The following is a 72089-nucleotide window of genomic DNA, read 5'->3' as shown; positions in this document are numbered from 1 at the left end:
TTGTCAACACAACCGACAACAACTGATCAACATTATAAATAACATGATTTTAAATTATTTCAATAGTTACTTATTATCTCTACATAGTATAAAACAAAATCGCTTTCCGCCGACTGAACGCTTAGATATTTTAAAATACGCTTACGACTTAAATACGGATTTCCAGAGGAAGTTTTATATGAATAATACATGCATATTTTAGTAGAGAAAAGTCGAGAATTTCAACTTTCCTAAAGATAATCTATATACAAAAATACACGTTATTGTACCCGTGTGAAGTCGGGACGCGTAGCTAGTAATATATAATTTTAGTAGGTAAAGTATATTTTGCTTCTAGTCCCATACCTGTTAGATTCCCTCACATGGTCTTGAGCTTCACGCACCATGTCCGCATAGTGCTGTTGCTCTTTGCCACTGTTCGCACGCATTTTCTCTAACTGCAAAAATTTACAATTCATTTAATCCCCACTATTGTCACAAATCAAAAATTTACCAATTAAACAAAACTTATAGCGTCGATTATCTACAGTATGAATTTATGTTATTAATTGAATATATATATATCGCCAATAATTTAAATATATACGAAACAAGTTAGTTGGTAGGGTTCTGTGCAAGCTTATCCTGAGATAACTACAGCTACCACTAAGGGGCGGATATATATATATATATATATTGCCAAAGTCTATGGGTGGTGGTGGCCACTTATCATTAGACGGGTTTGCTCCACCATTATTTTTAAAAAATATATCCATATAAAATAACATCAATAAGGAACAGACTTAAAAGGCAACAGAGAAAGAAATATAAAAGATTTTATGTATCTCATATATTTTAGACAACATATGTTTCAAACACTTCAGGACCTAAAGGCTTACAGAACAATAAGTGCTATATAATTTTAGTAGGTTTTCAAACGTAAAAAACAAACAAACAAAAATACAAATAAACATAGAAAACTTACCTCTCTCTAATATTAGTATGATTGAGGTTAACCGCAATCATGTCCTTGGTGGCAAGCTGTCTCATGGGCTGAGAGCAGTTTAATCAGGATAAGAATACTAATACAATTACAATTAAAATGTACAACTATCAAACTAATTTTTGTATACTACTTTTAAATTTGGAACAGCGTAATTTTTTGCTTGTTTGTTTTTTATAGTCCGGCCGCTTCATTAATGCGTTCCTGGTAGTCATATATAGACTACAAAATAAATAGTTGACCAAAAAAAGTATAACTGTATGTTTTCTGATATTTTTAATAATAATAAAAAATAAATTATATCAATAACAATATAATTAATAAAGCAAATAAACAATAATAATATATAATTTACGCTACTTATGACATGTCAGGAACACATTCTATGAAGTGCCAGATATTTATAAAATGCTTCAAGCACATTGACCCTCAATATAGACTTATATAAAGCTCGAAATTAGTCTTAGTCAATTGTTTAAAGTAAATAGTTATTTATAATAAGTATACAAACATCTTCCAATTTGCGTTTGTTTTCTCTATGCTCAGTGTCGTGGATGATGAATTCTAAAACACGTCTAGCCCGATCCCACTTCTGGTATTCCTTGAGTTCTTCCTTCTCCTCCTCAAGTGTTTTTAATCTCTCTTCAATTGTTTGCAGAAAATCATTGATTTTCTCTACCTGTAAAACATAATTCTTTTAAATTGGGACTCTATTAATAATAATATAATTATCTGGAACCATTATGTTCTATCTAAAATAAAAAAAAGAAACTGGATCTAGAATTAATTTTTTGGATAACTTTAAAAAATTAATAATGTTTCTCATAAACCATCATCACATGTGAAACATCTTTTCATAAATTTTTATTGCAATGTCTTTTTATATATTACATGCTAAGGTAAAATTCCACGTGTTGACTGAAATCAGGGGCAACGGTCCACATTCTTCACAATATCAGAGTTCCTCCTGAACATTGGATCAATGTTATAAATATTTACTGGTAGAATAACTACCAACTAGGTTATAACTAGCCATATGGACACAAATAACTTTCATCAGTTAAAAATCTATGAAAACTTCAGTATTTATTACATATAAGCAAAGAAGAATAAGTGTTACTACTATAAGTTCAATTGAATGATTTGTAAAAAATCTTCTAACCTTGCCAACAGTTTCTTTGAGTATAGTAACAGACTCCTCACGTCTTTCATCATACACTCTAGTTCCAGCAACTTCTCTTAGCAGTTTCAATCTATGTGAGTCTGGAGCTACTGCCATTTGATTAATCTGTTCATCAAATAAAAAAAATTATTATGGAAAATAAAAATGAAATTCTTGAAAGAATTCATTCGTAGTGACATTTTCAATAGAAATAAATTTAAAATGCAATAGCGTAAACAAGATTACTTCCAAAGTACTATAGATGGCAATGAAATGACCAAAAGATTCAGGCAAGAGAATGTAAGCAATTTCCATACTATAGACTCATATTGATAATTTCAAGATAGAAAAGTCAAATAACTTTTATTGTTCCAATAAGGAAATTGCCAATGACATATGCAATTATGAAATTTATATAAATTATAGGTATGCATTAAAAGAAATTTATATCTATTTTAATTAATACTTACTTAGATAATGTTTTAAAAATTTAGTAAACTATAAAATCAAGATCAAATTGATCAAACTATTGTTAAATAATTATCAAACCTCATGACAGAAAATAAGTTGAGAGCATCAAATAAAATCAAGACAAAAATAAATAAAAAAAATCATTAAACTTACCTTTCCTTGTTTGACAATGTAGTATGGATTTGAATTCGAGAGCCCAGCACTTTCCAAAAGATTTAGTACTTCTGAGCGAGGTACCACTTTCTTATTAAGGAAAAATTGATCTTTCTTTGAACCAATAACTCGGCGTAAAAATATTTCATCTTTTTCAATCTGAAAGCAATCATATTATACATACATATTATAAGCAAGAATATTTGAAAATTATAGCAAACTTTAAAAAAATATAATTATTTAATATCAGTAATTATGTAGCTACTAGCATGAATTGTAATAAATATACTCAGTTACCGGTATTCTATTATCAGAATTGTCAAATATGATTTCCACAAAGGCAGATATCACCCTGGGTCCGGTACCTTCATGGAGAAGAGCAAGTCGCTGTTCTGGTCTAAGATGTGAAAATTCATCACTTAGTACAAACTGAATTGCTGTAATATAACAATAATTAACTTATTTACTGTGCATACAACATAAAAAAAAGGTAAACTTAAGACAAATAATATTGAAAAATAACACCATACCAATGTTCACTAAAGTAGCGATCTCTTCTAGACACAATACTGTTCGAATAATATTATGGTAATAGAAACAAGGATTTTATAATATATATAGAGTCAATAATTATTTCACCTTTATAATATATATATTGGTATAGAAAGAATTGTTTATGTTAAGTTAATTTAAATAATGTTACAAGTCTGCTTGGTTGTAAGCTATGAATATTATTGTTAGAAAAGTTTAAAATAGTTTCATAAATAGAGAAATAGCTTTAAGGAGTATCAAATAATATGATTTATTATTACTAATACCGTAAACTTATTCAATATAACAAATCACATTGAATTATAACACATTGTTTATGTTGTGAAAATCTTAAGAGTTCGTGGTTATAAGTTGATGCTTACCATGAAAGAAGTTACTTTTTCCAGAACCATTACGGCCAACGACTACATTATGCCTTTTATCAAAAGGTTCCACCACTATTTGTTCACGATAACTTTTAAAACCCTGAATAATCACCTATAAACAAAACAATGTCATTTAACAATACACGTCACAAATGAAAAATAATATAAATAATAAGGGCATGTCATGATACACTGCTTAAAACAATTGACTGGATTTTTTACCTGTTTTATATGCATTTTTAGTGATTTAAAGACTTGTAAAGTTAACTTAAAAATTTAATCCAAGCATTCACCGCCATTTCTTCTTTGACACTTCAATGATTGAAGTTCAATCACTAATACAGTGGCACAGATTACGAATTAAATTCGTAATTCGTACTCTTTAAAATAAAAAGGCGGCAACGGCAGGTAATGTTTAATGCATACTCTTCATAAAGTATAAATTATTATATTCCATCTACACTGCCCTTTTTCTAATAAGTTTTTTTTATAGAAAATGTTTATTACAGAAAATAAACCTAGTTTAATAATAGGTGTATTCGTGTAAAATTATGCTATTACCTTCTACATTTTTGCAGACATCGCTAGATGTTATTAAATTGACAATTAATAAAGCCGAGACTAGTTTGTGATTATAAATATTTATTCATATCGTGTACCAATTCTATATATCTATAGTATTTATATAAAAATGGATGACACTGTTTAAGGTTAATAAACTTCAAAGTCGTTAAACAGATTCCTTTGATATTTGATTTTTTTTCACTGGGGTTTTTAATTATCCAATTTGTTATGTCTTCGATAGATGGCGCTGCTGGATATCAAATTATATAGCGGTCAACCGTACCATAACATGGCAAATGATATCATATTTATATAAAAATAATAATAATCATATACCAATAGACAGCACAACAAAAGCAAAAAGAATTAATTTATTCTTAGGGCCTCCAACCAAATCCATGAGGGTGTAAGACTTTAATTATGTCTATTGTCTAATAACAGCCTAAAATATAATTGTCGATGGTAGATCTATTATATCTATTCTATTATTATTATATCTATATATAAGATCTATTATAGATGGTAGCTATTTGTGCTAATAATGGATATACCACAAAGGATACATTTTAAGCCCTTTTTTATTTTTAATATATTTAGCTAATTCCGGGGTCCTGGATTCAAATCATAGGTCAGGCTGATGAAAAGTAATTGGTAAAAAGTAAGTGCACAAAGCACTGTATGTCCTGCGTAGTAGGCTAGTCTCCCTTGAGATAGGCTCCCGTAGCCAAAATTGGTAAGGACGAAATTTACAAATATGTTTATATATCACATATATATGCTTGCTGTCCGAGTTAAACTTATTTCTGATATCGTTTTTTTATTATTTATCGTTAGTTTTTAAGTCGACTTATTATGACAATGTAAGCAGGACATGGCAATAGGTACTACATTTCTTACCAGTTCTTTTTTCATGACATTTATCAGAGACACACTTTTAGTTCACAACAATTGCAAAGAGTCCACCTTGTTTTCTTCATAGCACGAGACAACGGCGAAATAATCTGAGCCCTGTCGACACAAATAAAAACCACAAAAAGTTTAGTTTAAGTAGGTTTGTATTGTGAAGAACATGACTCACTAGTTCAAAAAGTAGTAATTGTCTATGGTATCATCTTAGTTTTTAATTAGATGAAAGGACGCCAGAAGGCTATATATGTATAGAGTAGGTATATAGAGTATTGAGAGATATATGAGACTAAGGATTTTTTGTGATAATAATGCTTGTTTGTGGACCTCGTGGACACTTCCCGGATTAACACTTTCCGAGTAGAGACTGTAAATTATTGTCACCCTTATTCCTATAAACTTGAAAATACATTTACATTTACACATACATTTTAACTGAATTCAATTATATTGTGTTCCGGTAGGTTAGTGTGCCAGTTTAACTATATACATAAGCGAAATACTCAGTCTGCTGTGTAAATCTGTTTGTAAAAGCAGGAAATCCGGAAGCTTTCACGCAGAGGATTGCAATTGTCTGATGATTGAAGCATAAACCTAAAATTTATATAACTTTTTTAAGCAAATATTTATACTCTGAAACATGACGTTTTTTGCAATTTAGAATTAATAAACTAGTAAATTATAATAAAGTAGCGATATTCTTGCTGAGTTTAATCTATACGGCACCGATAAGGAGCTCTAGGTGCATACCTAAACACTAAAGACTTGATTGATTAAAATAGGACTGCATATATTCATGACCTAATTTATCATTGATAATTAATGAATGATGTATGAGAATTATTAATATTAATAATTTAAATATTTTTCGTTATATTTCGTTTTATAAAGATCAACTGCAATTTGGTGAGCAATGCTTGCTTTTTATTATTTAAACTTTTCTATTTTTGCATGATTCTACTAAATGGATCACAAGTCGCTAATTAAACAAACGCAGCAAACGGACATGTTCGTACTTGTTCAGATTAAAATCCGCAAACTTCGAACAGGGTCACTTGATGAAGTCAATATATTATGAATTAAAAAAAAAGTTTACTCAGTGCTCTTTTATCAAAATCCGTTCTGCAATTTACCCGTGACAGCATAACAGACAAGCGAAATTATTTTCGAATTTAATATAAAAAAAAATGGTGTAGACAATAAGCGTTTAGTAACCTTATTTATGGTTTTTGTAATCGTACCTTCATGTATTATTAGTATTATATAACCACTAATTGGTTTTGTTAAAATCACTATTGTTTTAATAAGAAAATTGTTTGTTTGCTATTGTAAGTTTCCAAATTTATATAAATGATTTTGTCAAGCTGTGTAGAAATTTAAATGAAATTGATAATTCGAATTCATATTAGATTTTTTTTTATTTTAATCACAATAGGTAGACGGACTGGTAAATGGATCACTTAATGATAGGTATAATCACGTAAATTTGCCATGGACATTGACATTGTAAGAAATATTAAAATATGTCACAAACATTGGGAAATAAGACGGTATCCTATGTTATGTAAGCACAAGGGACCTTGTGCCTATAGTTACGTCGGAATAATCACTCTTCAAATTGGAACATATGTATGACGGGCTTGCTCAAAGCGTTACCACCTAGTACGTACTTCAGGTCAATGATAAGAAGAGCTGCTAGTCAGAGGTTTATTTTATGTCTAGGTTTATTCTAATTTCCTTGACTTTGTTCCTTGAATTGTATCTTTTTCCTTTTTATTGCTTTAGTGATAAAACATTTTATGGCTTCGGTTATAATTATTTTGTTTATTTAAAAACAGAGTATCTATTTACCCCATAAATGTTTTTTTTATTTCGTTATTTTAGACGAGTATACGATAATATATCATGATGGTACTTACCATATTCGATGTGACCAAGTGGTCATTAGCCAGGCGAGAAATATTAATCACTTTATCCAACACCGTTGGGCGCCATTACCGTCTTTACCATAGAGCATATGGGGCACGTGCCCAGGGCCCCATCCTGATAGGGCCCCGAAGAACCAACAATTTCTACACGTTTGTTCTCACGTTGACTGCTATGCATATTATCGAATGTGACATATTTGTAAGAAATAACTAACATATTTATCAAATAAGGCTATAAAATAGCCATAAGATTGTACAACTAATCAGATTCCTACGAATATACCAAAATTACCGCACTGTTTATTTGAAACTATACTTAAGGCCTGGCCCAAAGCAAATTATTTGTACACGTTAGTAAATATTTACCAAAAGGGCCCTAAATTCATGGGTGCCCAAGGGCCCCAGCATAGCTTGAGACGGCTCTGTTGGGCGCCAACGACCACGGTATCTCTGATGGTATTTTCTTTGTGCGCGTAATTAGTCACTGGCTCAGTCATAATTTAAAACGAAACATAGCTATACCAGACTGTTACTGTTGCTAAATAACCTAAGCAAGTGGTAGAATGAGGATGTTTAAATTCCTAACATGTTAACGGTTTAGTAATAGGCGCAAGAGTATGGATCTTTGAACATTACGTTTTTTCATCTAAATTTCTAGGAGGGTAACGAATCTGTTGATATAGGGATCAATTACAAGGTGGCAACCGGGGTAACCTCGCGCTACAAAAAACCTATCAATACGAGTACACAGCCTACAACTTCAATCAAAATATATGTATTTCCTATTATACATCAAAAGGGAGTCTCAGCTTGGGATAATAGTATCAAAAATTTCACGCAAAGGTAGTCTATGTTCAGACAGATATTAATAAAATGTGTCTGATTTTTAGAAATTCCTAATCGATAATTATTTTATAAAATCCGGTTGCACTATCATCTCGCTTCACAGTTTTCGCATCACACGATATGACATATTGTTACGGAATACCAAATATTTTTCAATTCAAGGTCGTATCGAAATGAGTTCAAAAACCGAAAACTGCTTATAATCCTAACGTGGTTTTTGTAGAATCGCACTACTGAGCTGGGTTTATTGTATCACTGTATGTTAATTGTATCGATACGTAGTCGTTGCCGTTTAGCTGGTTTCTTATTCGAATAATACAACGATCCAGTTGCGGTTCGGTTGAAGTTGGATCGGAATAGACTCGGGGACAAATCGTTGCCGTTATAAATTAGAAGATTCAATTGAGGTTTATTATCAGCCCCGTCTTAAAGACAACTCGTGCCCGGATGGAAGCGGTGTTCTGGTAATCTCTATTCTCACCCAAAACGAAAAAATGTTTAAGATACCTGCTGGGGTACCTAACTTATATTTTAATTATCATATTGGCGAGGCGCCCAAACCTGTTTATTATGAATTAGGTGCGTGTTGCAAGCGTTATAATCTTCTAAATGGTCAAAGTCTGTTGTCTCTTTTAATTTAAAGAATAAACAAACATTTAAATACCATAATTATTCATTTCAACTAAATGATTCATACTTCAATGTTGGTATACTACTTAATTATTTCTTAAATTGTGAGCAGAATATTAAATTCAGTTTTTTTTAATATGTAGATTATATTACTATTGAAATATAATTAGTTGGATATTTCTGTCATGAATTACCTACTAAGACGTTAATATAATATTATGTTTATTCCACCAACCCGCATTGGAGCAGCGTGGTGGAATATGCTCCATACCTTCTCCTCAACGGGAGAGGAGGCCTTAGCCCAGCAGTGGGAAATTTACAGGCTGATTATGTTATGTTATGTTATGTTTATTAAATATTTAACAATGAATAAAAATTGATGCCTTTAAGGGTTTCACTCGAATAGAAAAAATACATGAAACGATATTTAATCAATATTTTTAAATATTAAATGAAATTCTGCGGAAGTTTACACGGTATATCCAAACAATGGTGTTGGTCTCGCGTATATATGGGCAACGCAAGACATGCGGCTGGTACCGGCTTTAGATCTGGGCCGCGGAACAGTTAAAAATCGCACGCGAAAAAAGGTATATATTCTCGTTTCAAGAAAGTGGGAACAGTATTCTCCTTTATAGATTCTGAAATAAAACTACATCATAAATTATGTGCACTGATTGTTTAGTACTTTATTCACGTAACAATATACTTATATTGAGATTACAGATTAATCTGATACAATATACATTTATGAACGAGCAAATGTAGAACAACTAAATGTAAGTGAGACATTGTTGCTATTGCCTATTACAAATAAGGAAATAATAAGAGTTCCTGATAATTTCCCACAATTGGGCTGAGACAGTTGGATTCTACTTTTAAATGGGAAGGTTTTAACTTTTGCAACTCGCTCCTCCAATGCGTGTTGTTAGATGAATGCTGTAAAATTCTATTATTCTATATAAAAAAAAACAAATGGCTCTCTTATGACATCACATCATCATGGCATAAAATATTTGAAACAAGGTCATCCTCAACATAGATCTTCGTTCGTTGGAAACGTAAACAGGAAAGCTTTTAAATTATGAAACACTACTATCTTGTAACAAAAATATTGTTTACTCTCGATATGCTGCTGAACAAATTGTGACAAACATTTCCTAATAAATTTTCCGTCTAGAACATATGCTTTGTCTGTTTTTCGCTACCTATTTTGACCGATTTCACTTAGAAGTTATTATAACTTCTATTTGTTTTATATCCTAAAACTTATTCAATTTCATTTCAAATATTACACAATTAAAGGACTAAATGCGGTCTTGTTCTTTCAACTTAGAAATTGTTTACATTTGTATAAATTTACTTTCCTTTTATAAAAACATATATCAAATATTTAAGTTTTGTGTCCTCAGAAATCATGCTATCTTTATTGATGTTAACAAATAAAATATAAAACGTAGGTTATTTACATATAAACTTGGGTGTTATTTTTGATCAATCTATTGATTGATCATATAATGTCATTACAAGAATATGGTTATTTTTGTTTAATAGTTTACTCACGTTTTATTAGCTATACAAAATCACGTCAAACAGGCTAGCCTCAACATTTTTGTACTTTAATTAATTCTTAAATATTTGTACCACATATACATATAGCACAAAATTAATTCTTGGATCACCAGTACCTATAATGAATATAAATATATTTAAAAAAATAAACGATTATATAAATGTTCAATAATAAGATTTTTTACAATTTTACCTATATACAATTCAATCTTTTATTTTACAAAAAAAAATATTTACAAAAAAAAGATTTTAAAAAATGATCGTTCACTGTATTTGCATATTTTAATAACGACCTGACATTATTTTAAACATACAATGATAAATTAAACACAACCAACGTAAAATTTTCTTTATGTAAGTACAAAAATTAATAAAAAGAAAAACCAAAATACTAACAAATATTGGGATAAAAATTTTGGGACATTTACACAAAGTAAATTGGTGCAAAGTTCAATAACCTCTTATTACAGACAGATGAGATTGTAACCGTTTTCAACTTATCAATAATTAATTAACTATTAAATATATAGTTTATATCAAATAAACGACACAGAGAGCTTTGAGCTGTCTACAGGCGGGAGGTCGACACTTTGAGCAACTGCTTCAGGTGTTGAATGAATAGTTTTGTCAATATTGTAATTGTATAGTAAAAAGTATTTAATAAAAAAAAAAGATGTTAAGTGTTTTAATGTTTTCCTATGTTGGGTTCCGACAAAGGCCGTGTATGCGCATACGCTATGTTTAAATGACGATAACTTTTATAGTAATAGACATTCAGTTGTAAATTTAATGTTGTATTGTAGCTTAGCTCAAAACCTATAGATCTAGTAAAAACATTCAATGGGTTATGTGTAGTGATTCTGTAGTAATTTGCAATAATTTGTTAATTTTTTACTTTTTTTTTTCAATGTCATATTGTTTTTCTAAAGTTTGTAGATAGTAATCGCATTCTTTTATAATGTAAATGACTGACAGTATTATCATCCGTCAAATAAGCCTATTTTTATCACAGTGAAACTCTTTTACAGATATGTTTTTTGTACACACGTAGAGAAACTTCATTAAAAAAATCAAAATGGCTGCCATTTAGGGTGGAGGTGGACCCAAATTTATGCTGTATTTGTATATTAAAATAGTTGTTTTATTGGTATCTAGAATATCGCTAGTCCGTAGCCGGACACACCATATAATATATGTATAATAGAATTCATTGCCCCAAAAAGGACACAATATTGACTTTGATAAAGCACTAGATTTGTTGTTTTATGTTTGTAAAAAAAATGTTATTGTGTATTTACATCATATAGGTGTTATATATTGTGTTGCAATCATAAATATGTATTCCTGCATAAATATGTATTCGTGTATATTATGGTTATTTTCATAGTTTTATGTCATATGGCAAATAACATTGGGATAATGCTACAGATTCCTCTACAGTGTAGAGGAATGGAGGGAAAGATAATATGGATGTAGTATGTGACGAGAGATATGACAGAGATAGGTGCGCTACCAGCCTTTGAGAAATGTGGAAGTGGAAGGTGTTTTTTTAAGGTTCCCAGATCGTATCGGTTCCGGAAAACCAAAAAATGACTTAAAATTGTGCTGTTGTGTCGCAATTTTCGGACATCTTGATGATGGGGCTGAAACTTAGAATTATGACGCGATGTCTGAAGGTGAAAATCAGCAGCCGTATTTAATTCAACATTCCCCGTGAGCAGAAGGCAGAAGATGCAGAGTGATCAACATCTCTACGCAAAGCTCAAGGATCAAGCAGGTCGGAAAGGTCGTCGATAACTGAGGAGAATTGAAGAAAAAGGCAGGGAAAAGAAGATTAACATAAAATCCCTGCATATTAGAATTTATAATAAGTTAGTTTAAATAACTTTTTAAAATATTTTACGTAAAAACGTTATTATTAACAGAAAAGTGTATGATTTTAATATATTACAATTAATCAAAAAGTAACGCTACATACAAATTAATATAAACTAATTAAATTACCAATGTACCACATAACCCGTCATTATTTTTTTATAAGCATATATTGAATACAATTCAATTCAAATGTGACTGAGTCTGTTCTTGCAAATATATTTTTAAACAAAATCACCCGACCAATTAAACTAATAAAAAGTGTAAATTATACAACACAATGTACTGAATGATAATTATAAGTCAATTTTATTCGATTTAGAACATGGAATTAATAAAAATTTGCGATTCCAATCGTTATATTAGTCTAACGCACACTAAGACATCTTGTAAGCGCCAGCGTCACCTAATGCACCTTTTTTTTCTCGCTGGAAAAACGCGTTACGCGCTTCCCCCACGTGGTGGAAAGGGGGGGGGGGACTCCCCGGAGCCCTGGACGCCGAGTGCGCCCAGGTACGCCGGGTTTACCCACTAAAAAACCAGCGGTACCCTCTCCGTCTTTCGGCGGGCGCCACGGGATCTCTTGCGCATACTACCGTGACGCCCTGACGGTCGGCCCGCCTATGTGGGCCTCAGACACCTAGAGGGGGTTCTCGGGGTACTGAGATCCCTCCGTAGTCCCTGCGACGCCTATTGAGGCGGGGGGAGAAGGGGCGCGTAGCGCTTCTTCCTCCTCCCCGGTCGTCTTCGGCGGAACGGGTCTGCAGCGGCATCCTCTTCCCGCTCCCGCTCCGTGGCTTCCATCTGCGACATCACGTTTTCGCAGAAGGAGCGCATCTCCGACCAGCACGTCTCGCTACCGAGCATTTCATTGACGATGCTTGGCAGCGAGAGGTCTCCGCCCATAGTTGCCGCCAGGGTGTGCCTCTGGGGCCCCCACGCAGCACACTCACTCAGGGTGTGGTGCGCCGTGTCGACTGGCGCACCACACTCGTGGCAGGAGGTTGACACCTCCCGCCGCGCTATTCCGTGCAGGTACTTACCGAAGCATCCCGACCCTGGACTGTCGCCGCGGTTAATGCATCTCGCACAAGCCCCGACAACCAAGTTTTCAAGTCCACAACGTTGATGTTGTATTTAACGTTAAAAATCAATAAATAATACGTAGAATATGTAAAAAAGAAAATTGATGAATGCCGGTACCTGCGTTTGGGCGACAATATTTTAATTAAATCGATATCCCATCAATAAATATTGACTTAATGGTATTTAAACAAAAATAAATGGTACTTGTATATAAATAATCGTGAACTACCAGTTGTACTTATAATACCCGACTGAACGAAATTCAGACACAAACTCGTTAAATATTTATTTATGCGAATGTGTCATGACAGAAAAAATTTATTATAACTTGTACGATGTATTCGTTTTTTTTTTGTTTTATTTGGGATGAGGTTTTCAAAAGTGATGCCAAATGAGATATGTAGGTAATTGTGTGTTATATTAAATATTCTTATTATAATTCGTTTGTTGCTACGTTAAACTGGTATGCGACGACGTATTGATTTCTCATTTTTATTAATGATATAATAAATATTATTTTAATGTGTTGATCTTTGATTAGGATGTTTGATTGTCCGTGACCTTCATACGCTTTTAACGACTGACATTTTTGTATTAATTATATATTAATTTTGAAGAAGTTAAATTACCATATAATAGGATAGATTATTATGTTATCGAATTAATAGTCTAGTTTCTTATATTAGTATTATTAGTTAGAGCGTTATAACGATAATAAGTCATTTTGCGGTGCTTACGTCATGGACTGTAGACAAGACCTTTATTAACTTAATTTAACTAACAATAAATCTGGAATCTTACAATATAAGAAAAATTATCTATCGAGGTTCGTGTCGTTTTCATTAACAGCTGTATGTTAAAATATAATAATATTGAAAATTTAAACAAAAGATTAAAAGTGCATATTATACATCTATGAAATAGGTAAGAAATTAATATTATTTGCCTTGTTTATTATTATCACATTTATTTCTGTCAAACTTCTTTATTTAATGTTATCGATTGGCAATCTTTAGACCAAACTCATTCAATTATATAATGTCTAAAAATATCAAGACAAATCGTCTCTGGCTAAACATATTCGTGCTGTTGCCAATTTACTCTAGAGAAGACTTTTCTATCTTTTAAACATCCGAGATGGCCCAGTGGCTAATTTTAATCGACAAATACGTGTTCAAGTTCCGGCAAGCACCATCACATGTTCATGTGGTTAGTTTGAATTTATTATTCATGTCGTGCTCGGCAGTGAAAGAAAAATCGCGACGAGGCCCGCTCTTGTCTACGAAACTGCATTAGAGCATCGTGTGTAAAACTGATGATCCTTTGCTATTAATATTCAAATTTATTTTATTTTATTTTTTTAATAATAATTATAATCAATAAAAATTGTGGGGCTTTATATATGGATATGAAAATTGTAATTTATAATGCGTCTATGTCAGTAAGGTATATCTTCATACGTTATCATCATCGCAAAACGTTATAAATTATTCTTGTTTAACGAGTTTAGGTTTATTAATAGATTTAAGTTCGTATTAACAACAAAAACAAATACATATCGCCTTATAAAAATCAATTAAAAATTAATGATTTAACGTTAAACTCACATTACCGTGAATACTTACGAGTATACAAAGTTTACAGCCCGTTTAGTAAACTGCTATTCATTCGGTATGCGTTCTGTCATCTCGACGAATCGTACGCTTCGTACCAGACGTCGAAGAATTGTTTTTTATAATTAGTTGTTTGACAGCATCCGTATCTGATAGTATTCGGTATATCTTAAGACAGTGTGAAATATATTATATTTAACAAAATTATTAATTATAATTATTAATTAATAAATATGACCGCGACTTCCAATAACTGCGCGCGATCCGAAGATGTTTATCAAGAATTTGAAAAGTTCGATAGATTTCAATTGTTTCAATATATATTAGTATGTTTACCACTTGTGACGGTTTCTATGATGCACGTTAATTATATATTTGTTGCTGAAGACGTTGAACACAGGTAATTAATTTGTTTATTTTAATTCTAAAATAATATATAGATCAAATAATTATCTAAAAAGCTTAATTTTAATACAAAAATTATTATTTTATAGCCATAAATCGACACGATGATTCTTTAAAGATGAATATTTATTAGTGTATTTTGTATGTAAATACTTAAAGCCGAAAAAAAATAATTCTACTTTATACAATTAGGACATATTAAAGGGACATTTCTATGAGAGGTTAGTTAAAAAAATCTGATATATTTTTTGGTCTTCCTATTTTTTATTTAAAATAAATAAATAATGTATTTTCCTTCGCTTTCAAATTTGTGTTTCACGTGTCTATAAAAGTCGTATAACTTTAAAATATGTTTCTCTATTCGATTTATTTTACATGAAACTTGTTTTAGTCATAATTTTTATACCTAGGGTGAATTTACAAATTGTAGTTGTATCTCTTAACTTCTAAAGGCTCTAAGTTCTTTGACGAGATTACATATATATACTAAATTTAATCCTATTTTTTCAACACTCGACTATAATTAAATACAATAAATAGATAAACAACATCATAAGAAGCGCCCTTTTTTAAAATGTAATTTTATTTGATACATTGGGTTGTATTTTTACTATGATTCTAATTATTAGGTTAATTAGAAAATGTTTTACATAACGATTAAGACCCTAATACATTATGTTTTTTTAAATGATATTAAAAAAAAACATTTAGTAGTTGTAATAAATGATTACTTAATAATTCTAAATTTTTTATATTGTTTATTTAATTTTTAATATTTAATAACTTCATACACTTTATAAAAAAAACACAATAAATTGAAATCACTGAAATTTGTTTATTGAATCGGTAGTTAAATTACATTATCATTAAATGAATCTTTTATGTTCAATAGATTATTGTATTTGTACAGTCAAGGTTTTATTTTAGATCAGCTGACCAAATATTACTTTACCGACCTACGGTTATATTTGAACCTGAAATAGTAGAAATCTCGTATTGATCGTGGCCTAAAACATTTGATATACGAAATGGACCTGTAAATTTAGGTAACGATTTTCGTCTTTTACTATTTAATTACTTTGTGGAACCAGCTTTCGCTTGAGGTTTTTCCGTACCTATACGACTTGGAAACCTTCAAGAAAAGAGCATACTAATTCCTTAATGGCTGGTAAAGCTATACAATCTTTATTTTGTCCTATTCAATAAAATCTGGTTGTAACAAAATTGCTTGTAAAGTATAATGGACAGTATGAAAAGTTTATTACCCTGCTTTAACATATTATGTATACCATCTAAGAAAGTTGTTAGCAACCACACGTGCTATAATATTTGTTTCTACATATTCTAAACATAATAAAAAATGTGTTTTTCCGAAACGTTGAATATCAACACCTTCTATCCCACGTATAATTGGTAAATTGTTAATTGAAATGTTTAACCCTAATTCAGAAGTAGTCTCTAGTCGTATAAGCGTGCAGTCACTTTCAAAGTCAACAAAACATTCAATTTTAAATAAAGTCATTACAACGGCCTATTTATAATATTTAGATTTTTTTACGTTCGTACTTTCTGACAATAATTTCTTTGACAAGTTTTTCATTGTTCAATATATTATTAGTATTGCATTACTTCTAATACTTTTAAAACTGCACTTAGTGTATTGGTAGACTCTATGACCTTCTTTGTTACAATTAGTATGGCAAATTATGACGAAAATCTATTATGTCCAAAATTTAACTGCGTATTTTTGATGCGACATTGTATTGTAAGATGCTCAGGTCAACTACATTTATTACAAAATAAATTATTAGTAATTTTATTTCTACTTAAATAAGATCATATTCTTTGTATTCTTTACAAACGTCTTCAAGATTTTTTAGAGATTTTTAGAGATTCTAAAAACGAGCGGATGACGCTCAGGAACGCATTGCACGATCGTCTCTACCGTGCATAATGCAATGCCAGACCAAACCGAAAATATCACATTTAATAAATTATTTTTCTTATAGAAATAATCATCTAAAGTGTCTCCTTCCCTTATTGATTTTCAAACATTTCTGTTAAAATGACGAAGTAATATTCGCCACTCTGACTAGGATTGTAAGACAGTATTCCTACGATTACACCATTTTTTAGCATTTCCTGATCATTTAGATAGAGCAAAATGTACAATATGAAATTTAGTCCATTCGTATTGTTTTGCACACTCATTTACCTTTGATAGCGATAAATCGGTACGATGATTCTTTAAAGATGGGTGAAATTCCGGTAACTATTTGTAATAATGCAGTAAAGTAATCCTCAATTAATGTTTGAAAAAAAATTAGCTAAATCAATTAAGTTAAGCATTGTACATGAATAATTAAAATTATATGGCCTCACTGAACCACGCTCTTGTCCAACAACCTGCAGTATAGCATCGTTCTCTATGAGACGATTCTCTGCTATTACTGTTTCACTTTGCTTTAATTTTATACGAATTATTAGAAAAATTTAACGAACTTTATAAGAAATTTAGCCCCTTGGAAAGAACGTTGCTTAAATGCCACTAACGATACTTACATGTGGCTACACAATGTCAGATATTCAAATCACTGAGCTACAATCACTAAATGTACAAAAAGTTAGCGGTCCTGATGGGATACTTGCTGCTGAAGAAGTGTGCAACAGAGTTGTCTTTAGTACGCATCTGCTCCAGTTGTCTCTTTCTACAGACGTGTGTGAGGCTTGGCGAGAGACTAATGTGCAAACGGTTCCCAAAAAGGAGACCGGTCTGTCCCAGCCAATAGTTATCAACTCAGTACTTTGTAAGGTAATAGAATGGATCTTAAACAACCAACTGATCCATTACCTAGAAGATCAAAATCTAATTAATGATCGTCAGTACGGATTTCGATCAAAATAGTCCACTGGTGATCTTCTAGCGTACGTTACTCACCTCCGGGGTATCGCTTGTCAATAGCTGTATCGAAAAGCGTGGGGATTCGATAGCTGTTAGCCTCGATATTTCCAAGGCTTTAGACATAGTTGTAGTCACAGTCAGTTTAGACAGAGTCTGGCATAGTGTTCTTCTTTACAGCTCAGCTCTGCATCTAGATTGCCTACATAGGCAAATTGTTGTTTTGACGACCTCCGTGGTCGAGTAGTGTGTACACCGGTTTTCATGGGTACGCCACTCCGAGGTCCTGGGTTCGATTCCCGGCCGAGTCGATGTAGAAAAAGTTCATTAGTTTTCTATGTTGTCTTGGGTCTGGGTGTATGTGGTACCGTCGTTACTTCTGATTTTCCATAACACAAGTGCTTTAGCTACTTACATTGGGATCAGAGTAATGTATGTGATGTTGTCCAATATTTATATTTATATTTATATTTATATAGGCGTAGCCTTCGCGTTCTAGTTCTGATATTTCCACCACAATCTTCATTTATCAAAAAGTCACCATTTTCCCTTGTACTAGCCCTCTGTAGCACTAGACTGGTGATACAAAGCAAAATTACTGGGTATTGATGTTCGCTGCGATTTTAGTCCAAGGGTTCATATCGAAGTTGTTGTTAAAACAGCCTCACAGAAATTCGGGGGTCTTGCATCGCATGAAGAAATTTGACATATTTTTTTCTTCAACGCGCCGTTAAAAAATGGAATTCCCTACAAGAGCATGTAATCTCCTCTTATAAACCGGGTTCCTTCAAACGAGGCTTGAAGAGGCAATTTGCGGGTCTGCAGGGTAAAGGCGACTAGTGCAGTTATTTCTTTCTGGCTGTAAAGGCCGTCTTCGCCTACTTACCATCTGGTGGAGTAGAGTCATATGCTTATCCGGAGATTAAAAACAAATATATATAATCAGGAACAATTATTATCGTAGTTTATATATGGATATGAAAAGTGAGACCATGGAAAATAAGATATTATAATTTATTATGCGTTTATGTCTGTAAATGTACATATGTCTTCATACGTTATCATCTGCGCAAAACGTTATAAATTATTCTTGTCTCACAAGTTTAACGTTAATTAATATATAGAAGTTCGTATTTACGACAAGAAAATTAGATATCACCTTATCATAATCAGTAAGAAACTTATTGATTTGACGTTAAACTCACATCACTGTGAATACTTAGAGTATACACAAATTGCAGCGTAATTTTGCAAACTGCTATTCATTTGGTATGCGGCCTGTCATCTCGACGAATCGCTTCGTATCATAAGTCAAAGATTGTTTTTTTATAATTAGTTGTTTGACAGTATCCGTATCTGATAGTATTCGGTATATCGTAAGCCAGTGTAAAATATATTATTTGTAACAAAATTATTACACGGTTGTGAATTATCGTAATAAATATGACCGCGACTTCCAATAACTGTGCGCGTTCCGAAGATATTTATCAAGAATTTGAAAAGTTCGATAGATTTCAATTGTTTCAATATATATTAGTATGTTTACCACTTGTGACGGTTTCTATGATGCACGTTAATTATATATTTGTTGCTGAAAACGTTGAACACAGGTAATTAATTTGTTTATTTTATTTAAAAGTGTTAATATATTCTAAAATAATATATAGATCAAATAATTATCTAAAAGGTTAATTTTAAATTAGTTAAAAAAAATACGTATTTTCCTCAACTTCAGTATTGTGATTCACGTGTCTGTAAAAGCCGTTAAATTTAAAATATATTTTTTTATTCGATTTATTTTTCACGAAACTTGTTTTAACCATGACTTTTATACGGTGCATTTGCAAATTATAGTTGTATCACTAAACTTGTCAACGGATAAACGTACCTAAGTTTTTTGAATATATATATATATATCTAACTGTACTCCTATTTTTTCCACACTCGACTACAATTAACTGCAATAAATACACAACTGCACTGGTGACATTTTTAAGAAAAAAATTTAATTTATTAAGTTCCATAGCAAATGTTTAACATTTTTTACGAAACGATTAAGACACTAATACACTTTGTTTTATTTTATTATATGTATAAAAAAACATTTAGCAGTAGTAATAGATTATCACTTAATAATACTATTTTTTATTTGTTTTAATGTCAATACAATACAATAAAAGACACTAGAAATTGAAACGGTAGGTAAATCTTTGTATAACCATTAAATATTTATAACAATTTATTCGTCATTAATTAATTAATAGAATTTTTGTTTAATTTTTTTGCAATTCAAATAAAAATTTGATAAGAAATTTATCATAAGATCGTTGTTTATCATGAGGTAAACTTTGATTTGAATGTGTAAAGAAAAGTATATTATACCTATAGGTAATTTTATCAGCTTTATAAAAAAACCTAAAGAATAAGTAGTTCTTTTAATTAATTGATCGGGTAGAATCGGATCCAATAGGAGGTCTTTACAAAATCCCGATAGTGTGTGTCGTAATTAACAATTTGTTACTATCAATAATTGATTATTAAAGTGACGGCACCTTTGACAAAGGAACAAAATGATGCTTCGTTTCGCAGTACTTCGAATTCGTATTTGCTTTTGATTCTGTATTCGCTGCATTGCTTCTATATATTGTTTCGGATGCACCATTTGCCCTTCATTTTATAATCTTTAACTGTTTAGAGAAGGTTATTTGATGTCACTTAGCAACACCATAATCAAGATCATATAAAAATCCACAAAATAATACGAGTTCTATACTTCTAATATATTTGAGAGGAAAGTATACAAGTCTCTCAGGAAGGAGTTCATAATGATTTTCACTTTTTTGGGTATTTACAAGTCTGTTGCTTCAATTCTACCTGAGGCACCGGTTCTCAATGAGGCTTCTGCCGACAAAAAACGGCAAAAAAATACGGTAAAACCTCTTTTCAAATTCAATTCTGTACTTAGTTATATAGAAACTCTAAAGTGTTTTGTATTTTTTTTAAATCAATTCATAAATCTGTTTTGTTAATGTATATATATGTAGTTAATTTATAATTGATGTCATTTTATGAATTCAAATAACAAGTTCATGACATCAAAAATATCATGCATGATTTACATTTATTAGTTATTATTATTTACTATTAGTCGACTAAGATTTAGAGTTTATTATTAAATAAGTTTTGGTGAGAGTTTATTATTAAAAAGGCTTAAAGTTGTGTACAGTTTATCTCAACCATTAAACAACCTCGCATACTAATCCCTAGTCTACAATTTGACCTCCTTGAAGGATAAAATAAGTAGCCTATATCTGTCTTTGGAGTTCAAGTCTACTTTGTACTAAATTTCATTAACAGTGATTCAGTGGTTTAGCTATTCAAGTGCAACAAACAGACAGACCGAGTTACTTTCGCATTTATAATATAAGTATAGATTTCTTTTTTAAATATTTCAAAAAACATTGTTTATTTTTTAAGACATATCGTATATGAAAATATTTATGATAAAAAATAACCATTCATTATCAATTTAATACTATGTTTTTAAACCTAAATCTTATAGGTTTTTAAATGATAAATTTATTGTTTGAATGTGTAATATTAATTTAGTTTCAAATATACAGCGATAAAGTTCAATATTATGCAAACTCCTACTTTCGAACAAATATTAAAAACCATAAGGAAAATAAACAACTTAAATTAATTTTTAACATCACATGGTTTAGATCGATATTTTGTTTTTGCATAACATTTTTTGTATAATTAATTCTATTCATCGTGTTACAAAAAAAGTACATAATGAAACACGCTGTTCACGTTCTTTAATATAAAACCTTTTTGTTATTGATGGGTAGATAGAGTACCTAGAACTTGTTGTTTAAACATAAAAATATTGATTGAATAGTTGTTCGTTAAAGGGGTTGTTCGTCAGGTTTTAGATATAAAAAGTAGCCCATTTTGTTCCTCGAGGTTCAAGCATACAAAATTTCATCAAATCCGCTTCAGCGTCTCAGCCCTGAAATCGTAACAGACAGAGTTACTTTCGCGTTTATAATCCATACTTCCATACTAGTACTAGTATATATATATATACTAGTATATTTTTAATATTATAAATGCGAAAGTAACTCTGTCTGTCTGTCTCGCTTTCACGCCAAAACTACTGGACCGATTTAAATGAAATTTGGTATACAAATAGTCTAGAGTTTAAGGATGGACATAGGCATTTTTATTTGGAAAAAAGTGCTGTAAGGGGTTGAAAAGGGAGATGAAAGGTTGTAAGTTGTTGAAAGTATTGTCATTTTTAGAACTAGAAGCATAAAACTTATATTTTAGGCTGTACACTTATAAACTAAAATATCATGACACACACTAAGTAGCGAATTTTGGAAATTCTACCACTAAAGGGGTGAAATAAGGGTTGAACGTTTGTATGGAAGTCATCATTTTTTAAGCTAAAAATAAGAAACTTTATTTTTAAAATGAGTAGATACGTATTTAAGCGTTTCTGGATATTTTACGCCTAAGGAGGGAAATTGGGTTAACATTCCGTATACAGGTTTGCCTGGAAGTCTGTCATTTTTGAAGTTAGAACCTAGAAATTTTATTTTTGGGATACCGATTAAAAAATGAGTTGATACGTATTTAAACAATTCTGGATATTTTACGCCTAAGGAGGGAAATGGGGGTGACATTTCGTATATAGGATATACGAACCGTCATTTTTGAAGTTAGAAGCAGGAAACTTTATTTTTAGGCTACTGATTAAAAATGAGTACATGCATATTTAAGCGTTTCTTGATATTTTACTCCTAAAGGGAAAAAGTAGGCGTTGATATTTCGTGTATAAGTTAGTCTTGAAATCCGTCATTTTGAAGTTAGAAGCATGAAATTTTATTTTTGGGATACCGATTAAAAATGAGTTGATTCGCATTTAAGCGTTTTTGGATATTTTACGCGTAAGGAGAGAAATTGGGTACACATTTCGTATATAGAATAGTCTGGAAGTCCGTCATTTTTGAAGTTAGAAGCATGAAATTTTATTTTTGAGCCACTGATTAGAAATTAGTTGATACATAATTAAGCGTTTCTTGATATTTTAGACCTAAAGGGAAAAATAGGTGTTGACATTTCGTATACAGGTTAATCTGGAAGTCCGTCATTTTGAAGTTAAAAGCTCGAAATTTTATTTATTGGCTACCGATTAAAAATGGGTTGATTCGCATTTAAGCGTTTCTGGATATTCTGCCCTATGGGCTGAAATACACACCAATGTGGTATACAAAGAGGTCTTACATTAACGTAATATCTTAAGTTAATTTGTAAATATATTCATATTCTACGCGAGCAAAGCCGCGGGAACAGCTAGTATTAGCATAGATGAAAAATTCTCTATTAGTGAATAAAAAAAAGTTAATTGAAGGCGAAGTGGTTCAATGGTTTGAACAAGTGACTGGTAATTTTGCATAATAAATCTTCCACATGTGCGTCCACTGACCTTTTCCTCAAATGGAGAGGAGGCATCAGTCTCGCGGTAGGACATAAACCGGCTTTTACTTTTTTAATAGAAAAAAATACTCTGATTTATAGGTTTTAATTTAAGTATATAATAATATATACCTGTAATCTATGAATCGGTATTTTTGTAAATAAAAATTTTAACGTATATTTAAATGTAGCAGTAACCTCATGATAAACATTTAAGTAAATACAAGAACATAAAGTTCACGCTTCTCACATTTATAGTCAAATATTCTCGACATTAAAATAAGAAAAAATATCAATATATCAATGGACGTTTGACGCGTGCCGTGTTTGATTAATTAATTAAAAAGATTAGAACGTAATAAAAAAAAAATGTTCGGTATGTGTTATTTTTTTGGCGCCACATCAAATAATTTAAATCTTTATGCAAACATCGTAACCGAGATTGATGTGTACTAGCAGTTTATGTTATTCTCGACCTTTGACATTTCATAACTGGTAATTCATATGAATCGAATAAAAAATCGTATATATACACACGCTTATCTAAGTAACTAGCAGTCCGTAATGAATTTCCTTTTTGCTTTAGACTGACTAGTTTATTGAGATAGGAATAGCCGATACCCATAGGTTGTAAAGTTTCACGCTACGACCCTAATAAGCGTAAAATAAACCATAAACGCCAAGAAATCTAGCTAATTTTACTATTACATATTTATTTAATGTGATGCACTTAGCTATGTATCATATATGTATTGTGTAACCTGGGGAAAGATAGCCCCGTATCCGCCACTATATGATGTGCAATAAAAGTCATCAAACGATGATTTCACGTCTCTTCGTATCGTTCCTTCCATATAAGCTAACTTAGAAGGAGATTGAATAAACACGAACTTGTTTTTTTTATTATTAATTTCATGTTCAGTGATAGACGTCCTGTCCTTGTAACTAGATAAAAATCAGTTCACAATAGCTAAAGATATCGCATAACACGTAAAAATTAACCAAGTGGATAATCTTCCTCTTTAAAGACTGACTAAAGTGTAATGTAAAAAATTAATAATAATCACAACAGTTTTTACTGTCATGTTTACTTCATTTATATTATTTTTTAAATGAGAACTAATTAATTATTCTGCGTTAAAACAGCTCTATAAATAAAACATTTGTAACATTTCCATTTCTCATTTTCATCAATTGACTTCAATATGATTTCAATTTATACCACTTAAGAAATATGTATGCCCATGTGAATCAATTATGACTGATTTCGTATGTAACATGTACCGAAATTATAACAATAGATCAGTAACATAATTGCATTTTATTATGTTAACTATCAAACTACATTCATTTGAAATAAAATATTAGAAGTAAAGGATATAACGAATACCAACAACTCTGTTCCAGATGTCTGGTGTCAGAATGCGAAGGTGCAAAACCAAGTGTAGAGATTCCAGATTGGTGGCCGAAAGGAGTGAATGCCAGGTGTTTGAAACCGGTTGTAGACATGCAAAAATATGACAAATCAAACCAAACATGTTCCAATAACACGTTTCTAGAGATATTGGAAGAATGCCACGAGTGGGTATATGAAAACAACAACTCCATCGTTGCTGAGGTAAGTTTGGGGTGAACACAGATTTTTTTAAGGAAAATGCATAAATTTAATAATAATAATAATAAATAAATAAATAAATAAATAAATATTGGAGAACATCACATACATTACTCTGATTCCAATGTAAGTAGCTAAAGCACTTGTGTTATGGAAAATCAGAAGTAACGACGGTACCACAAACACCCAGACCCAAGACAACATAGAAAATTAATGAACTTTTTCTACATCGACTCGAAATTAATTTAATTTTCAATTTCGTAGAATTCCGTTTTTATTAACATTTGGGCTGCAGGTACGTTTAAAGTTCGCACACATCATTACAAAATGTTATGTAATATGTAAAACATAAGCCTGTTTTGAAAAGAAAAAAAAATGTATTCGAATAGTTTTAATTTTAAGGTAACGTGGTTGAATCTGATTCTTGTATAAAAATATAGGAATTAAAAATATAAATAAACTTAATCTCAATACCTCTAGTGATGACATAAATGGTGTGCCAATATTTATTTACTATTCATTGTTATCGCATATTGTCTCATTAAACTTACAGCAAAGGTTAACTATGAGCAAGATTGCTTTATAATCGGTAGCGAAAAGGTAATAATAATTTGTAACTAATATATATATAATCTATATTTAAGCAAGATATTCAAGCAATTCACACCAAAGAGTATATAATCACTGTTTGGCGTACACACTACGCTCGACACACGTGGTAGTTTTACATGAAACTCTTACCGGTTTGGAAAGTGGATTCGACCGAAAAAGACCGGCATAAATTCATAACAACGTAACGCAAAATAATGTCTGTAGATGCATTCGCGTGTTTATACAGATTTATTATATGTACACATAATAATCATTATAAGATTACACGACGTGAGCTCTTTTAAGTAAGTTCAGTATATCGTTTTCCTTCCGTTGAGATAATATTTAATTGCAAGTGTTATAAAAACTATTTGGAGACCGAGATAAAGGGATTTGCAAGTATTATTAATAAATAGTAATTGTAAATAATTAAGTAACATTGGTTTTTCAAATTCAAACAAGAAGGTTGTATATGTCAAGGGCACTTTATGTGCTATTTAAACTAGTAGACTGTAGGTTCGTTTTATATTAGCTGTACGACGCACCTTTGTAAATAATCCGTACAAAGTCACACCTTCCGTTTCCTACCCTTAAGGTTAAAATTTTCATAAAATTTAGTGAGCATTTACGTCGTGATAACTATGCTAAATTTTAAGTCAATCGCTCTTATAGTTACGGAAATCTCGCGATGAGTCAGCCAGTGGTATTTCTCCTACTTATATATTTTATGTTTGTATGTGTTAATAACTGATCGGCTGTATGTTCCAGTTTAAAAAATATTAACATATTTATTGATATAATATAATTAGTACCGTAAGTAGTTTAATGTTTATATACGAAGACCTAGACGTAGATAAGTATCTAATAACCGGCGGATATATAGAAACTACGTAGGTACAATAATTATTATAATTATATTTTCTAATATAAATAAAATATTAAGTCAGTGAATATAACATTTATAGATATTAACCATGACATGTATTACTAAATATTATAAAATAAAAGTCGCCCCGTCACGTTTGCCGTCTGTCTGTCTGAACGCAATAAACTCAGAAACTATCGAATGGATTGTATCGATTTCACCAATGAATACATGATCAAGGTTTATGTGTTTAATTGATAAATGTTTTGTGTAAATTCACTGAAATATCGCAATGATTGTGGAAGATGTCAAAAAAAAATGCCTGGCAGCTCGTGTTTCGGCGAAGTCTATATCGTAGCTTTGGTAGTCAAATTATTAAAGCAGTAAAGTGGAATAGTGTTGTAGTGTATTATAATGTAGCAACAGCCTGTAATGTAACTAGTAAGTAAAGGCCTCTCCTTGAGCTATTAACAAATTCCAAGGAATATGTAAATCTAAGATTCATTTATATTTACTCCGCCTTCGATTGGAATTATATATTTGGTTCCATATAAACATTTTATATAGACACACTTATTCTTGCCGCAGGCAGCCGTGACCTTTAATTAGTCATAAATAATCATGTTAAACAATCTCCATTGAAGATATAATTAAATAACTAGAAAGAAGTATTTGTGTTCGATCTATGTCATAAATACTTTGCCATGTTTGCTTATTGCCTATTTAGAATATTTGGTTATTGGAAAATAATAGCAATCTTGATTTAATAATTTTAATAATATTTTTCTGGATAGGATTTCTAAGGCCGTACTCATCATTGACCCTACCAGGCTACCATCAAGTGATTCCATCATTTGATTGCTTTATCTATTTGGAAATCGATTAAATGACAGCTTACGTTTTAAAGAATCGGCTACCAATATACAACACTTGCCTTTTCATCGTAATTATTAAGACAATATACCTGCAAGCAACTGACTACATCGACTTAAATAGCAACAGGTATCAGTCTTGCCATATTGGTTTTCTTTTTGTTTGTATCTATAATAGCCTTAATAGAACGAGATACACAAGATAGACACGCAAAACGAAATCATTTTCACGTAACACGAGGAATATTATGCGCAAACAGGTTGATGTGGGAATAAATTGATTATTATATGACAGTGTATTAAGCCGGTTATATAGCTGAAATTAGAAAACAGAAAAATAATAAAATTCTCTCTTGATTTTACAATGAGTACTTGTATTATGTTCGTTATTTATTATTAATAGTGTTTTAAAAAATGTTCATGTTTAACCACAAAAGAACACTTACGGTTTATATGGATATTTGTTGATTTTGTAATGTTATGATGGTTTTTTTCAGCTCAATTTGGGTTGCCAGTCGTGGAAATCGACTCTCGTCGGAGGTATACACAATGCCGGAATGGTTGTGTCAATGATAATCACGGGGTGGATAGCTGATAAGTAATAATATCTTTTTTAAAACTTATTAAAAGCTTCGCAAATATGCAAGACCATTATAATTATTATGTTATTATTTAATATGTGATTTTTTTTTAGAATTGGAAGAAAACCCACTATTATTATTTGCTCAGTTGGTGGTTTAGTCGGCTTGTGCAAAATATTCATCACTAATTTTTATTTATATCTTGGAGTCGAATTTTTGGAGTCGGTTCTCGTCTCAGGACTTTATACGGTTGCTGTTGTCTTGTGTAAGTACGATGTATATATATATTTGTATGGTGGAATAATAGAATAGTACCGGTGATTTTGTAACTTATGTATCTCACATGTTTTTTTTTCAAAACTTGAACGGTGAGTTTCTTATTATGATTGTTAAAGAGCCTAAAACTATTTTCGTACTAAGATAGATTTTTATGAATACTGATTTATAAACGCTCGATACACTTATAAAATGTTGACACCCTGCATCGAAATGTTATAACAATTTATTTAATAACAATACGAAATAGTATAACTATTGCAAAACCCCGATTAATGAAGAATTTCAAATTTTAAAAATACTTCAATTTAAGTTTTACTTGTTTCGTTACAGTAATAGAACTTGGCGGAGATTCAAAACGAGTATTGGCTGGTGTAATTTTTTCGTATGCAGTTTACGTTGGAGAAGTACTATTTGCATTCATAGCAATGGGTTTGAAATATTGGAAGCTCCTGATCATAGTTGTATATGCTCCAACGGTACTTTATGGTTTTTACGCCCTATTGCTCAAAGAGAGTATAAGATGGCAAATGATAAGAGGGAAGTCAACAGAAGCGAAAAACACGTTAAAACTAGTTGCAAAAATGAACAAATTAGAAGTAACAGGCAAAGAAATTGACGATATAAGCGATGAAGAGTTACGCAAAAAGTTCGATGTAGTAATACAAAAACAGAAAGAGACCATTAAAGATATTCTAGCGTCGAAAGAGACAATGCTACGTTTAGCTGTCACGTCTTTCTGCTTTTTTACATCAAGCTTCGTGTATTACGGTCTAATAGTACATTCAGTTTTGCTACCTGGTAATAAATACATAAATTTTGTACTATCATCATTGACAGCTTTTCCTGGAGATTATTTAGCGTTTTTATGTTTTAAAAAGTTTGGACGAAATATATCTTTGAGGTGTGCCTATATTTGCTCCGCGTGTTTCCTTATTGCTCAAACTTACACCCCTGAATGTAAGTATATATTAAATATTAATAAGGTTTTCATTGTTTTGCACAATAGAGACCTATTATACATATATAATTATATTGGAAACTATTTTTAATTTCTTCATTTACATTTTTGCAGCTTTATCCTGGCTGAAGGTGGCGTTATTTTTATTTGGAAAGTTGGGAGTCGCATTCTGCTTTACGGGAGTTTACACGTACAGCTTAGAATTATTTCCGACTAGTGTTCGGGGGACTCTCGTTGGATGTGGCAATACAGCAGCTAGGGTTGGCAGTATGTTGGCACCACTAACTCCTCTATTGGTAATATAATTTAGTAAAAATATGAATATACAATATTATAAAATAAAAATATAATCTACATTTTTATTTTATAATTGAACATATAACATATCGTGGTATAAATATAAGAATTAGATTAGTTTCTCGTTTATTCTTGGTAATTAGGCATTTATTCATTACTAGCTGTTACCCGCGGCTTTGATCGCGTAGAATATGAATATATTTACAAATTAAATTAAAATATTACGTTAATGTATGACCTCTTTGTATACCACATTAGTGTGTATTCCAGCCCTTAAGGTAGAATATACAAAAACGCTTAAATACGTATCTAGTCATTTTTAATCGATAGCCCAAAAATAAATTTCGAGCTTCTAACTTCAAAATGACGGACTTCCAGACTAACTTTCAACCCTTATTTCACCCCCTTAATGGTAGAATATAAAAAAATAAATAAATAGGTATTTACTCACTTTTAATCAGTATCCCAAAAAAAGTTTCATGTTTTTGACTTAATAAATGACTGACTTCCATAACAAATTTCAACCCTTATTTCACCCCCTTAGTGGTAGATTATCTAGAAACGCTTAAATACGTATCTACTCATTTTTTATCAGTATCCCAAAAATAAACTTTCATGTTTCTATCTTAAAAAATGACGGATTTCTATACAAACTTTCAACCCTTATTTCACCCCCGTAGGGGTAGAATATGCAAAAATACTTAAATAAGTATCTACTCCTATTTAATCAGTATCCCAAAAATAAAGTTTTATGACCCTAACTAAAAAAATTACGAACTTCCATACTAACGTTCAACCCCTATTTCACCTTATGTTAATACAATGTTATATATTTTGTACACATCTGAAACTCTTGTTCTATTAAATCTGTTATTTTTTTAAATACATACTAATGAGATCATCTATCGAGTTCTTTGAATATATTTCTATAAAGTACTTAATTTACTCTTTTCAGGTGAGCGAGCTGGATGCTCTACCGGCAATTCTGTTCTCTTCAACCGCAGTTATAGCAGCTCTGCTACTAACCTTTACACCTGAAACAAAAACTCTGCCATTATTTGACACAATTGCTCAAATAGAACACCACAAGTCTAAAGTTATGACACATTTATAAATCTGATCTCTTAATATATGTATATTTAAGTATTAAAGTTGTATAAATAAGAACATTTTATAACAGTTGTTTTTGTGACGATATCTTCTGATGACCGCAAATATAATAGTTCATCGATGACGATTCTTAGATTAGATTATCTTATTATTTATACAAAGTAATAATTTAAGAAATAAGTACTATTTTTAATTATATAATTAGTATTATTGCAAAAGACATAATATGGCTTTAAACAAATAAAAAATTCATTGTTTTGAGTTTGAAAACTGTGAGTTCACTGAAGAATATCTAATCAAATAAATTGAAATTTATTTATTGGAGTTATGAAACTTTGTAAAACAATTTAGTAAATTATATTTTGTCAACCTTTTACCATATTAATGTTATTAGTATGAAAAGAGTTTATAGTTATACTAATTGCAAATATCCTTCTATTAATTTTAGAAGAAAGGTATAATATTAAAATAAAAAAATTAAATTATATAATTATCATTATTGAGTTATTGAGTCTTATTTAACTGTTTATTTACTATATGCTTTATTATTACTACAGAGTCCTCCGGCATAGATCGTATACTTAGTCTTCTGGAGTTCTGACAAATATTATATAATAACTAGTCGAAGACAATAAGATTTAGATATAGAAGATCTAACTCCTAATTGTTATATTCCAAGCATCAATCAAGTCAGTGTTTTTGACCAAAAGAAGATACAATTAAAATGAAAATCTTTGATTATAATGAAGACATCGGCTATATTAGCATTGGACGGAAGTTTTCCAAAGTATGTACATATCGATAATGACATCTTTGAAACTACCTACCACCGCTTCCAGTTACACGCTTGTCTCATTTCCGATCGGATCCCAGATTAGACCTGATTTGCTAACTGTAAATTTAAATATATTATTTTGCTTAAACTAAAAGTGGCTATCTAATAAAAATATAGTAAAATAATATGATATACATGTATATAGGCGTTATTAGGGGTCGCTTAACAACTGATGCTGGAATGGCACTAACTTAGACATATATCGACAAATTACATAATGCTTTGCTGTGGTTTATCCAAAGCATTCGATATTGTAGATACGAAACGAAACGCTTTTGTACAAGATAAAACATTACGGTGTGAACGGTGAAGCTCTTGATCTCGTTGCTTCATACTTGAATCAAAGTCTTCAACAAGTGTCTATTAATGGAATAAAGTCTTCTTGATTTGTACTAAGGTGTACCACAAGGATCAGTTTTGGGTCTCTTTTTAATTTTTATTGTATTTTGTATTTTTTGCTGATGATACCACATGTTATGTATGCGACCACCCTATGGAGGTACATTAGGACATCGCGTTCGCCGAGACCACCGACGACGGCCCGGTACCAGCAACCCTTGCGCAACATCACGCCGCCCAACAACGGACCACGCCGATCTTTCTTTATAATTTTTATGTCTCTTAGAATTAAGAAAAGTATTAATATTATTTTATAATAATTGGCTCTGGGGGCATTCTGTGTTACACCCTCAACACATGAAGTAGTCTATAAATATATATTCACTTTTAAAGTACTTTCGGTTTTTTTTTTAAGTCCTTCGGCTGCGAACGACGTAGTTCACATGATACTTCATGATGACAGAAAATAAGCTAACAATGACGATTGAAACAATGCATTATCACTGATAGAAACTTGGTTAACAAAAAATAGTTTAGTTCTAAATACAAAAAAGGAAAAATGCGTAGGTACTGTTTCCTAATGTAAGAAAGCCAAATTTTAAGTTCACTTTAAATGATAGTGATCTAAATATTACTGATACTACAGCGTTTTTAGGAATCACTTAAGACTCAAAACTTCAATGTAATCCTAATTTATGGTTAGTTAGAAAAATTAGACAACTAACTGTTGTTGATACTTGTCGGCTGTACTTTAGTTATTTTCGTAGTATAATGCAATCGGCATTTTGCTTTGGTGTAAAACTACAGATATTTAAACTGTTTTCATTCTGAAAAAAAGCTGGCTGCTCTATTTATAACCTCGGAGCTCGAGTAACAATCATTGATTGTAAAGACACGACGAGGAAAGGTCAACTTATAGCATTTAGTTATCGACTTCACAATATGACCTCTCTAGAGTACATTATTCGTTTCTATAAAAAAAAACACAGTTATTTTTTAAATTAACAAAGTTTCATATCGAAAAACTTTGATAAATAAGGTTTATTACTCAATACAATATTCAATCCATACTTCCATACTAATATACTAATACTAATATACTAATTATACTAATAAGTATACTAATATATATTAATATATTTAATATTATAAATGCGAAAGTAACTCTGTCTGTCTCGCTTTCACGCCAAAACTACTGGACCGATTTAAATGAAATTTGGTACACAAATAGTCTAGAGTCTGAGAAAGGACATAGGCTACTTTTTATTTGGAAAAAAGTGCTGTAAAGGGTTGAAAAGGGAGATGAAATGGTGTAAGTTTTTGAAAGTATTGTCATTTTTTAGAACTAGAAGCCTAAAACTTATATTTTAGGCTGTACACTTATAAACTAACATATCCTGACACCCACTAAGGAGCGAATTTTGGAAATTCTACCCCTAAAGAAGTGAAGCAGGGGTTGAACGTTTGTATGGAAGTCCGTAATTTTTTAAGTTAGAAACGAAACTTTATTTTTGGGATACTGATTAAAAAGGAGTAGATACATATTTAAGAATTTCTAGATAACCTACTACTAAAATAAGGGTTGAAAGTTTTTATGAAAGTCGCTATTTTTTAAGCTAAAAATATGAAACTTTATTTTTGGGATACTTATTAAAAATGATTAAATACGTATGCACGTGTTTTTAGATATTCTACCTCTAAGGGGTTTAATAGGGGTTGACATATCTTATATAGATTAGTCTGGAAGTCTGTCATTTTTTAAATTAGAAGCTAGAAATTTTATTTTTGGGATACAGACTAAAAATGAGTTGATACGTATTTAAACGATTCTGGATATTTTACGTCTAAGGAGGGAAATAGGGGTGACATTTCGTATATAGGATAGTTTAATAGATAGGAAGACCGACATTTTTGAAGTTTGAAGCAGAAAAGTTTATTTTTGGGCTACTGATTAAAAATGAGTAGATACGTATTTAAGCGTGTCTTGATATTTTACGCCTAAAGGGAAGAGTTGGAGTTGATATTTCATATACAGGTTATTCTGGAAGTCCGTCATTTTAAAGTTAGAACCATGAAATTTTATTTTTGGGCTACCGATTAAAAATTTTCAAACAAATAAACAAATCACGCTTAAGCGTTTTTGGATGTTTTACGCCTAAGGGGAGATATTGGGTAGATATTTCGTATATAGGATAGTCTGGAAGTCCGTCATTTTTGAAGTTTATAGTTTGAGTTGATTCGCATTTAAGCGTTTCTGGATATTCTACCCTAAGGGCTGAAATACACACCAATGTGGTATACAAAGAGGTCTTACATTAACGTAATATTTTAAGTTAATTTGTACATATATTCATATTGTACGCGAGCAAAGCCGCGGGTAACAGCTAGTTAATGATAAAAAAGCGTGGACTTAGTATTTGTGGATTTTTAAGCAGTATATATAAATGTTATTATATTTTATTGACATAAAACATGTAAATACAGCAAAACAACAAAGAAAGAAAACAGTAAAAACTGAGTCTGAGACAATACGTTTCAAATTTAATTCAATGCTGTAACATGATGTTTAGAATATAAACAATTATTATATAGATAATATATTTTATATACTTAGTAAATTCCCTTTACTTCTTCAATTCAAAACAATATATATATATCTATATAAATGCAGTTCACGTTAATGATAAGGTCATATATAATATATATGTGTGGAATATTAAATAGTACATTAAATATATACATTCACATAAATAGACAAAAAAGAGTAGCGATACTGTGTATTATTATCGATCTTAAAATTGTTATGTTTCTAAACGTTTGTGAAGATTGCAAAAAGTGACAAATGACGTTGGACTATCGCAAATTCTAACCTGACAACTTGACAATTAACAAATTCGAAAGAAATTTTAATTCTATTGCAATAACCTTTAAAAAAATTATTTCTCGTAATATTTCTTATAATTTTACAAAAAACTACAGATTTGTTTAATACAAAAATAATTATGGAAGGATTTGAGATAAGGATATCTAATAGCAAAAAGGTAAGGTACCGGTTTCTATATGAATATGTACTTTTTTTTCTACAATTTAATTTTCTTTAAACCTTTTTGTACAGGGAAAGGGGCTGTTTGCAACAAAGCAATATAATGAAGGCGACATTATTTTAGAGGAAGACCCTTTAGTGTCTTGCCAATTTGCTTGGAATGCAGCCTACAGATACTTAGCATGTGATCATTGCATGAGGTTTATGTCTTTTAATTTTAAAAATAACTCAAAATTTTTCAATAAATGTTTGTCTATAACTTTATACAACATTTAAAAAAGTTTTAGCCTGTATTATTTTTATAATAATTCAATTCAAACATTTTGTGTTCATTCATGAATTAGCATCACTATTAATATGATTTTGAATAAATTTTATCACTATTTATGTTTTTTAGTATTCAGATTATCGTAGAAATATAAAACTATATAATTACTTACCAAATGAATAATATACACATTTGAAACATTTTAGACCTCTGGAGACTCCGGAACAAAATGTAATACGTTTATCAGGCAAACCGGATATTTTATTGCCACATTCCAATTGCTTTGAAGATGATCTGTTAAACATTACGAGTTGCAACCAATGTGGTATACTGTATTGTTCCGAAGAATGTAAAGTGAACTCTTTAGCTATTTATCATCGTACATTGTGTTATATACAGAATGATGCTCATCATCCTATAAATTTGCTTATAGAGACATGGAAGTAAGTTAATTCATCTAATGAATATCAAGTATATAATTATGTGTATTTAATGATGTAAAATTTTTTTTAGTGAATGTACAAAAATGAGACTACAGTTACAAATCATTTTTATCATACTGAAGTGCAATTGTATCTGCTCTGTAATATTGTTAATATAATAATATTTTTCAGACAAATCCATTATCCTCCAGAAACAGCAAATATAATGCTTCTAGTTAGAATATTGGCATATATACAGCAACATTCCGATCCAGCATCTGCTGCTGCAACAATCAAACAATTTTGTCACAGGACTGTTAATGAAGATGCGGAACTAGTCCACAAAGTATTGGGTGATGAGTTTAGTGGTCAGTTGAATACTCTGAGGGAAATGACAGCAAATGTTATTAATGGAGAATATATACAAGAGGTAAGCTATCAAGCAGCTGTTATATTTTATTTTGTGGTTGGTGTCTTAATTGCCCAGCTGTGGGATATTTATAGTTTCCTTTATACACTCTCAAGATATAAATTATATATGTCAGGTCAATTTGAGAAGGCCTAATTGATTCACTACAAGAAATTGATCGATCAAAGTTGTTGAAACTATATTGTAGGGCCTATGATATATTTACAAATAATAAAAAAAAAAATAAGTATATTGAAACCTGAAATTATTTCATATTGAATAAGGATAAAATGGAGCTCCGTTTTTAAAAACCGAAATGTAGACAGACCTTGTGAGACACAAATTTACTAATTAGTATAAATCAAACAAACTTTGATAGATATTATACAGGGTTATATACAATAAATACAATTCTTTGTAAACAGTATGGTACCGGTATTTATATTCTATAAACAAATATTAATCTTATTCTAAACAATATTTTTCAGTTCCTAACTCCCGAAGGATTTTGTTCTCTGATGGCCTTAGTGGGGACTAATAGTCAGGGCATCGGCACAAGTCCCCTTTCACTGTGGGTCACTTCGGTGTCACAGTTGACCATGTCAGATGATGAACGACAACAGCTTGATATGTTTATCGATAAACTGTATCAGTATGTTGAAGAAGGTGAGATAATTTTAGTTAATTGAAAACAGAATTGTATTCTATGTTAAGCTAAGAAGAATTAACACAGTTGTTCAAATCTCGAAATAATTATACAACTAACATTTAACATTAAATTAAAATTTTTGTTATTTCTGTCATTAGTGTATACCCAATTTTTTATGGTAGTTCGTATATAATGTGTATATATTTTAATACAAGATCACACATTTTTATTTTCATTACTTTATATGTTTTATGTGTCGATTAGCAGTGTATGTCAAGCATCTTAAACATTTGCTGTGTATGAAGGTACTATCTGTCGACTATAAATGGTAATAATTGTACAAATATAGTCTTGGGTTAGGTGTCAGTTATTCAGGGAACAATTTAAAAACTATTATTCTACTACTTGATGGTAGGGCTTATAGGTCTATACTCAGTATTGTTGTGTTCGTTTTTGAAGGGTGAGTGAGCCGTTGTAACTTCAGACAATGGACATAACATCTTAGTTCCTAAGGTTTGTGGTGCTTTTTTGTTGTAAAGAATGGATAATATTTCTTACGGCGCCAATGTGTACAGTTGATGGTGGTCGATTTGCCCTCCTATCTTTTAAAAAAAAAAGAACCAAATAGCGTAATGTAGACAATTTGATTCTCCTAGTTTGAGAATATAAATCTAATATTTATGTATTCATTATTATTCAAATAAAAATGAAAATATAGAATCACATCAACAAGATTCTTATTACACATACAAATGCATATAGTAAGATCCTATTTTATTTCAGAATCTGGTCAATTCTTAAATACAGAAGGCTCTGGATTGTTCCAATTGCAGAGTGCTTGTAATCACAGCTGTGCGCCAAATGCTGAGTCCTCATTTCCATATGGCAATCACAGGATACAACTCAAAGCATTGAAACCAATAATGCCAGGACAGGAAATATATATAAGTTATCTTGATGACTGTACTCTGCAAAGATCGAGGCATTCAAGACAGAAGGTTAAAGAATAAATATTATTTTTTATTAAATAAAAGAAACAAATATGATTTGAATTCGAATTTGGTGTTAAAAAATTGTCTAAAATTATAATGTGATTCTTCTCCATCTTAAATGGATAAGGCTGCATATCTCATAGTCATGGGTTAGGTTGTACAAAAGTGTTTGCGTTCCATAGTTTTTGTTTGTCAAGTAATTAGATCACCTGTATTTAACTAGCTGGCTGTGCTATTCCCTTGATTCACGTAAATCACAAAAAGGTCCTGTCCCTGATCTCTCAATTCTAAATTCTAATCTGATTATTGTTGAGGGGTTACTTATATTTGTGGCAATACTTATACAATATAATATATTTTGTGCCATAGCACAAACAAATTATATATTGTATATGACCCATAGGTCATATTATGTCAAAATCGGTCAAGGGGCCATCACATATCAAACAATCAGATAATAGTATTTATTTTCACATAAATTGCAGTACCATTAGAAAATTTAGCTTCTATGAGAACAGTGTTGATAGTAATTGTAAAATAATGATATTGTATTTGTATGCATAAATTATTATTTCAGGAATTAGCAGAGAACTACCTGTTTATGTGTTGGTGCGAACGCTGTAGTTCTCAAAGTTCTGAGCCAGATTGTACCAGCGAGGAGGATAATAGTGAAGAAGAGATTGATGCGGATGACTGATGTTCTAACTTCCTTGCCCTGTGCTTGCTGGGCATTTAAGACACTTGTGACAACAATATTTACTATAATTTTAATATTTTCCTTTCCCAATATGTGTGCAACATGTAAGACTTTATACAATCACATTCCTCTTAAGGGAAACATGTGTTGTGTTTAAATAAACTCCAGTTATTCTACTGCCAAAGTAATACTTATTATTGTGTATGTGTGCCAATAAAGAAGTAAGGACTATAAAATAGATTTGTAAGACTAGATACCATAAGGAGTCTGTATCTCTAGTAGGAGCCACATACGTGCCGTTCCTATCTGTTAATATCATGTACACAGTTATCGAATAATATATAATTGTTTTCTCTTTGGCTTTTTAGATCTATCAGTGAATTCATTATTAAGTACATTGTTTTTTGAACTATATGAAAATGATGTAAAATATTTATAAAAAATTAAAAGGAATATTATTAGTGAAAGTATTTTTAAGAATAGTGTCGTTATTATAGTTTTGAAAAAATGACACAAATTTTTCATACTATTCAATAAACAGCCAGTATCTAGCCTACCACAAATATGTAACAACAGGAATAAGTATTGCCCTTGTATTGATGAGCAAGGTTTGCTCATAATCTTATCTGTATGTCTGGTTATAGTCCAAAAACAAAAGAGAATGTCTATTTTATATACTAATGTAAAAAGATTGTAAATGTATTCATAAGCTTTTGTGTCTACCGCTAGAACCTTTAATATGTTCCTTGGTAAATAATATTATTACCCTAGTTTTTTTTTATAAAATTTAGATATATCAATGCATTTTGTACTTTTAAAGATAGGACTTCGAGTTTTTCGTCAAAATACGTTGTATATAATACATTCTGTAGGATCATATATTTACACGTTTTTTAAAAACAATACAATTAAATAGAAAGCATAATCAGCGATGAGAATGGGACCTTTTGCAACTGTAACATGCGCGATAGCTTGCCAACGGTCGTCTCGGCAAACTCGCGTCGATGCTCGCGACATATTGTTCCTTGTTTGTCTGTACAGTTTTTCTTTTTCATATCGTATGAATGTTTTAGTGATTAGATTATAGAAATATATCTATGTAACAGTTGAAAAAATATATACTCTATTCCAATCATCACCGGAAAAAAACTAAATAAACAACATTTGACAGCAAATTGTCGCGATATCATTGGTTGAGAGCTTGATTAATCTATGATATTCACTATGGATTTGCGAAAAAATGGCGTTTTGAACGTCGAAGAAAATGATATCGGAATTTTGGAAGTAAAATTAAAGTGGAAATAAGTAGTTAAGTGTAATAGTGTTGTATTATAAACAAAGATATATATATTCATAAACTCTTAGTACTGTACAATATAGCTGAGTTATTAGCAAATCGCGTGAAATATGTAAATCTAAGGTTTGTTTGTTTTTTTTCCTACTTCGATTGGAATAGGCTATACATACAAGCACTAACATTCATACCTACATAGAAATGATGCTAAAACTATAGATCTTTTGGTGTGCCAGAGTCGGACAATTATTGTTCCGAACTTTGCAACTTTACAACTCTGCTTACGTTGCTTTTTTTTTTTTTTTTTAACGATTTACTTTGACAAAGTTCCAGCTCATTCTGACATCGCGGATTATACTGTATGTTTATAAATTAATCATATCAATTAGCTTGGGTGCTTACTGACTTGAATCACAGCTAAATATTTAATTGGGATAATATATCAAGATAAATATATGCAATTTATGACCTTGACTTTAACCCTCTTCCGTTCATAAAACAATGTCACGCTGATGTAACATCCCTTTGCGATACGAACTTGTTTTATGTGTAGTATCATGAGGGTATTTATTATAATTATAGTAATTCTAATAATGAGTAAAGTAGTATCTTAGATTATAAAACAAGGGGGAAATAGTGCGCGGAATTTTAGTGAGCAACGAAAGCAAATATAAATTCATAATCCGAACGCTTCATCTGTCTTTTGTTTTATAATTTGGGGGTAGTTATACTATATATATATAAAGTTCAATATTTGATTCTGTAAGTTTTATTATATAAAAATTATATTTAAATCGTGCATGGAAAGTAGTGCATGATTTACGCTATTTTTTTTTGGCAAAAATACGGTGTACTTAGCTGCGTTTCCATAAAATGAATTGGTTACTTTTGTGTTGTTAACCCTTGTTGATGATACAACTTAATAAAATTTAGGTTGTCAACAAAAAAAAACACAATTTGTAATCGTTGGTGACTACACTAAAATTGCCAACAATTTTAGTGGAAACGCACAATCAAATAGAGTAAGATTGTGAACTTCATCAATTGGAAGCAGTTAGAATTGGCTAGGATGGAAATTTAAATTTTTAATAAATAAAAACTTAATTCGTATAAATTTAGATGTAAGTGAATATTGTACAGGTGAATACGAATTTGGTATTTGGCCTAAAAATGTAACGGCCTAATTACATTAATGAAAAAATCCGTCGTCATATTAATATAGCGTTTACGTTTTATTCGTTTAAAAATTTCAAGAAATAATAGTGTTGTTACGTCATAGATATATTTAAACGTTTAAGATTTAATTCATGTTATGGTTGTTAAGCGTAAGTATTTGATTTTAAATGGAATTATTCCTATTAAGAAAGTTGTAAAATCATTTATTTTTTTGCCCAATATGTAATGCTTTTATACAATTTAGGGCGTCGATTTGCTTTAAATGTGTATTTCGTATGTATAGCCCTGAAGTCCTCTTAAATGGCTGGACCGATTTTCATGATTTGTTGTTGTTTTTGTGGGTTGTATGGTTGGTTAATATATTAACCAATGTAAATTAATAAAATAAAATATGTATGGCTTCTCCATTCAATATTATTATACACTTGGCTGTTTAAATAATTTCTGTAGTTGTGTGGTTTAATAATTCCTTGACTGGAAGACAAATGTTGCCTAATTAAATATATTTTCAATTGCATCGAAGTTAAATTTCTTTTAGCTAGCTTTTCTCCTAGCTTTAATTTTTGCATTACATGGCCATGTGATCATTTTATTAACCATCAGGTACCTACGTATCACGTACGTATATAGACCACTAGCTGTTACCAGCCCGCTTCGCTTGGCATTAAAAAAAAGTGGAAGGTATCAAGGCAATTAAAAATTAAGACGTAAATTAATCATCCGCTGTATGTATATATGTTGGTCGTAGTCTCATATGTTCATCAGTTCAGTAGCTTTTATCTGATTCATTATTATATATAAATAATAGTCTTCTATAAAGCTTATTTTTTTCTCTTTAAAATTGTAATGATAACATACATTAGAAACATATGCAGTTTAATATTATATTGATATAATGAACTTCATTCGTGGTTTGAATAACTGAAAATGTTATGTACAAGCAAGTATACCGTATAATGGACATCTCTAAGAAAGAGTCGGCCGGCATGTAAAGTGCATAAGTTTCGAGCGTCTTTTTTTCTGAATTATTGGGTGTTTCAAATTTTGAATGGACCGTGTTTTAACAGTCTTAATTAACAGATACAGATCAATCATTCAGGTCAAATGTGACACTAATTTCTTACTTATTATCTTGGCGATAGATCTTGTTTCTTTAGAATTTAAATTCACATTTTTCGTTCTACATTGTGTTTGTTGTGTTCGTCAGTATTTTGTATTATTCGAGATGAATTTTCGTATTTATCAATTTGGTCTTTTTTGCACTCGATGAATTCAAGGATTACAATATAAATTTCTTGAATCATTCTTGGTAAATGCAGTCTGCATTTTGTTTGTAACTCCAATTGCTCCAAATATGAGAATATTTCTCAGTTACGAAACACGAACATATATAGTTCTGTATTGTTTTCAAAAAATAAAACTATACTAAATAGGTACTTATGTGAATTTAGGGGAATAGAAGCTTAAGTCAAACAACCTGCACATGTAAATATATATACGAATGTAAACCTTACTTTTTTTGGATAAAAACCTTTTCCGGTAAAATTTTCGCTCTTTCTGTATCGGTAATTATAAATGCCTCGAATATCTTCTTACGGATTATTTTATGACTATCCCTTGGCAATATTTTTCTTATTATTCATTGTGCTTTATAGGTATGTATGTTGAATCTCGGAGATGTTAAAAACATTTTTTAACATAATCAGCCTGTAAATTTCCCACTGCTGGGCTAAGGCCTCCTCTCCCGTTGAGGAGAAGGTATGGAGCATATTCCACCACGCTGCTCCAATGCGGGTTGGTGGAATACACATGTGGCAGAATTTCGTTGAAATTAGACACATGCAGGTTTTCTCACGATGTTTTCCTTCACCGCCGAGCACGAGATGAATTATAAACAAATTAAGCACATGTAAATTCAGTGGTGCCTGCCTGGGTTTGAACCCGAAATCATCGGTTAAGATGCACGCGTTCTAACCACTGGGCCATCTCGGCTCATTTTTTTTATAAAATACAAAAAAATTACACGTCCATAATAAAAAATAACATGTGTCTTTAAATGCACATTACTAGTTAATCGTGTTAACAAAAAAGTGTGCACTAAATTATTTTGCCATGTATAGGGGTAAATTAACAGGGTCAGAAACTTGGTGGTAGGGCTTTGTTAAAGCCCATCTGAGTAGGTACCAACCACTCATCAGATATTCTACCGCCAAATAACAGTACTCAGTATTGTTGTGTTCCGGTTTGAAGGGCGAGTGAGCCAGTTTAACTACGATTTACTACTTAAGTCACAAGGGACATAATATGTTAGCTCCCAAGGTTGGTGACGCGTTGGTGATATTAGGATTGATTAATATTTCTTATAGTACCAATGTCTATGAGCAGTGGTGACCACTTTCCATTAGGTGGTCCATTTGTCAGTTTGCTTATTTCTTGTATCAGCCTTTTTTTTTGCAAAATACCAGTCGGTGGTTTAACCTGAGCTTCTCGCAGCCTTACCTTATAGTTCATAAATTAAAGGTGCCATATTCAATTCTGAAATGCTTGACTAACTACAAAAATTTAAAAGAATATTAAATACAGAATTAATTTATTTGATTTTATTAGATAAAGCCAATATTACTTTTGCTCCTGAGAGTAAAATATTATGAAGAATTTAGTCAGGGCACGCGGATAAAGCAGTTCCGTAGCGCTTTTTCTTCTAACTTTTTTCATAAATGCCATTATTTCATGCTAAAATCTTTATATTACTGGAATTATAATACTTCTGAAAATAATTATTTACTCCTGGATAAATTATCTTTCTCATAATGAAATAATTTTTCAAATTGGTTTAGTAGTTTCAAACTATCGATTACAACTCTTTATGCATAGAATTTTTTAAAGGGAAAAAATATTTTTTTTATTAGCAGGATTAAAAGCAGCCTATGTAATTCTCTGACCCTTAAGCTACCAAAATTTAAAAAATCATAGCATCAATCCCTTGGTCTGTGAAAAACAAAAACAAATCTATCTTAAGGTAACCGTACATTATTCCGAGATAAAAGTAACTTGTTGAATAGCACATGTATTCAAGAGCATAATCTATCTCTATGCCAAACTTCAACAAATCCATTCAGCCGTTTTGGCGTAATTGTGAACTTCACACTAATCTAAAATAGATTTGTGAGCAATTATATAATTTTCCTAAAACTGTGTCAGTTAAAATCAAATCATATCTATGAGCTTATTTTTGTTACACAAAGAATCAGCCGGAGGGATCGTGCGCAACGTCAAAAAGTGCAAATTCGTGAGAGAAAATCGAATTGTGAAAACAAACAGAGTTACGACGAACGTCCTAAAGCACTTCTTAATGTTATTATACGCAGGACATCAAGTCACATTATATTTTTCATTCATTTCATTTTTGCGACCTCACGGGCCGGAATTCCTGATGTCTTTGATCTGAGCCAAACAAGAAAAAAAGATGAACGAAAATGCACTTCAACTGTCTTCATAAAAGGGGAAAAATATAATTTATTCACGAGATAATTTTCTCCTCCCCTTAAGGACGCGTTTGAAGTAGGGTGGGCACGAATGAATGTTTGTACTGTGTAGAGCGGTCTTCACTACTCTAATAGCAAGACTTTGACCTGTCGCTATTTATATTTTCTTTTCATGACTGTTGGAATTCAGATAATTTGTATTCAACGCTGGTAAAATTTATAACAAGGAAGTTGGATGATACGGTTGCAGCGTGATTAAATGAATATTTTTTAACGTTGAGAATAATCTTACGAAATATATTTTTCATAGAAAAGGGGTTTAGACGGTTATATTTAAAATGTAATAAAATTTCTACAAATACTTTTTATATTTATATTATCTTTAATATATTTAATATAATATTTAGAGCAGGTCATATTATTACATTTAATAATTTCCTTATAAATAGTTATTCTGTTTATGTTTAAGAATTTGATAGTAAAACAAAATATTCTATAGCTGTTATCGGATCGTGATCAAAATCTAAGTCTTTGATCTATTTCATTTGTCGAGGAACGCGCCCTTTAAATACTGTATATGATATTCAATGTTAAATACAATGCAGATTACTTTGCCTTCAAGCAATATTGGATAAAAGCTGTTACGTTAATATCGATATATTATATGAAAACATATTACAATCTGATAATCCTCATGATCTTCGACTAATTTTAATCCATAGCTAGAAATGCCTCTCCCAAGGTGCAAAATATTAAATATAAATTGAAGGTAGGTATTTATTATTTTTGTGCAGGATATACAAATACTACAATATTGTACTTAATCAAGTTGAACCGGCAATAAACACGTTTCTTGTCAATTCATCTCGTCAGTAAAATCAACATTTCGAATCTGTGGTGACGTTATTTAAAATGATCATGTGACTTATTATTAAAAAAGTTTGAAAAAGATAAGAGTTCATTTTGATTTTATATTTCAAAGGTCGTTATGTGTTTAAGTAGGATTGGTATCCTACTCGATATAATGTATATTATACAAACGCTACCCAAAAGCTTGGCCCTATTTAAGGATCGAAATCCTCGCTTGAGTTGACGAATGTGCTAATAACGGCCTGATATGAAGTCTGGTACATTTAAGGGCGACCAGTATTTAAATTAAAATCGTCCCCTTTCTTTGAAGAAATGGCGGCGAGGGTATATTTAATTGTGATCCATTCGAAATATTGGCCTTCGAGCGGGTTGAGAATAATTGACGAATTTTATAGTCAAATGCCTTTTGTCGTTTGTTATTAAGTTAGCCGAGCGGCTCGCAGAACGAACGGAAAATTTTCCAAAGAATATTGTGGTTTTTTAATTAATAAATATTATTTATTTACGTAATAAATTAAGCTAGGTTTGGATTTCAGTTTAAATGCGAGAGACGAATTATAAAAAATATGATTACGTAAATAAAAAGTATGTACTTAAAATATACATATAAATAGGCATATGATGTTTTTAAAATTAAGTATAATATATATATTTATACATATATATATTATAATATATATATTCGCTGGATAATGTGATATTTAAATGGTATTATGTAATCAGATTATATTTTATATCTGTTTGTTTGCCAAATATTAAATAAATAAATAAATATACATTATAAAAAAATTATATAAGTAATATTTAAATAACTTAAACTGAATATAAATGAATAAATACCCATTGTCGTCTAACGGCTATGAATTACGATTTAACCTAAAACATTAAAAACTAACATGTTTAAGCATTCATTCAAATTGTATCTGTCTTTCTACTTATTATTATAATCTTATTACTAAAATAATAATTGTACAAAGATGATCTCTAAATTTATAGATAGATAGATAATATGTAAATAAAATGTAAATTAACGCAGTAGCAAATTACGAATCATTGATGCGCGTTTGCCAACGCTTCCGCTATCGGGTGGACCGCATGTGTCTCTGTTCCAAAAGGTTCAATCCCATTCGGATTGATGATTTTACCTTTATTATTGCATCATTATAGATTGTGGTTGAATCTTATATAATTTAATGTTGTTTTTACTTACGCATTGGTGTGATTGTCTAATCTCGGCCAAACACGTAAAACTTTTTAAATCTATATATAGGTATTACTTATATTATAAATACGAATGTAACTCTGTATGTTACCTCTTCACGCTTAAACTGCTGAACCGATTTGGATGAAATTTGGTATAGTTCGTGGGAAGGACATAGGCTACTTTTTTTTTTTACAGCCCGTAGTAAAATGGGGCGTGCCGGTTTGTGTTCTCTACTATTCCTGCGTTAAAATCACAGTTTCAGCGTGTAATAAAAAAATACCATTTAAAAATTTAATTTTATGCACTGATATTATTTACTGTATAATGTATTTACATTTTTGCAAATTTACAACGGCGAATCGAATTTACATTTGAGTAGTTTTTCTAATTCCATCTCGCAAGTCCGCTAAATCCATTGCTAGTAACAGTTTTCCAGTGGAATCATCCCACGTTTGCACTCTACGTTACGACGTAATCTCAGCTTTCAAATTCCAATTTGCTTATTCATTCCGTCAGCCGCTTCCAACATGACCGTAGTCCTATAACACTAGCCTCAATACTGGAATATTAGTTTTATTGGAATTAAAATTTTATTGATTTCAATGTGTCGTTGCGATATTGTGTTAATTTTTTCAGACAGTATTTTAATTACGTGCAGTTAATTGTTGGACTATTTTTATCTACTATTGTCATGTCATCAAACAATTGAAAATGGAAAATTTGAATCCGATTAGTCTCCTAAGTTTTATCTCCTAGTATTTAAGTAAGCTCTAATATGTAGATACTTATAAAATGTCACGTTATAAACAACACGCACAAGGGACATAACATCTTAATTCTCAAGTTTTAGTGGCGTATTAAACATGTAAAAATGGTTAAATTTGCTTATGGCGACAATCTCTGTGGGACGGTGTGGTGACCACTTACCATAAGGTAGCCTACATAAAATTGCAAGAAACAAAAGTCACATTTGTAAGGGTTTTTTTATGGCATAGGTTGGCGGACGAAAATATGGGCCACCTGATGCTAAGTGGTCACCACCGCCCATAGACAATGGCGCTGTAAGAAATATTCACCATTCCTTACATCGTCAATGCGCCACCGACCTTGGGAACTATAGTAGCGGCACGCTATGATGGCCGTTTTGACGTTTGCCCGCTCATGAAGTTTCGTATTTAATAAATAATTACATCAAAGGAGCAAATTGTTGTTCTTTATTGTCAATAGTGACGTGCAGTTAGTCATAAAATTTATCGAATGTGATTTCTAAACTACAAATATTAGGGTACCGCGAAGATAACTTTTTTATTTATTTTTTTGCGTAAACGTGTACGTCACACTCTCACACTCGACCTCGTAGTCGGTGTTATATTTGTGTTTTTTTATGTAATGTGTTTATAAAGTTATTCATTCTAATTCCAATTTTTGATTTAAATTGATTTCGTTCGAATATATTACTTAAACTTATTTTATATTTTTTTTATTAAACCTTTTTAATCAGATACTACTTGCAACAAAAACTTGAATTAAATTACTTGCAAAAAAACAAAGATTTGAATATATTATATCGATAATAAATTTACATTTCACATCACTTTTTTAATGTGTCAAAACGGCCATCGTATCTTGCCGCTAGTATAAGATGTTATGTCCCATGTGTTATTAAATTAAACTGGCTCACTCAATCTCCAAACCGGAACACAACAATACTGAGTAGGTACTATTGTTTAGCGGATGAGTAGGTGGTACCTACCCAAACGGGCTTGCACAAAGCCCTACCACCAAGTGAGTGGGTTTCATATTTATTTATTACTCTTTATAACATCAGCTTTCTACCAGTGAAAGTCCCGCCAAAATCGGTCCAGTCGTTCCATAGATTAGCCGGAACAAACAAACAGACAGATAAAAATTAAAAAAAAATGTTATTTTGGTATATGTACCGTGTATAGATACATATGCATTTAGTAAAGAGCTGTTATTTTAATATTAACATAACAGTAACGAGTATTGCTGTTTGGTTGTAAAATATAATTATGTTTAGTGAGTAGTAATTATATATATATTTTTGTCTTTGAGATCTCGGTCAATGATACCGCGTCAATTTAATGTCAAAGTTTTTTATTTTGCTGTATTCTTGAGGTTGGAATAGACTAAAGATATATTACGACAAACCTCGACATATTTTTCTTATTGCCTTCTAAGCTTCTTGTAATATTTATGATAATACGGATATAAAATGTATTTATCATTTACAAGAAATAATAATGTGCAGAAGTTACGATGCGCTGTTTAAAAATACGAGTTATTTTCGAGGCACTCATTTATTTGGTACATAATTCATAGTATTCCCAACGCCTTGAATACGCCTGGGGCGACCATTTTATCTTCTACTTGGACTTAAGTAGTTGTAGCTATATCTAAAAATATATAAAAACTTCAATGATAAATGATTAGTTTTTGCAAAACATAATTCAATACAATTAACCCCTTTATAATCATATTAAGATATAACACTATTAATGCTCACGTACTTTAAAATACATTATCGTTGAAATACACGAATTAATTTAATCACTAAATTATGATTGGCGTATTGCATCAACATATCGCTCGCTTATTCCAATACCGTCACTAAACGAAATTTAAGACAATTTATATTTTAACACCATCTAGTTGCTGAGAGCGGAATTTACATTTTGCTTCGATTCTTGTGTCTTAATTCGCAGTCGTTGATCAAGAAAGCAGTAGTTGCGGATCGACACTAAACGAACTCCTCTCCTCCGTCTATTCCTACAACGACAGTAAACGTATCCGTTTACTGTATTTTATAATTGTATTTTATAAACAACGACAGGTACTTATCAGTACCTGTCGTTGTTTATAAAATACAATTATTTTGAGTGTTAAACCGTCATTTTAAGTTTACTGTCAGATTTCGACTCTCATGCTTCGGGAATCTTAGTATTGACAAAAGTAATAAAACGATATTTTTTGTTTAAGGCCAGTTTTCTGTTACCATTAATTAAATATTGTTTGTATACTGCGATTCCAAAAGTGTCACTGTTTGTTTTATGACGCTTTTCAAATTATTACAAACATTTTGTGTTATAAAATTATCTGCAATTAATGTTTCATTGCGTTTAATGACGTTATGACTTGTCCCAAATTATGAAATATTTAATTAACTTTGATTTCTTTAACTTTGGTTTTGCCTCTTCCTATGTGCAAAACTGATGTTTTATTCTGTTACAAGTCCAAATTGAATATTTACTACTTCACAGCTTGTGATCGCGCAAGAGATCATTGTTAATGTTTCGTTTGGAGTGAAATTAACGGACTTCGAGGAGCTAATGATATAGGCTCATATATTATATTGTATTTGGAAAATAAATCGGAATCTATACATGATATGCAAAACCTAGAAATAGTAGTTTATTCTGACAACTGTTTTGGTCAGCAGAAATATCAAAACATGTTTTTGATGTACGAGTATATGCATGCTGTCAGTAACATTCATATTAAGAGTATGACTCATTAGTTTTTAATAAATGGTCATCCTCAAAATGAAAACTAATGACAACTCGGTCATAAAATAAGTTTAAAAATTCTTGAAGACCTCGCCGATCTATACCTGAACAATACATGACCCTTATACAAACTGCGAGGAAAGAGATTTGGCCAGAGTCTGGTAGTGGTAAATTGAATAAAAATAAAGAATGTGCACAGTTTGATTATCTGATATAAAGATAATAAACTTTGATAAAGAACTTGACGACGAACTTAACGTCTATCACAAAAACTCTTATGCTCAAAACGATTATTAGCTGCGTTGTCCAGAATGATCATCACGCCTACGGGCGTTCCAGAAGCAGGCATAATTTTGACCTTCAAAAGCTGTATAAGGTCCAGAATTTAGTTGAATGCTCGGAAGAAAAGTTATTTAAAATCTCTCATTGATAATAATTTAATCCCATTCTTTTATGGAAACGAGTTTTGTAACAGCACTGTTTGAATGAGTAGCATTCATGTCATGCAATAGCAATAATGCTGATTGTTTTCTTAATTTCGATATTATATCATTAAGACTGATTTATTATTAAGATAGTTAAAGGATCTCATAATTACAAAAATAGTGGTACGTTAAGATAAATAGCGATTAATTGCTTATGTTATAGACTTATGCCATAGAACTCATCTGCTAGCAAAAGTATATGTTTTGTTATTATTATTTTTAATGATTTTTAAGCGCACTAAAACAATTTTATTATAATTTACAAAATTTATATATTTACAGTTTGAATTCTGAATAATTTATACGTATTTTATAAGTACGTAAGTAGTAAACCAAGCAGATATTATCGGTGACCACTTGCCACTAGAAGAATTGATTTTTCGTTTATTTTTCGTTTTCGCTATTTTATTTTCGCAATTCAACCAAACCAAAGAATAATGATCGGCTAGGAGAAAAATGTGAATTATTATTATTTTTATATTTCCATACACTTATGAGAATAAAATGACACTTTAGTGAATATAGAATTTATTATAAAAAAATTATATTAATTATATTAATTTTAAAAAAAATTAATAACTAACTGTTAAATAAAAATACAAAAACTATTTGCCCCCCCTTTCATTAAGAATAATAGTCGTTACAAATTAAAAATACATATTTTCGAGTAAAGTAACTATTAAAATTTTTATATCAAATACAGTTTTCTTAAAATCTTTAAATAGCACTCCTGTTAAATTTGCTTTTTTATGATAGTGACGGAATTGGATTAAACGTGCGACATAGGGTATATTATGTTTACATCAGAAATGAGATGGCGTCCAATTTGCATTAACACCGTTGTTGATATTGATGATTGGTGCGTTGAACTGTTACGATATTAAATTAGAGTGGGATCGTGTTGTTCTAGTTGACTGAACATGTAGTATGTTCTATATTATTTTATTTCTACATAGATATACTATTTATTTAATAATTAATAAGACTATTAACTAAGAACTATAATGTTTTAATACTTAAACTAAAAGTCACAACCTGAAAATGTCACAAGTTTCACAAAGGCCCCCTTTGTTTGTACTTTATGTTCGCTAATATTTGGGGCTTATTCCACCACGCTGCTTCAGAGCAGATTTGTGGATACAAATGTTGCAGAATATGTTCTGACACACGTTGTTTTCGATGATTTCTTACAACTTTTCCGGTTGAGTACGAGATTAATTATAAAACATACTAAGATTAAATTAACTATAAAGTATACATTCAAACTTAAGGACGATTGTCTGGATTTTCGGTTAGGACGTCAGATGTTTTGGCCAATGATTGGTCTCAGCTTAGAAACATTGTCAAAATGTAATATTGTGTTTATCAAGTGTCTTGAAAAAAATGCTCAGATCTCTTCCTTAAGAGTGAACTTAATTAATTTATTTTTTGCATAATTATTTAACTTAACTGTATCAAAGAAAGCAAAACTTACTATACAAAACGAACTATTAAATAAGTTTAGTTTCACTTGTATAAAATTTAAATTTATATTCGGTTTTCTAAAAAAATGAATTTAACAAAACTCGTATTACTCGTACATAAAGAACAAGCAAAAGCCGAATGTCTATTTCACAGTAGCCGCTGTACCGAAAACTATTTCCGAAGAAGGCCCGTAGTAAATTGGAAAGCCTCGTGCTCATATAGCGTTTTCGCGTAGCTGCCAGGAAATAAAAACGGGGAAATGAAAATAGGTTAAGCGGGCCCTCGGGGTAGGAACGACTTGAGGATAGGTTTTTGTATCCACTAAGCAAGTAGTGCTCATAAAATTTAGGCGAAATCCGAACGTGCTAGTTTTTTCGGGCGAGTTAATTAACTTTAGCACGAGAAATGTTTAAAACATTGATTATATTTTTAATAAAGAGCAGATGGTTCGGTGGATTGAACACGTGGACCATAATCGAAGATCATGGGTTAAAATAACTATTGTGTTTTAATTCATTTAGTGTTGGAAAATATTGCAAGGAAATCTGCATTAGTCTTATACAATTATTCTTTATATATATATTAACCAGCTATGTAATATCGTGTTGAGTAATAAGAGTGAATTTAATGTTCTTGTTTATATTGGAAGCATGAGTTGCTCCCGAATCAAACCTATATAAATATGTTTTCGTTAAGTGAGATAGTATTGGTGAAACGCGTCGGTTTTGCGTAGGATGAATCAACTCATTTCTGAACCATAATATTGCCAATATCACGGACCTATAACATTTTACTATTGATTAAATTTTTAAGCTTTGATTAAATTTTGTTTTTATATATTCGTTGTAATTTTAGCTGTTAATGGAAGTTGATTTTTAACCTTTAACGAATTTCAGTTTTGTAATAATGTTCGTACAAGCTTAACTTTACGTATATAATGATAGTAAAATACATTTAATAGCATGTTTTAAGTTTTAAATATTTTAAAATGTGGTGTACCTATATTTTATTATAGATTTAATGTACAATTCCTATCTTGGCAGTATTGTATCTGTTGTCGGCGGCGCAGTAGATCTCGAGGTTCTGGGTACAAACCCCAGAGCGAGACGATGAAAAGTTATTTGGATTTCCTGTCCAAAAAATCTTGTAATAGCTTCGAGTCTGGAAGTTAAAAATGTGTTCACTCCCGTAAAGCGAAAAACACGTAAAGCCGTTGGCCCTACGCCTCAACTCTTTCCGGTCGTGTCGTTGTTGCCCTCCCATCGTATTATGAGAGGGAATTGAGGATGCACCTGTGTTTGCATATCATCATCATCATCGTCCGTCGTATCTTGGAGTAAATACACAGTGTTCATAGTAAACTGCCAAAAATACATTTTATTCTGTTCTTAACAGCGCTCGTTCTATTTCGAGTGGTTACGAGCAGATTGAAATGACATGTTTCGCGATGGTTTAAAGTTAAAATTTATATATACAAATTATTCAAATATAATAATAAAATGTACAATAACCAGAGCGCATCGATCAGTGGTTGGGTTAGCTTGCTTTTACGACCAACCGCTTGTTGTATTTCATACACTAAATAAACATATTGGGATAAAAATGAATTGCTATTTATGCCTCATAATCCAGGATTTCGAGGGTTAAGTCGGCCGGCGTTCCTTGGTCATCATCAATCTTACTCAGCCCGCATAATCGTTGAGAACCTCAGGATTAGGGCGACCTACGTTTTTAAACTACCGTTGTGTGTACGTATTTGTGTTAGCAAATCTATGTGGACTGGTGGTTTGCCTCGACAGGCCTTTTGAAATTAACTGAGAGATTGTGTATCTTTTGTGTGACTAAAATGTGTATATAAGCGCTGAATTATTCTACTGATGTTTTGTTTATACCGGAGCGATTATTCATAACAACAAACTTTCTGTACGACAATACGTTATATGACTCTTTCTTTTGTTGTCCTTTTCTATTAAAGATAAAATACTAAATCGAATTTAATCAATGCTTTTCTAATTACGCGTTGTTTTATACTTTAACTATCTTATATAATATTTTATACTCTAACTGAACATGGTTTAGATACAATAATAAGAAATATTTGATGCAACTACTATGACTAAAAAAAATTTTCTTCGACCGACGAAGTGTGGATTAAGTTCCAAACCTTGAATAGGAGGAGGCCCTAGCCCAACTGTGGGATATTAACAGCCTGTTGCTTACTTATTAAGGTGTTTTTTGGTTTGTTTCCAATCTATCATTTAAAAAAACAGAAACTTGTTATTTCTTAGAATAAATTTCCTAATATATATTTTAGTAGGTATAACTGCCAAACGTAACTGTCGTTGGTTATTTAGAAAGATAATATTTAAGATAAACTCTGTCGCTTTCTCAGATATATTAGATATGTACTGTACTGTACTGTGGCTATTTGGCGGTCGAATATGTTATGAGTGGGCGGTACTCACTCAAACGGCTTGCACAAAGCCCAACCACCAAGAAAATTTTATAACGTTCAAAACTTGCATATAACTTCTGTGACCTCTTTATAAATAAATAATAAATATTTTTTTTTTGTTAAATGATTAAATTACCTAACTATACTTTATATAAAAAAGATAAAATCTATTCGTAGTCCATGAATAAATATATCAGCAATATATTAGGTAACGTAATTTCCGTTACGGAACCAAAGACGCTGTACGATGGAATGTGCTAATAACGAGCTCAAACCCTACAAAGATAAAGTCGGTGCTACGAAGGGTGAATTTTAATTAAATGCGTCCGCGACATTAATGAGATGAAAGTGAGCCCGGCTCCTTATCGTGATTTGCTTGTTCTATATAATTACAGGGAATAGGGATTCCTATGAACTTTTAAAATGATTAACGATTGATTTTATTACGTAGAAAAGGTGGCTTGTCTGATTTTAGTTATTTCGTTGGTGTAGTGCTTAATATTCTACATCGATTTCGTTGTTCGTTATACAAATATAACGTCGACTTTACATCTAAACGGGTGATATTATAGTGTAGAACTGTGTACTTAATACAGCAGCACTCTCTGTTCCTCTAAAACGATTAAGCTTAGTCTATATAGCAGTCTGATAACTTAATGGGACCTGATAAGGGCTAATCCGTTTTCCACATCATAAATATAAACATGAGTCGTTTTATTCGTTCTCGTTTGCATTTCAGCGGTTGTTATAGAATTGCTCCAATAATTAAAATATATATTTTGTTAGCTTAATTCGTTACCAAGTGTATAGGATTCGTTAAATTATACTATATGAGTTAGACCTCGAGTTGCTTACTAGCAGACAGTGATGAGCCCACTTCTTGGTTCTGTGATGTCGTTACCATATGATCATATTGTCATCCGAATATTTTCGAAGTTACAATGTGTCAATAATTTTTAGTAGGTTTACTGGTAAACTGACCATTTGATGGTAAGTTGTCATCACTACTCATAGATGTAGACACTGTGTCAAATAGTAACCATTCCTCCATTGCTAATACCCATCTTATTTCCTAAGGTCAGTGCCTTAGAAATAAGATGCTCCTTGTTCCTATAGTTACAATGGCTGATGTGAATCAGCCGATTTAAGGAGTGATCCGTAAATCGGAACGCAATAATGTTAAGTATTGCTGTGAAGCGGTATAAAACGTGATTGACTACCCACTCATCATTGGGTAAAACCCAGGCGGGTATGTACAAAGCAAGAAGGTAAGGTGGCGAAGTTAAGTTAGATATAGTTTATTAATTTTGACTTTTTGCTTATTAATGTATATTATCAGTCTGTTCTATATAATTGATATTGACATGAGAAATGTACATTGTGTTTAAAGTCGCGTTCACAGTGTCTTGAGAAAATTTCACAGCCCTTTGTTACAACCTTGTCAGAACTTACTTCATTTCATATTGTCAACTTCATACTCAAACAGTTATCAAAGTCTTCTGTCATCAAGACCTTCTGTCACAACATAATATAACGCTTCAATTCAAAAGATTATTTTTAACTATTCAATATAATCCATAGTAAATTTCGTTGTATTGTAATTTAATTATATTTTTTTATTTTAAACAACAGATAGAAAATTTAATCACTAACTTTTTCAGTATTTGCACTATTGTTAGGTAAATAACGCAAATAATATATAGAAATACATCAAAGGAATCGAATGAGGCAAACATTTTTAAGTTGACTACCCTTATTTGGTTTACACAGTTTTCTGTAAGACTTCACTTCGTATTTCAGTACCCTTTGTAATCAGTGAAATGTTGAAAACTGACTTACGTATCCGTGTATACGGATGCGTGTATCCTTTTGATATTATAAATATTATAGTGGATGTTAGATCACTTTTTGACATTTCATCACGACTGTGTTCTATGGAGCATTGAGTTTTTTTTTCAAAATAACTCTACTGTTGCGTTTTATGGCATAATTATTTGCAATAAGACTCGGATTTATATACTATATACAACAAGTACAGTCTGTAAATTTCCCACTGCTGGGCTAAGGCCTCCTCTCCCTTTGAGGAGAAGGTTAGGAGCATATTCCACTATGCTGCTTTAATGCGGGTTAGTGGATTTACATGTGGCAGAATTGCGTTGAAATTAGACTCATGCAGGTTTACTTACGATGTATTCCTTCACCGCCGAGCACGCGATGAATTATAAAGAATAATTAAGCGCCTGAAAATTCAGTGGTGCTTGCCTGGACTTGAACCCGCATTCATCGGTTATGATGTAGGCGTTCTAACCACTGGGCCATCTTGGCCAATTAGGTTTAATTAAAAATATTTAAACACTAAAATATAGGAAATTTATAAATAATTACTATAAAATAAAGTTACCATTAACGGGCCCCATTCATTAGTAAACAAATTGAGCAACACAACGTCGCAAAATAAATGATGTAATGGATAGACTTGATTCAACTTTATTCTATCTTTAGTTACAGGCTTTGAACTATGTCATATTAATTTACCCTTAGAGATAAATGATATTTATTTGAAAATCAAATCAAAATTTACGACGCAACAAGAGTTGAATTCACGCTTGGAGTATCGTAGTCGGTGATTTATCAATTAAGCCTCATGTCATCTGATCTTAAGTTACTGTAGGTTCGATTGTAGTGCCACTGTAAACACAAGCTAGAGGCCAATGTTTTCTATCAGTTAATTTTACAAGAGCAACACATATTTTATTAAAGGCTATCCTTATTTATGATTCGCTTAAGATAAACTAGTGGTCAATATTCGTTATCGCTTATCGTTATGTTGCTGATTTACATTAAAGGTACAGTTTATTAAATAATAGTGAAGATATTACTAAAAGGATATTTAAGGGTTTTACAAAAACTGAAGATCGCTCAGTTTTTCAGTGGTTAAGTTTGTGTTGGTATATCATTATCATTACATGATCACCGATGAACAAAATCCAGCATCTATCAAAAGTAAGCCTAAGACATGTTCGCTGCTCAGTAACGTTGTATGTTTTTTAATGTGATTTGCAGCTCTTTAGTCAATCGCTCACAAATATTGACACTGACATGCTTTTTCTTATGTTCCTTGTGACTGTAATTATTCTAGCTTAAACAGCGTTCAAATAGGAATACGGAAATATACAATAATAAATGACAGAGCTCTTCATACGCAATTTGTGGCTATATTTGGGTATGGATAAACTTCCATTCGAAATGGATAGAAGTATACATGATTAAGTTCGATTTTGATATAAAAAAAATAGTGAAAACGCCCCTTAACAATATAATATTTGTATAAATATAGCATGTTTCAACTAATATTGGATGGTTTGGTTGCTGTGATAAATTAACTTTCACGCATGACTTCCGATGATTCCGTGCTATCATGTTAGATGAGATTATTCGAACAACGCATGTATCTGTCGCGTATTATATTAATGGTTGCTGTTTTGATCTCATTATTGGATAATCTTATTGGATTATTACAATCTATATAAATGCTCTTTGGATCCTTATGCTTACGTTGCAGTCGAAGTTTATTATTTTTATTGAATGATAGCCGTAACCCGTGTGGTTCTTGGTAGAATAGATCTCATCTCACCCTTATGTTTTTAAATTCAATCCGTCTGCTACAAATATTATGCAGTTTCAATATATGAAAAATTTCACGTCATACGAATAATATATGTATTAATAACAATCAAGCAAAAGAGGATACTTAGTATATATGACTAAGCTGATCTAATATCATCGAAACCGTTCTATGAATCCAGAATCTGATGAACACAAAAAACCAATACTCCAAGGAAAAAAACTAGCACAGTATATCTGGGAAAATGAAGATATCACAAAAATTACTATATAAGGTAATCAAAACTGTTTCTAAATCCTGAAATTTCGATTTTAACGTTTCCTGGAAATAAAATGATGCATGCATGCATAAGTACACTTCTCATCTTTTTCTCGAGATTTATTATGTAAAGAAAAAGAAAAAAGTTCAAAACCTTAAGTCGCACGTCGTTAATACTTTTCTATTTAATATAATGTTTTAGGCTAAACCACTATACGTTAATACTCCTAGATTTCTAGCCTTCTTGGCTCTAAGATAAGATATCATCTCTAAGATACAATCCTTAACGCGTACTGCAATGTCATCAGGAGAAACTTTCGCTAATGGTTGGCGAGAACCAAGTAACATACATATTGATTTAGTAAAATAAAGGACTAAGTGTTTTATGAGCCCATTCCGTTATACTGTGTAAGTTATCATTAAATTTATTAAACGCGTCGATATGGGTATCTAGCTTAAATGGAATATATAATTGGATATCTGCATGCATAAACGAGACTCTAACGTCAGTAAAACATCGACTTAAGGATATGCGTAATTTCTAAATTATGCAAATTTGTATTTCAAATTGGAAAATATCATGCCTCGGATAATACGTTACATAACAAGACTGTACCATCCTAACTACGAATATTGTAGCCCCTTCTTGTTAACCCATTTCTAGACCTCGAAGATCCAAGCAGCCGTGCGGGAAAATTGAATATCTTGTAAGCCTCTGGCGATACACGCTATTATAAACTTTAAACACTTAATTGTAAAGACTAAATTCAATAATCAACCCCGTTTAGACGAAGAGGTCGTAAAGTCCTTAAGGTTTCATTCGTAAGGTTGAAATATGTCTTGTATAAGAGGTTTCGTGGCTTGTCAAATTATATGCATTAAGATATAATATATTATAATATAACAGGTTTAATACTTTTTGATATATCTTTACGGAATATTTAATATTAATTCTTATATTACGTCTTATTAGGAACCGAATGAAACGTGTTTATACTTCATTGCATTCAAATTTTTCAAAAAAAATTCAATGTGTAACTATCTGTTGGTAGTTCTAGAATATGTCCAGTATTATGTACATCTAGTTGGTCGATTTATATGCTTGAGTTTATTTGTGAAAGGGTATAATTTAAAAGAAATTTAGAAATGAATGCATTTTAGTTTCAGTCTTCTGTGCTGTCTCACTAAGATGTATCAGATATACAAGTATTTGATTATTTATATGTCAAGATAGACCGTGAAGTGAAGTGCGCACGTCAAAAAAGTCGTGGTTAATTTTTTTTTTTTTCCTCTTTAATGGCATTCCCATGTCTTGTTTGTGAGACGTATTTGGCCAATTACGACGTTATATAAAAGTAACATGCAGGGAAAGTGTTCGGTGTTTAGCATATTGTCAGGGATTTGTTCCAGGGCACCTAAAACAGATAACATAAAATGACGACACAGACATCACAAGACAATAACGGTATCATACAAAAAATAAAAATAAATTAATTTGTAGGAAATGGAAAATATTAGTAGGGAAAAAAGAATCCAACTACATGTGTAAAGGAAAAAAAAAAGACTAAAATTTTAAGTCAAGAAATGAAATATATTTCATTAAATGAACTACAAAAGAAGAATTCGAATAAGTGAGAAGAGACTGAAAATTGATAGGTCGGGGTATATCTGGAGGGAGAACGTCGTATAAAGAAAATGTCAATTTAGGACAATTGAAAAAAATATGATCTACCGTCCCATCGTCCAAACCACATTCACAAAGAGAATTATCGCGTAGAACCATGGTATCACAGGTTGTATATTCCCATAGTAACGCCCTTTACTAAGTCTTGAAGAGTCCCATAAATTTTGCCAATTATTTCTTACATGCAAGTTCGATAGAGGTCTAAATAATAATCGGAATGATATATTTCACTATGATTTTCAGATCAATTTATTCTTGTATCTTTTGCCCAAGAATCCACCATCTCATTACCTGCAATACCAGAGTGTCCAGGAATCCAAGCAAGGACTAAATCTTTACCTTTTTGCCTACAATTAAACAGTAACTCTTTAATCTTGAAAATAAGAGGGAGCTTAATTTTCATTTTGAATTGATTACTACAATTTTTTTGTAAATAACTTCTACAGTCTGTAAAAATAATTGTTTTAGAGAAATTATGAAAGTCAGCAAATAGGAGTGCTTCATATAAGGCAATACTTCACCCGTGAACACAGAAGTCTGAGAAGGGCATTTAAAGGATAAAGTCACGTTGATTTTTGGGATCCAAACCGCAGCACCAACACTACCATCAGGATTATCGGATAATTTTGAAGCGTCAGTGAACACCGGTATCCAGTCTTGTCAATCAGACAGAAGTCTGATAAATTTCTGATTAGCCACAGGGTCATCTTTTTCAATTCCAAAATTTAAAATTACATTAGGGGTTAACATTAGCGAAGAATAATCAGTTTGGAATAAAGGGTTAATATTACTACTATAAACAGGCACAGAAAGATTTTTAATCTTTAAAAAACTCTTTAGGATTTTGGGAGTTTCCTTATGATGCCAGTATCGGTTATTTGATACCTCTTCAGAGAGACTCTCGAGACGAGGAATAAGTGGGTGAGACGAACATGACATACCCCTAAAGATGAATCTATCAGACAATTATTGTCTACGAAGGAATAGTGGAGGGTCTCAGCATTCCACTTGTAGTGCATTTTTTGGTGAAGATTTCATTGCACCAAGAATAATACGTAAGCATTTAGCCTGTATAATGTCGAATTTCTTTAGGACTGTTTTATTACAAGGTTCCAAGATAAACGATCCATAATCAATACGACTGCGGATAAGTGTATTATATATAAGTTTTTGGTTATAGCGTGTCTTTCATATGTGACATTTGCAAATGGAGTAAATCTTGAAAGGGAAAAAACAACAACCGTACTTTTAGATGGGGCTAATGAAAGACCATGTTCGTCTAACCAATAGTTATCGTCAATAGTTAGCCACTAAGTACACGCACACTAGTAAAGTAGTATGAGGTCTGGCTAGTGTCAAGCGTAGCTGTCATGTACGTCAAGATAATAAAGTTGGCCTGTTCGTTTTAATTGTGACGTATCGCGACAATCTATTTAGATATATAAATAATCTATGTTACAAGTTTTGAAATTTCTTCATCATGCACGTTTCTTACGATGTTTTCCATCACCACCGAGCACGAGTAAAACACATTAATAATTCATTGGTTTCTGTCCAAATTTGAATGCAATTCATTGAATATACTTCATACATTAGATCTAGTAATTCTTACAATAATAATAAGCATTTATTTCGACCATCACAGGCTATTATTTATTAACACATGCAACATGCACATATACAACATAAATTCTAAGACAGGAATAATACTATACGTCAAAAAAATGTAATTATATTTTGTAGATAATGCATGGAATTTCAATAAATTAATTAATTTAGAATATTTATAATAATATAAAGATTTATATAAATAGTAACATTATCAAACAATTTAAGAAATAATAATTTATTCAATACAAATCAATTCGCGTACATATGTAGATAATATTTAAAGTTAATTAATTCATTAATTATACTACAATGATTCATCTTCTCTAAATAATAATGAAATATCAAAACTTAAATACGAGACTTTCAGTTGAGTTGAGTCTTGAATTAGATTCATTGATTCATATATACAGAGTAATTTCCACGTTTACACCTTTGAACACGTACCCTTTGAATGTTACCTATATCAGTTGTTAATTTTTAATGTTTAGTGATAATTAACTGGTGTGACTATTTCAATAAATAAATTAAAGAAAATGGCTTAAAATATACTTGTAATTTTTAAGCAAAACAGAACATGAAATATCTGAGCAATTTTATATCCGATGAAATGATAAAAAAATTATAAAGATTATCAAACGAAATTGTATTGTTTAATTTTTTCTGCAGCCGTTTCTGTTGGTAACAAAGATGCAAATTGGCGAATATATTTCCTTGAAAGAAATTGTTGCATGCAAGGGGGTGCCATGTTTAATGTAACATTTATGAATATATAAGGAAACACCTAGAAGCGATTGTCTTTTGCAACAAAAAATTGCATTCGTTTATTTTATTTAAAATGGACAAATAAATAAAAGCAAATATTTTTTGATTATGTTGCTTAAAAAAGTGTAAATAAGTTATGTTTTAGACATTATAAATCCAAGTAATGTGTATTACTGCAACATTATTTTGATATAGGAGGACATCACAATCGTGCATTAGATGGCAGACAAAATTTGTCCACGGTTTTTTTAACACGTTTGTGGCACAGTTCGTCTATTTTCGACAAATTCTTATATTATTCAAAGGTTATAATGTGCAGGCATATTATAACAATAAAATAAGCTAATAATTATTTAAATAGCTCAGTAAAACTAAGTATCAAGCATAAAGTATCTCTTATTTTAATTCGAGTCAGTTTAAGTAGCCTCGACACGAAATATTGCGTGACGTATTGCAGATGGCGCGCCTTTAATAAGACTCCCCATAAATTCACCATTGCCTGTGACAAATCTCACTTTGTTTTGCCTAAAAGCTATCTATTGAATTAATGTGAAAGAAATAGAATATCATTGCTTAAGTTGAAGATTAAAAACAAGATAGATACTAAAACCTAATGTTAGATGTATTTATTTTTTACTCATTGTTAAATTCTATTTATTAATATATATTTATATTGTGAAGTATTTGTTAGCTTTCATTGATCATTTCCAAAACTAGTATTTTTTTTTATTCAGGAATTCAAACTACATTATATTTAAATATACTGAAGTAAAGTTACCGAAGATATAAAAAGTAAAAAGCAATTTTAAATGTTTAAAAAACATTCCGATTTTTTTCTTTGTATTAATATACTTTAAAATATAAAATTTATCAATATAAATCTAACCGACATATAGGTAAGTTTATATTAAAGGAAGAGTGAGTCAGTGATTACATTTAAGTTTGTTATTTGGTAGTAGAATAACAGATGAATGGACACCTTTCAGACGGATCTCTAAAGCCACGATAGGAATAGAAACAGTTTTCATATCTGAACTCACTTCGGCACGACCCTGAACCGAAAAGTATTTAGTATTCCGTAACTATAATAAGTCATATGTGAAATGAAATGAAATGACTTCACAGTTTAAAGCGAGATTATAGTGCAACCACTCTTGTTGCCCGTTTTTAAAATATATTTCCGATTGGAAATTTCTAAAAAATTGAGGATTTAAAACAATAATGACGTCATATTTCATGCAAAATATTTATTTAATAAATAATTAACTTCATAGTTTGAAAAATTGTGATGCTAAAACAGACACAGTTTAATAAAAAATAAAAAATGTACGAACTACAGCTATGAATGATTAAAGGAATCATTCATTTTAATTTGTTTGATCTGAAAATTTAGTATTTTATATGGGACTTGTACGTTATATTTTAGCTTTCTTTTATAATATGGGTAATGTTTTTTTTAATTTAATTTTATTTATTTTAGCGATACCATTGACGCTCATAGCATACCAGCATGGCAGAAAAAATGTGAAAAAAAGAGAAACAGCATTTGGCACAGTAATATCAAATTTCACCGCGTTATGCAAAAATGTTCCAAACCCTTAGCCGCTATTAAAACTGATTTTATCCTTTAAATCATAATAGGTTTTAGTAGGGGGCTCGGCAGATTATAACATTTCTGCACAAAACAAAGGTTTGGGATTTGAATTTGAAACACACGTGGAATCGAAATATGGGTTAGAGAGTCACCTAGCAGATATGGAACCGAAATGCGGGTTTCAGAATCACCTAGCAGAGCTGGTTTCACTTTTCACCTTGTTATTATCAAGGACAAGAATGCTAATGAAGCAACTACTTCGTTATACAACTCCGCGAATATTAGATTATTTTTCTAAGTACCAAATAGCATAGTTCACTTACGGCACGCGCCGTGAAATTATCGTCGTGCGCTACAAGATGTCTTAGTGTGCGTGAGTGAACAGATCTATACATTATACAAGTACATAGTGCTCGACTAAAATAAAACATATTACATTGCTAAAAAAAAAGTATTTATATATTTTAGTAATATAATACGCTAACTTTTTAATGTAAACTTTAATAAAATTTTTAATCATTTCCTATCTTCTTTCAAGGTACTGAAATTTTTCTTAATTCTATTAACTCAATTTGTATTTTCCATTGTAATTTCGTATTCCAGAATAGTAAGTTATTTTGTTGCATACTAAATAGGTAAATCTCATTTTCAGTTTGTAATAAGAGTAGGGCAACGCAACCTAATAAATATCCACGATTAAATAATTTCTTGCGAATTCAGAAAGGAATAAAATATTTTATATTTAAAATAAATATATATAAAATTGATAATAAAATATACTTTATTCAAAAAGGTTTGTACATGCACTTAGAATCGATACTTTACAAGATTAATGTAATTTCCAATATACTACCGATATGAATTGTCTATGAAGCAATCGATCAGAGACGCGGTAGTTAATTTTTCCGATATTAAAATTTTAAATTACTTAAGTATATAAATTAAATACAATTGAATGATGACTATTTATTCAGCGTGAAAATGTACGAATGTAACCTTTTTCAATTTAATGAATTTACATTTTATGAAAACCTTGTTATAATAAAATATATTTCTATATACATAATCAAAGTTTCATGCTAGTATTTAAAAAAAAAATCCTTTAAATGCAGGAAATGATTGCCTAAATTTTTTATTTTTGTTTTTAATATTTAATGAAATTCTAATTATCTGTAAATAAAAAGGTAAACGTATAATGAAAATAAATAAAACGCGATTTATTTAATAAGGCTTTTGGGGTAAACTGATCCGTTCATTTTAATTGATCTTAAACGATATAGCTGTGGTGTGCACAATTTGTGTTAACGTAGGTTGGGGGGATAACAATCAAGATAACGTAAAAATAATTGTCTTCATGGCCCCAAATCCGAACCAAGCGGGGATGGTTGACATTTCGAGCTCTAAACACGACACGTGTCTGCCAAATGCCGCGGTTTCGGACACGTTGCACGCTTTATTTCCGTTGCAATAATATTTATGGCAAAACATTTATAGATAATTTAAAATTGAAAATATGACTTGATGTTGGATTTACTATACGATCTGAGCAGTATTAAGTATAACCTGTAATGTCAATAGATCATTTCCTCTGCCTTTCGTTGGTTGCCTGGAAGAGATGGTTTTTCTTCATTTATCACTTTATTTGGTTACTGTAATTGTCTTTTCTTGGTATCCAATAAAATGTATTGTTATTATTGTATAAATGTACCTTATACTTTTTGATTTGTACACTTATTTAATTTATTTTTAAATCTTTTCAAGCCGTTACGTTTCTTTCTAAGCTTGGTCTTGGTATTAGTAGACTACTTCTATTTCATACTTGAGAAAATCTACTTAACTTCCTACCATGTCTTTAGCGGAATCCATCTCAGACTTCCTTGAAAAGAATTCATTTATTTATTCTGGTCAGTCTAAGGTCCTTTATCCGTGCCCGGGTCGTTAAGTGGACATACTTGAGTGCTGTTTGGTCTTTAGATTTACCTTTGCTCTTTCTAACTCTGACCCCACTCAATCATGTACAAGATTTGTCTTCGATGTTTTTGTTCCTTAATTCATCTTTTTTTTTTTCAAAGACTTTTCGACCCAGTGAGGTCAGTGACTCTTTTCTATATCCTCTATCAATTACAAGACGAGTCAAAATAAATAAAAAGTGACGTCAAACATTATGGATTCTTTAAAAAAATAGCGGTTTGAATATCGGCGAAAGTGTTATCGGTAGTTTTGAAGTAAGCATTGGACATAAGTAGGTATGTTGGAAACTGTTGTTTTATAAATAAAGATATATTATTCAAGAAGTGTTTGTAGTGCAATTCGAAGGCACTAAAAGCTTATTCAACAATTATTCAATGAACATAATTATCAAACATTTACCAAATTAAATTTATATTAACGATTTGAAAAATTGCCTTTGAAATAATCTCGAAGAACCCTGTGATACTACGCATTAAGAAAATATAAACAAATGTATACAGTTTAAAAAAGAGTTGAGTTAACATCAGCAATCTTTGTTGGTAGTTTGTATTCAGAGTTGCATCACGTTTCGTGGACACAGGACTTACTTTACCCTTTTTTACCTTTTAGTTTCCTCTATCCACGAACCCTCTGTTAACGGTTTTCGTGGTATATTTACGACATGGACGCCTTTTTAAGTCTCCATGGACTGTCCTATCGTTTTTCAAATGTAATTTTGTTTGCTATGTATAGGGAAGGTTGTATGATCTTGAATAATTTGTGTATTATTTACCTCTAAGAAATATTAAAATCAATAAGGTATACATTAGGTATACATAAGTACAATTGGTTTTTTAAATATTTTTAATTAAAAAAACTTAAAAGTTGTACTTACCTATTCTTCTTAATATTTCCCTGTAATTTTTATTAATAAATAAAATTAGATTATGTAGTATTTTACAAATGATTAAATCAATCAAAATTAAAATATTCTTTATTCAAATAAACTCATTACAAACACTTTTTGGCCGTCATATTACAGTACACTTGGTGGTAGGGCCAGTCTGGGTGGGTACTACCTAATCTAATAATCATGTATTCTACCATCAAACAGCAATACTTTGTTTTGTTGTGTTACGGTTTGAAGGGTAAGTGCGCCAGTGTAAGTATTATTATAGCGCATTGGAGATGCAAGGAATAATTAAAATTTCTACGAGTGGTGGAGACCACTTACCGTCAGGTGAATCATTTGCCCGTCCGCCTACTTATTCTTATTAGTATGTAAACGTTGGTTTTCACTATATAAAAATTCTTTCGCTGGTCTTCTAAAGGGGAATTAATCAGTAAGTGCCACTGTATGGGATAAATATTTTGACCTTGACATAAATACTAGAAAAATATGTGTATAATTTTTTAGCAGGAAAATAAGCTACTTAATGACAAGTGGTAACTGAACATTGATACAAATATACATTAGCGTTATAAAGCACATACGATGTTTAAGCCTGTGATATATTGATTCGACTCAATCAACAATTCGAAACCAAGTAATACGAAGTATTCATGTTTGGTACTGAAATACTTATGAGTAAATCCTCCCACCATTGTTATATACTAGCAAAACAGAACATGTTGGTATATATATGGGCATTAATAAGCTCTGGCGATCGGTTCAACGTCATAGAACTTGATGTGCTGTAGTGCCGTCTAGTATAAAAATCTTCTCCATCTCGATCAAATCTCGAACAGATATCAACGTCTTTTTTTATATTATGACATTAGTATCTAGTACATCGCTTATCATGATAAAAATATTTTATTGTTCATGGAAATTTTAGTTTTATAGGTTTATACAAAAGCAACGAAGGCTTGCCGTTCAATTTTCCAGAAATCGATACCAAAAGCTTTCTCAACGATTCCCCAACTTTAGGATGCGAATCACGTTCCAAGTGTGTTACGCTCCTCCTGCGAAAAGGTACTCTATAATTTTATTTTCCGACCAAAACGTAGTTACCTTGATACTGATACTTTTATAAAGATATTTCGCATCAACTTTCAAAGATGTTTTTGTCTCTGATCAAAGACAAATTGAATCAACTTTCGTTATATATGCTCTATTTTATGAGCTCCGTTTTCCAATTTCTTTCGTTGCAGGTGTCAATACAGAGATTTTGGGAATAACCGTATATTTGATTAGAAATTTATCGACAACGAAGTGCTGGTGGTGTTAGTTTAGGTCTTTAATAAAAACCATAAGTACAGAATTCAGTTAATTTGAGACGAGATGGCGCAGTGGATTGAACGAATTAATCTTAACCGAAGATTGCATGTTCAAGGCCGTTAAAGCACCAGCTAAACACAAAAACCCTTTTACCACACACATTTTCATAATTTGTTAAATATCAGTCATTATACGTAGGTAAGTTAATTTAAAAGTAACTACTTGTTTTGTTGAACATACATTCTTTAAATATGTGGATGGCGAATTTCAAAAACAGCGAGTAATATTTTAAAACATTTTTCGTGTCGTGACAGTTAGGCAAGCTAGCATTTTACCGCCTCTCAAATATAAACCCTGCATAGAATTTATTAAATAATTATAATATTGAGACAAATTTCGACTTCGTTTACTTTTGTTTATTTATTGAAGATGAGCACTTGTAGCGACAAGTACACATTAAAACAATAAAAATACATTCAAATTTAATATAAAAAGCGCGGTTCATCAGGACGGCTATAAGATGCATTTGCTTTGTACAGTATTAATATTCTATAATACATTTTTTATATTACTTAAAACGGTTATAAATATAGACAATAATTGTATAACACTTAAAGATGTTGTCTACATATCACAAATATACTTCAATGACATTAATTTGGTTAAATAACAACCTCTTTCTGTAAGTCTATATTATAAACACACATCAGTCAAGAATATTTCTTTAGTGAATAAAGTTATATTTCATAATTTATCTATGTAATGATGTTGTTTAGGTATTTTTTAATGTGTCGACCTATAAATGAATGATAAATATTTTTCCTTTGTTTTTGGGTATGCTGGAAGAAATCACTTCAAAGGATAAGCTTTCCTTTTATACTAAGTACTCTTTGACATGTTTTGTAAATATATGTTTTTATTTTTCTGTTACGATATATAATAAATAGTTAAAAAATAATTCTACCGAGAACCGATATGAAATTCGGTCGTTCCGTTGAAATAAAAACAATAATAAATACATACACAAATTAAAAATATAAAATAAAATCTTGTTTCGAATAATCCTCATTCTCTGTAAATGATTTTTCAATTTAAGTTTCAAAGTTCTTGTATTTGTATGTATGGCTTTCGGCATTATGCAAGTTTTATACAATTTTCTTGTTATATATATTTTTAATAACATAGAAGCACTATTTAAATGTAGTATTTAATTTTGCTGTGAATTCGTTTTTAATGTTCTTGTGTTAGTATAAATTTTAATTTTAACGCGTAATTACTTCGTTCATGCAAAATAATTGCACTCGGACACATAAATAATAAAATAAGGAAATCCATCAATCCGCTCTAGTAATCAATTAAATGTGGTTACACCAATTTAAAATTTAACAACGTGTGGACAGAAACGATAAATTTGTAATTGATGAAAATCCAGCGTTGTGTGTCATTAAAGGAGAAAATATTGAACTTAACTATTTAAGTAAATGGCCGCATGCTCCGCTACTGGATAGAGGCCTTTCCTTTTGTAAAGAATAAGGTTTGGGCCCTATTATAGCATTGATAAACACGCGGTATTCTTTTACTTGGTGGTGAGGCTTTGTACAAGGTTAACCAATGATTGCGGGATCAAACCTAGGCAACCACCACTGGGTTTTTCATGTGCTTAATTTGTGTTTGTAATTCAACTCGAGCTTGACGGTGAAGGAAAACGTCTGAAATCTGCATGCGTCTAGTTTCAATGAAATTCTGTCACGTGTGTATGTATCCACCAACACGCATTGGAGCAACCTGGTGGAGTAAGTTCCAAACCTTCTCTTCAAAAGGGAGAGGAGGCCTTAGCACGGCAGTGGGATATTGACAGGTTATACTTTAAGCAATACTAAGTTTGGAAAGCTTATGCCTTAATATCACTTTACACACACAATGGAGGATATTTTCACTTCAAATATGTATGGTTCTACTTCGTACTTATTATCTTCGATAACTGACGTGAATTAGATATGTACTAAAGTAATATAAATATAATATAAATATAATAATATAATAGACACGTATACGCTCTTATGGTTGCGCAGGACTTTAAATACTGACCTTTGACTAAACAAGATTGTCATATTTACTAATTGAATGTTTACGTTTGAATGTTACATTTGATGCTCAACGAAAATTGAAAGGAATGTTAAGTAAATAAAAACAATGTAATTGAATCAACTAAATATAATTATACTATCAAGTTATGAGTTGGCGAGCGTTTATTGAATCAATTTTTGTAGCTTCAATTCGACCGAATGTCTTTTTTCTATTTATTCGATTTAGCTTGACGTATCTTGCTTGACAGTATTAACAAATTACAGATCCATTAATATCATCCATGATAATAATCGATAGAAATAATAAACAGTGTTATTAATATTAAGCGGATGAAGAGTTTCATAACGCATCGTAGTAAAAGCTAAATTTTAGCTTGTTTTGATATATTATTTAGATATTGCGGAATAAATCAATCCAATAAATAAAAGCCACTCGTATAAAAATGCTCATACATACATCAATTCCCCTTTGTTTATGAGAAACGTCGTTAAATAAGAAGTGGTCTTCTATAATAAAATCCGGATTGCGGTCCGTGAATACAAGGTAAAGGGACGTATTTCGCACCTGAGCCTCTGCTTGATACGGAATAACTTATTCAATACACCTTCAAACAAAATGACATCATCTCTGTTGGCTGAATGCAATATTTCAAGAGCATTCGGAACTATACAATAAACATAATTTCTTATTTCTGGAAATATACAGATGTTATTTAGCTTTTAGTTTGTAATTTCGATGAGGATTCTTCTTCTTCAATTCTTTACGCTATATAAGCCGCTAAGTGATACAAAACTTCTGTTCATTTGGACTATACTTGACTCTCTCATATGTTACTGAGGGATGATTAAATACAGACATAAGGGAAGTAACGTCTTAGTTCCCTTGGTTGGTAAGGTCCTATTGGTACTGTATTTACACTCTTGACAGTTCCGGTGTTGAAGAGGATACCATTAGATAGCCCATTGGATTAACAAATTTGGTTCGGAAAACGAAAACAGCGCGATTTTTAAAATCATATTATATCCAAGCTTTCGCCAGCGGTTTTTTCGAACCGATATGATTAAGGAACCTTCAAGAAAAGAGCCTAATTCTTTCTTAAAGGTATTGCAGATGTACCACCACCCATGGTAATCACTTTCCAATAGGTGAACCACCTATTAGTTTTAGCCTAATTCCATAGAATAAAAAATAAGGTAGGTATAGAATTAAAATCTCATTTGTTTGTTTACTGGATTCATTTTATGAGCCGTATTTATTACATGAGATAAGCCAAGGTCCCCCATTTTATATTTCCAAATGGTGAATTATTTTTTGTCGTTAGTATAAAAATGTGGTTTCCACTGCATCAAGTCCATAATACTGTTACAAAGCTCTCGTTTGCCAAATTTAGTGGGGCCCGGAAGACGCATGGTTGCGGTCTGGTTATTTATGAGTTGTTTTTTGTGTAGGGTTAATGGCATTTAATGGTGTACTTATGTAACAATTACAATGACCTCTGCTTTCTATCTGACCGTAATTTGTTTTGAGGTCAATGCCCCGTAACGAAATTAAGGAGTCATGTCTATTTTTATTTTGTTTTCCAATTACAGACACATTAAAAAAGTTACCGGTGTTTTGGTAAATAATTGGTCGTTTTTATTACGTTATAAATAATACGATATATTTTTTTAATCATAAAGAACATTTCGAACTGCACCCGTGATGACTATTCTACGTTTTTAATTGATCTATCTATTTTTTAAGTGACTTCATATAAAAATATTCTGGAATGATAATCATAATAAAAATTTTGTTTAAGTTATTTTGACTATATTAAATATTTATCGAAAATTCAGAAAATCTATTGAATAAATAGATGTAACAAAACTAATTTCGTATTCAAATTGATTTGATTTATTTTGGTATTTCTATGTTGAAATTGTTTCTGTTATTAAACTTTGCTTGAATAAGTTTATTATTATATAAACTTAATAATAATTAAACTAAAGCAATTTTGTACGAACTAGACTCAAGTATTT

General features: G+C 31.0%; 3 protein-coding genes across 4 annotated transcripts in view; 2 read left to right on the top strand and 1 right to left on the bottom strand.

Moving 5' to 3' along the window:
• The window catches only part of LOC113400774 (structural maintenance of chromosomes protein 3), a 15171-nt gene extending 11168 nt beyond the window's left edge, over positions 1–4003 (bottom strand). The window contains exons 1-7 of the mRNA XM_026640424.2: positions 3908–4003; positions 3683–3797; positions 3066–3205; positions 2769–2927; positions 2145–2270; positions 1494–1661; positions 346–437 (exon numbers count right to left, since the gene is read on the bottom strand). Of these exons, the coding sequence (XP_026496209.1) occupies positions 346–437; positions 1494–1661; positions 2145–2270; positions 2769–2927; positions 3066–3205; positions 3683–3797; positions 3908–3922 (815 nt within the window). The 5' untranslated portion in view covers positions 3923–4003. The remainder of the gene's footprint in view (positions 1–345; positions 438–1493; positions 1662–2144; positions 2271–2768; positions 2928–3065; positions 3206–3682; positions 3798–3907) is intronic.
• Positions 4004–14750: 10747 nt separating this feature from the next.
• LOC113400778 (organic cation transporter protein-like) lies at positions 14751–30731 on the top strand. 2 transcript variants are annotated; one of them, XM_026640429.2, is made up of 7 exons: positions 14751–15105; positions 24904–25114; positions 27937–28037; positions 28134–28285; positions 28630–29256; positions 29372–29553; positions 30510–30731. In XM_026640429.2, the coding sequence occupies exons 1-7, from the start codon at positions 14939–14941 to the stop codon at positions 30666–30668; spliced, it is 1599 nt and encodes a 532-aa protein (XP_026496214.1). In that variant the 5' UTR covers positions 14751–14938; the 3' UTR covers positions 30669–30731. The 2 variants fall into 2 exon arrangements, with proteins under 2 accessions (XP_026496214.1, XP_064072337.1); XM_064216267.1 differs by lacking the exon at positions 14751–15105 and adding an exon at positions 19325–19619.
• Positions 30732–34699: 3968 nt separating this feature from the next.
• On the top strand, positions 34700–39027 carry LOC113400780 (histone-lysine N-trimethyltransferase SMYD5). Its single transcript, XM_026640433.2, has 7 exons — positions 34700–34879; positions 34954–35081; positions 35356–35592; positions 35764–36001; positions 36469–36646; positions 37413–37627; positions 38199–39027. The coding sequence occupies exons 1-7, from the start codon at positions 34841–34843 to the stop codon at positions 38316–38318; spliced, it is 1155 nt and encodes a 384-aa protein (XP_026496218.1). The 5' UTR covers positions 34700–34840; the 3' UTR covers positions 38319–39027.
• The last annotated feature ends 33062 nt before the right edge of the window (positions 39028–72089 follow it).

The sequence above is a fragment of the Vanessa tameamea genome, chromosome 11, assembly GCF_037043105.1.
Source record: "Vanessa tameamea isolate UH-Manoa-2023 chromosome 11, ilVanTame1 primary haplotype, whole genome shotgun sequence".
NCBI classification, from domain to species: domain Eukaryota; kingdom Metazoa; phylum Arthropoda; class Insecta; order Lepidoptera; family Nymphalidae; genus Vanessa; species Vanessa tameamea.
This window is presented reverse-complemented; position numbering and strand designations above follow the sequence as displayed.

What these genes read in the sequence shown, in the direction of transcription:
- LOC113400778 (XM_026640429.2), top strand. Translation starts at nt 14,939, where the DNA reads ATGACCGCGACTTCCAATAACTGCGCGCGATCCGAAGATGTTTATCAA. An exon ending in ACGGGGTGGATAGCTGATAA is followed by an intron (nt 28,038 to 28,133) that starts GTAATAATATCT and finishes ATTTTTTTTTAG; the next exon opens with AATTGGAAGAAAACCCACTA. An exon ending in CACCACTAACTCCTCTATTG is followed by an intron (nt 29,554 to 30,509) that starts GTAATATAATTT and finishes TACTCTTTTCAG; the next exon opens with GTGAGCGAGCTGGATGCTCT.
- LOC113400780 (XM_026640433.2), top strand. Translation starts at nt 34,841, where the DNA reads ATGGAAGGATTTGAGATAAGGATATCTAATAGCAAAAAG. An exon ending in GCATGTGATCATTGCATGAG is followed by an intron (nt 35,082 to 35,355) that starts GTTTATGTCTTT and finishes GAAACATTTTAG; the next exon opens with ACCTCTGGAGACTCCGGAAC. An exon ending in TTGCTTATAGAGACATGGAA is followed by an intron (nt 35,593 to 35,763) that starts GTAAGTTAATTC and finishes AATATTTTTCAG; the next exon opens with ACAAATCCATTATCCTCCAG.